Here is a 72,089-nt window from a genome sequence, read left to right as displayed (position 1 = left end):
TCTGTTAACAGTTTGCCTTGGTCACAGGGAGCAGTGTCCGTGTGGGTATGCAGAGAGCTTTTGAAGTTCCAAATCTCTTCCTGCACCAGATTCAGAGCCCTTGTGTTTCAGCAGTTTTATTTACTCCTGCAGGGATCTGCCTAGATAAATGGAGATGGGGCAGGTGAGTAGTGAGAGGTGGCCCAGAGCAATGGCGGCGACCACCACCACAGCCAGTCCTGCTTCAACAGCTCCCTCACCTTTGCCAGAACCTGTTTGGCTGCGAATCATGTCTGAGAACCACAGTTATCTGTTCTTTTGATCTGACACTGCTACTGGTCCACTTCTAGCACTGGGCAGGTGGGGGCAGGGCAAGCTCTGGGAGGCTAGGGAGGGGGCGACTAGTCTCATTGCCTAAGTCTTCCATTCTCTGTGGTAGTGAGGGCTTAAACCACCATTTTCAGCCGTCTTCCCTCAGTCTTTTCTCCGAGGTCTCTGCCGTGAGCGTTGGGTTCAGCCATGTCATATGCTGTCCCCTCAGCCCTGTGGGCCATAAACGGAGCCGTAGCTGTCCGAATTCTTCCCTCTCCTGAAGCTGCAGTAGTTCTGGGATGCAGTGAGCTTGGAGCACTGAGCTAGGTCTGCGTCCAGCGCCCGTGGGGCTCCGTCTCCGCACTTCTCCCTTCCCTACTCCCCCAGCTCACGCCATTTGCCCGCCTTTAGGTGAATTCAGTAGTGGGTCTCTTCATCTTGCCTGTTTGCTGTGCATGGAGTCCTTTGTGGAGTTATAGTTGTTCAATTTGTTGTAAATTCCAGGGGAGATTACAAAGGCTCACCTCATGCCGCCATTCTGATGACGCCACTCCCTTAGAAAATCTGAGTGTGTGTCTTCTCCAGATTTATGAAATAATATTGCAATGGCCATCAGCCTGGGGTTTGGAACTATCTAAACTGAAAATGCTGAGATTTAGCCAAAGTAGGTAATATCTCCTTCCACTATTTTATGGGTTTATTGTTTAACGACATTAGAGGTGCAACCTAAATATAGTCAAGAAGCACTCAAATGAACACGTATGTATATTTGATAAGGAGGGACAAATACTGAGATAGACCATATCTTTGTATTTTCTCTCAACTTTCCTATGTGAAACATAGTGTATGTTTCCTGCCAGGATCCTGGGCCATCAAAGTGTCCATTTTTCTGATGTGCAGATGACTAAGTAATTACTCCCAGTGGAAATGGTGTTCATGAGGGAAATTTCATGCATGCAGTTGCTGCTTACTTAAAATAAGTTCTGGGAAACATACCTGGACCTCATAGATATCAGATATGCCTTAAGATGTGACCCCAAAGCTGAGTTGTTTATTTAGAAATTTTGGAAATAAAAGTGATTGGGATTTTGGAAAACTCCCACTTCATATGATGTCAGTAGGTTAACTATGTGCTGTTAACAGCTGAGAATTAGCATTTTATTACTGGTGGAGCTGTATGACTTGCCCCCTAGGATATTGTGTAGGAAATACAGTGCACAAACCTAACATGCACCAACATTTATTTTTCCCTGAGCTCTATAAAGATGATCCATCACTAAATAAAGACAGTAATTTTACTGGCTTACACAAATGTCTTAAATTCATGTGTATGTGTGTGTATCTGTGTTTGAGTGTGTGTCTAAAACTTAGAGAAGGCTAGACCAAGACATTCAATTAGAAAATAAAAAGAGGGAAAGAGGAAGGCTTAGGTTCTCCTAGTAAAATAGTTATTTGTAATGTCTCCATGCAATAAGTAGGGAAAGAGGATGTGGATGGAATGAAGAAAGTATAGGCACTTGTATCTAAATACCTCCATATGTTTTGAGAGAAGGTTAAAAAAGATAAGGTAGATGACGATGTATTTAGGGTGTAGGAAGGTGAAAGTTGATGGAGTTTATGTCATGGGTCCTTTTTTGGTGTCCTGGGAGATACGGTCATCTTTGAGAGTCATGCAAGTCCAATGAAGAAGCAAATTTGAGAACTCTGATATCACTGATATATGGAAAGTAAGAAAGATGGAGAATAAAAAGATTGATGAGCTGTAATGAAGGCCCAAGTGAAGGTAGAAATGACAAATCACCAGTGGCTAATTGTTAAAACTTTATTTTCTTCAACTGAGCTCAGCAGGTCAGGTACAGAGAAAATGGGTGTGATGGGGTTAAGTGAGTATTAAGAATTATTGGACCCAACACTCAAAGATCATGGGGGTGAGGGACTCAAAGATGTTGGCAAGGATATAGTTGAAATTACTAACTATGGGGTTCAAGCTGGGTGAGAAAATCAAAGCCATGAGAAGTTTGGGAGGATAGGGAGGCATGATGGGACTAGAAATTCTGTAGAACAGACATAACTAGTGTGAGATGTGGAAGCATTGGAGATAGAAATTAGAGAGTGGAATTTTACTGACACAATAGTTCCTGGTAGTGGCAATATCTAGACTGTGTTCCAGAGAGTGGACTGATGTGTAGACTGGAAGATAAGGTCAAGGAACCACAAGGCTGGGAAGATAGCTGAGTCAACATGTGTATCATCTCATGTAGGAATGATGTTAAGACTCTGGCTGAAGAAACAAATCTACATACTATATGAGCAACTTAGCTCTTGAAAAGTTGTTGCCCTCTGATTTTCTGTGAAAGTGTAGCTAAAATGTTGGTTGATCGTGCTTTTAGTGAATCCTGAGTCAAAAAGTGCCAAGAGAGAGAGACCATCAGACGGTGTCCTGGAAGCATCTGGAGGCAGCATGGACTAGGAACTGGAAGTATGGAGTCCTGGTGTGGTTCTGCTGTTCACTTACTTGTGTAACTCTGACTAAATAACAACCTCTCTGAGCCCTTTACTATGAAATGAGAGTTTTGGCTTATGAGGTTTCCCAGGAATTTCCTGGCTCTTAATCACATTCAGTTTCAACCTTTCCCATGTTGCTGTTGAGTTAGCCTAATTGCTGCCTCTTCTCCACTGATTTCATTCTGCCCCACCTCACCCTCATATGACTCCTTCTTTCCACTGAGCGATAACAATCCCAACTAGCTCAGGATAATTCCCCCAATTGCTAAAACTATTTCTAAAATGTGAACTTACTGATTCACACACTGCTTGAGATGCACCGTTTCTTTCTGACTGGTTTCACATATGTCACCATTACATCCAGCAACCAGGTCACTGGTGACAAGCTGAGATAATCATGGCAAATGACCACCTGAGATGTGATGGTGACACTTAAAGAGGTAAGAAAAATAAAGGTTTCAAATCGCCAACATTATCATTACTAAAGAATGGAAAGTTAGCTAGATATGCATGGCCTCTGCCCTTTGGTACCTTAAATTGAAAACATTCCAGCTTAATGCCAAACATGTAAACACACAAAACACCATGCAAACATCATCTTGTTGAGTGAATAAATAAATGATTTAGGAGTCAACAGATACTACCCAAGGGCCCCCTTTAAGATCTCATTGGCAGCATATATTTGGAGTTCATGTAAGGCCAACACCATGGGAATGAATGAGATGACAAGCAGAAAGAGTTCAGCGTACAGTGAGAGGCATTCTCATCACGGTGCCTAAGGAAGATTCCTTTTACAAGGCTGGATAACAAGGGGAAGCAACAAAGACACAGAAAGAGTTGATGAGAGAGAGAAATGGGCCAGTAAAGTTCCACAGTATCAAAGAAAACATAGTCCTGATAAGAGACTGGCCTGCAGAGGAAAATGGCATGAGTGAGTCAAAGAAGATGAGGACTGAAATAGATTATTGGATTTGCCCATTAGAAGATCATTATCCACTTTCTCATGAGCGTATCCATGGAATTAAGGGCAGGATTCAGAGTATGAGTTTACATAGTGAATGATCGGAGTGGAAGAGATGTTTCTAAGACCAAACTGTTCTTTCAGATAGATTGACAACAAAATTTGGTACTCAAGGGTGAGAGAGATAGGGGAGATATTTTGAGGAAGAATGAAGACATGATTTGTAGTTAAAACAAAAGGGAAGAATTCACTGGAAGCAAGGGCACTGAACATACGTAAAAGGTACAATGGATGAAGCAAGAAGCAGGAGAGGTTGATGAGATCATAATAGCAGTTGAAGGAAGTAGGGAAAGGAAGTTGAAGAGATTTTGAGGTTGAAGGAATGCATGATGTCAGCACAGAGACATATATAAAACTGGACAGTAACTGATATTTGATGTGGAGAGTTCCTTGAAGATTTTGAAACACAGGAAGAGGGGAGAAGAAGCAGAGTGGCTTGATCCAAGAGGTAGACTTGGAAAATTCTAGAAGCGGAAAAATCACAAGTCATTAGCCCTACCTCCAAATATACCCAAAGCTGGGACTGAAGATATTGCATCACCTACCTAACAGGGAACCATTTCCTAGAAAGCAAGAAATGATTGGTGTAAAAGTTGATTCCTTGACTTCTTATTACCATAGCCCCTTTTTCTACTGCTAACACATTGGAGGAACTGGGAGAACAAGACTGCTGATCCAAGGAAAGATTTTTGCCTCTGTCTGACCCACAGCTCTGATGGTAGATGTTTGACAACCCAGAGCCCTGTTGACATGACACAACCATTACATTAGCTAAAAACTTTTCATCACCTAGAGAATTTCACCTACTTTGTAAATATGCTGCAATATTTGGCTAACTTGAGCCCTATATTGGGAAAGATACAGGTCCATAATCCCTTATTGAAACAGCACCCGCGTAAGAGTCTGCCTCGTCTACTGAGTTTCACACATTACAGTAGAGGTCATCAAAATTTATTCTCAGATATCTACTAGAAGACTTTGAAGAAAAAATAACATATTCCCATACAGATTTTTTTAAGTTAACATCTAAAATTTTCACCAAAAGTGTAAATAGTTGCAAAGGTTATTTATTTACAATGTGCTATACATAAATAACATTTAAAATAAAGCAATTATTTTATCTTTTAAAGATACTAATGACATCAAAATATCATACTGATTTTTTAAAAAACCACTTTTTAGTGAAGAATCTACATCATTCAAAAATGTACACAAATTTTAAGTGTACATCTCACTGGTTTCAGAGTTAACCCTCCCATGTAACGAGCAAACAGACAAACAGGTCAAGAAGTTCTCATTTGCTCTTTCCAAAGTCATTGCTCCGCCCCAAAGGTAACCATTACTGTGATTTTAGCATCATAGATTAGTTTTCTTATTTTAAAACTTTATATAAATGGAATTATTCAGTAGGTATTCTTTTTAAGTATGGCTTCTTTCACTCAGCATTATCTTTGTGAGACTTAATGTTGAGTGTAGCAAAACTTCATTCTCGTATTTTATTCCATGGCAGGAATATACCACAATTTATTTATGATCCTCTTGATGAACATTTGGATTCTTTCCAATTTTTGGCTACTATGAGCAGTGCTGCTATAAATATTTTCGTGCATGCCTTTTTGTGAAGTATGTAAACATTTATGTTGGGTATATACCTAACACTGGAATCACTGGGTCATAGGATCATGTAGTCAGATTTATTGGGTACTGCTAAACATTTTTCTGTGGTGTTTGTATCAAATTATATTTTTACTAGAAGTGTATGATGATTTTTGTTGCTTTGCATCCTTTGGTAGTCTGTCTTTTTCATTTCACCTATTCTGATGGGTATGAAGTTTGAGCACTTTTTCAAATATTTTGGTCATTTAGATATCCTTTTTTGTGAAGTGTGTATTCAAGTTTCTACCCATTTTTCTATTGAGTTTGTCTTTTTCTGATTGATTTGGAGGTGTTCTTAATATGTTCTCTGTTTAAGTGCTTTGTTTGATATGCATACCGCAAATATCCTCTTTCACTCTTTGGCTTTCATTTTACTCTACTAGTGGTATCTTTTTATATAAAAGTTTTTCATTTGAATGTAGCCAATTTCTAATTATTTCCCTTTATGATTAGTACCTTTTGTATCTTGCATAAGGAAGTTTTGCCCACCAACATCATGAAAATATTCTTGCAAATTTTGTTCTAGAGCTTTATTGGTTTAGCACTCACATTTAGGTGTTACCTCAGTTTTCTGATGACACTCAAGAGAATTTTCGTTTGTGTTTTATCCAGCTTTCCTATTTGCTTCATCAGAAGCATAGTCTGCTGAAAGTGAGTCCACCTTAGCCCAACACAACAAAGGTTTGATAAATGCCATTATCCATTTTTTTAAAAGTTTTGTAATGTTGGAAATTTTACATTGTTCCTTGAACTTGTTTATGTAGATTTTTTTCATTCTACTTTCTCTATAGGTATCCTATGTAATAGAGGATTCCTGTGCAATATACTTTTAGATTTAAGTGTCTATTGAACACCATGCAATATTTCTCTTAAATGAAATGGGCACATAACTTTATAAAAATTTAATTTTCTGTGATCAATGGTTTCTAGTTCTCTATGCGTAAGTCTCTAATTCAATGGTTCTCACTTTTATCTGCATTTTGAATCACCCAGGGAGCTTTAAAGACTGCTTATGTATAGGTCCTACCCCTAGAGATTCTTTCTTAATTAGTTTTGGGTGAAGCATTGGCATTAAGATATTTTAAAATCTCTCCAAGCAGATGATATGCAGCCACTGTTGGCAACTATTGCTTTAAATGTTAATAATAATAAAAAAAGCCTCTGGATTGAGTAACCATTGCAAATTTACTAATACAGAATTGATCACAATAAGTTAAATACATTGTAAAATTTGATGAGGGTTCACAGACATCAACATTTCAAGTCATACCTTTGTTTTTCTCTTCAAAGGTTTTCATAGTTCATGATAATGCATCAATATGGATAAGAGGTATATCTTTCAAGATGTGTAAGATATGTCCCCCCCCCCCCTTTTTTAAATGGTTAACAGGGCATTTGTGAAAGGGGAGGTCCTAAAGAAGTAGCTTCAACCAAAGGCACGTTCTCAGGCAGATGAATATTAGGAAAGAACACAAATGTAACTCCAGGATCTAGAACTTGATTGTCTTGAAGCTGTCCTTTCTACATACCTCTCGGAAATCTTCTTGTGTCCCCTAATTTAGGTAAAGTTCTTCCACTTTGAAAACCACTGTTCTGTAGTGTCCTAGATAAGGTTTCTTTTCCCCTCCTAATTAATTCCTCCCCTTTCTCTACCCTTCCCTCTGCCGTTGGAGGCTGATCTAAAACGGACAATGCCATCAGCCTGTCTTGCTCTGTGGCTTCTCATTAGGCTTCTTCAAGGAATTAGGGAGAACAGTGAAATCAGGAGGTTTATTTTCCAGGTTCTCTTTTAGCAGGTTTTCTAGGGAAGGCTGATTCTTGATTCAAGGTCACAGTTCCTCTTAGGTGGCCCTTGCTCTGTGACTTTCAGTGTTTGGTTGTTACTTTCCTCTTGTCCTGTTGGCCCAAGAGCAGATAACAGCTGCAGGGGACTTCACTATTCTTTGTGATGTCCTTACACCATTTGAAAACAGTCCCTCTATTAAGTCCTCCTTAAATTATTTTACCTTGAGTGTGCTTTGCTGATACATATAGGAACAGAGGATCCCTTCTATGACTAAGTGGCTTCCACAGAGATTGACTGGGATCAGAGATGTTACTGAACAGTTCTTCTAGTGAGAGCACAAGAGCTATTTCTGAACCAAACCTCAACAGATAAACTTGGTATTATGGCTCGTCAATACACAGATCCAGAGAATGACTGCTTCAGCTGACATTATTCAAAATGAATACAATGAGAACATGGATAGTCCGTTCTGGATCATTTCCTGCCCACATCTTTATGCTTGGCAAAGGGGGGATAATTTGACAGACAAACACCAAAGGAGGAATGTCAAACATACAGTACGTACATTCTTCCATCACTTTCTCTCATTTACCCCTTATTTATATACAATTTTGTCTTTTGTTGTTTGCAAATTGTTTCTTAGATGTCAGTATCGTCTTCTTAGCTAGATTTTAAGTTTCATGGATATATAAACCAAAGACTTACATTTTTCAGCTGAGCTGCCACTGAGCTCCCGGATGGCTCCGTTGGTTGGAGCTCGGGCTCTCAGCCACCAGGTTGCCGGGTTCCACTCCCGATGACTGGATCTGTAGCTGAGCTGCGCCCTCCACAACTAAGATTGGAAGGACAACTTGACTTGGGTGGAGCTGATGAGTCCTGGGAAAAACACACCACTGTTCCCCAATAGAAAGTCCTGGAAATACTGTTCCCCAATAAAGTCCGGTTCCCCTTAAATGGTGGTTTAAAAAATACACATAGTGGTTTAAATTTTTGATGACATATAAAGAATGGTTCCTTTAAAAATGAAACAGAATAAAAAGTATCTTGAGAGGACAGGAGGGAGGCTATCTGCAAGCCGCGATTCTCCCCCCATAAGAAGGTAACTTAGACGGTTCTTGGGGATGGCCAGATTCTATTTGGATCCCTAATTTTGGGTTCATAGCCAAGTCTCTCGATGAAGGCCTGAAAGGGAAGAATGATGAATCATTTGAATGGAGCTCGGAATGTGAAAGGGCTTTTCGGGGACTCAAGTGACAGCTGACTCAAGTCCCAGCCTTGGGTCCCCTGGATTTAACAAAGACTTGATTTCTATTATATGTACATGAGAGACAGGGAATAGCACTTGGGGTCTTAACTCCGAAGCTTAGACCTCTGACCTGGGTAATTGCTTATTTTTCTAAACAATTAGATCAGACAGCCAAAGGATGGCCTCCTTGCCTTAGAGTGGTTGCTACTACAGTCACTCTCTTAGAAGAGAGAGAAAATTTGACTTTTGGAAAACCTGTAGCCATCTGGACCTCACACCAGGTTCAATCTCTGATAAATTCCAAGGGGACAGAATGGTTATCGCCTGGGAGACCAATCCAGGCCATGCTCCTAAACAACCCTGTTGTCACCATAAAAACATGCCACTTTCTAAACGCAGCCACTCTATTCCAAGTTGAGCTGGGAGATCTGGAACATAACTGCATAGAAAATACAAATATAACATACTTCATCTGGGCAGACCTAGAAAGTGAACCCCTCCCAAATATGGAAGAAGAATGGTTTGCCAAACTAAACAGATGAAAGACTAGCAACTGTCACCCTAAATGAAATGATAGAAGTAGAAGCCCTGCCCCCTGGGACCGCCACTCAAAAGGCTGAGTTAATAGCCCTCACTAGGCCCTAGAATTGGGAAAAGGAAAGACCCTGAACATCCCGGAATGCTTTTCTCCATTCTACATGCCCATGGGACCATCTGGAAGGAGAAAGGCATGTTAACTGCAGGGGGTCGGGGGACAGGTTAGACATGGTCTTATCATTCTCAAACTCTTACAAGCTGTTCAGCTTCCCCAACAGGTCACTGTTAGCCACTGTAAGGGACACCAAAAGAGAAATGCTAAAGTAATAAAAGGAAATAATAAGGCGGTCAAAAGAGCTGCTCAAAACCAAGTTATTCAGTAATTGCCCCTTTTAGCTGGAAAGCCTAACCCATCAAATTATTCCCCAATACATACAGAGGTGGAATTCAATAAGGTAGAAAGATGGGGCTTCAAATGGGACCCTATCAGTTGTGGGTGGCTAACCAACCAATATGGGCAATACTTCTTTGCTAAAACTACAGCTCTATATGCAATCAGGGAGGCCCATCAAGACCCCATTAGGGGAAGGAAGCTTTATATAATTGGCTAATACACACCATGGCAATTGCAGGTTTATGAGCTCTAATTGACCAGGTTATAAAAGCTTGCCCAAACTGTAATGCCAATAGCCCAACACTTGGCCCCCACAATTTCAGGGATGAGGCACAATCAAATGAGGGGCACATAACCTGGGAGGACTGGCAAGTGAACTTCACTGTCATGCCTAGAGCACCAGGTAACTTCAGATACCTCCTAGCACTAGTTGACACCTCTCTGGTTGTGTAGAAGCCTTCCTCACCAGGAATGAGACACCAATAGAAGTGACAAAGGCCCTATTGAAGGAAATGATTCCTAGGTTTGGGCTCCCAAAATCTTTACAGAGTGACAGTGGCCCAGCATTTCTCTCTCAGATTACAAAAGGTGTTACCAAAGCCTCAAGAGTCAAATGGGTATTGCACTCAGCTTGGAGATTTCAACCATCAAGGAAGGTGGAAAGGGCTAATCAGACCCTTCAGAGAACTTTATCCAATTAATGCCAGGAAACACAAAAGTATTGGGTAAGTCTCCTTCCAGTAGCCTTACTGTGTATATGCCTAGTTCCAAAAGAAAAGTTAAAATTGAGTGCATTCAAGTTAATGTATAGATTGCCAATTTCCTAGAACCTGGTACAGGGACCACTCAACCTCCAAGAGCTAGAGCAAGTTAAATGTGTCCTCCAAATAAAGGCCATGAAGGCCTTTATGGCCTATGGAAATCAAGTACTACCAGCTCCCACAGATTTAACTCTTAATCCCTTCCAACCTGGAGACTGGGTGTATCTCAAGACATGGAAACAGGGAGTCCTCAGGACCAGTTCACCCCAAAATGAAAGAGACCCTCTGTGGGGACAGAGCCAGGAGTGCAGTTTCCAGGCTCTCGGCCTCACGTGGAAAGGTGCTGGCTCAGGTAGAAAATGGCCATCAACTGTGATTGGATGGTCATCATCTGTGGCTAGTTGGCTTTCAGCTGTAACCAGTGAGCCATTGGCCACTAATATAACTGCTGTGGCTATGCTAACAGAAAATGGGCGCTAGCAAGAAGATGGTGGCTGGCAAGCGCCAATTGCAGTTAGCAGGGCGGAGTGCGGGTTGCGGATTACGGAGAGGTGGACAGCAGGTTGCGGATAGTGTGGCTCCTGCTTCCTGTGCCTCCAACCCAGCCACCAGCGAGAAGATAGTGGTATGACTCCTCTATCTATGGCTCTGTGGGTGTTCCTTTTTGGCCTCACCGTATCCTGCGTTCTTGTGTGGGGGGCGGGACTAGAGAACCCGCATGACACCCCTGCGTGACACATGGTGCAGCGAGCAGGGTATGGTGCCAGCCAAAGCTCTCCGAAGGGCGGTGGAGCAGTTTGTGCGTATGAACACTCAGTCTCAGGAAGACCAGGAGGAGCAGCTGCCGGAGAGCTGGACCCCCGTGGAGAGGTGGAAAGACGTGGACGGTACCCCAATCAGCATACGCCAGAGAAAGCGAAGGTCATTGCGGCCCTGTGGGCTTGGAAGTTCTTGCTGAGGCAGCCCGGATGCAGGACTTATCCCAGGAGGAAATGCTTACTGAGTCCTCCATGGGAGATGGGGGTGAGGTCAAGGTCGTCCCTCACCCCCAGGACAGCCCTGGCGAATGACTGTGGACTATGGGGAATTGCCTTCCATCCTTAATTTGATGGACCACTTGACTCTTTGCTTGGGAACGTACCAAGCGATCATTTCTCAGTGATCTTATTTTATCATTAGATTCATAACAGCAGAGGATATAAAGACAACAGAGGTCGCACACTTAAATAGGCACCTTATGTACTCAATTTCTACTTGTTCTTTCCTGATAAAAGTTAAAAAAAAAAAGGCCCAACTATCTGGGCCGGCCGGTGGCCTAGCTGGTTGGAGCCTTGTGCTCCTAATGTTGAGGTTGCCGGTTCGATTCCCACATGGGCCAGTAAGCTATGTGCGTTTGTGCCAATTTATTATTGTTGCTCTCAGTAAACATTATTTCCGTAATTTACCATTTACAGAATGCTTTCGCAATCGTTTCTCGGTGATCTTATTTTATCATTAGATTCATAACAGTAAAGGATATAAAGACAACAGAGGTCGCACATTTAAGTATGTGCCCTATGTACTCATTTTCTACTTGTTCTTTCCTGATAAAAGTTAAATACAAGGGCCCAAATACAAAGGCCTAACTATCCGGGCCGGCCGGTGGCTCAGCTGGTTGGAGCTCTGGGCTCCTAATGTTGAGGTTGCTGGTTCGATTCCCACAGGGGCCAGTAAGCTATGTGAATTTGTACCAATTTATTATTGTTACTCTCAGTAAACATTATTTCCATAATTTACATTTACAGAATGCTTTCACAATCATTTCTCAATGATCCTATTTTATCATTAGATTCATAACAGTAGAGGATATAAAGACAACAGAGGTCGCACCTTTAAGTATGTGCCCTATATACTCATTTTCTACTTGTTCTTTCATGATAAAAGTTAAAAAAAAAGGGCCCAAGTATCCGGGCGGGCCTGTGGCTCAGTGGTTGGAGCTCTGGCTCCTAATGCCAAGGCCGCCGGTTCGATTCCCACAGGGCCAGTGAGCTGCGTGAGCTGCCGGGGAGCTGTGAGCTACCGTGTGCTGCCACGAGTGGCCCAGCGGCCAGTGTGTGTCGCTGCGTATGCAGCTGAGCGGCTGCTGAGTGCTACCGTGCGCCAGCCATGAGTGGCCGGCAACCCGTGCGGCCACAGCCATCATTGTGCTACTGTGTGTTTCCGGGGCTGCCGTGTGCTGCCCTGAGTTGGCCGGCGGCCGGCCCGGCAGCCATCTTGTGCGTTGCTGGGCGGCTGTGCTACCCTGGGCGGCAGCTCTGTGAGAGCAAATGGCTGACTGGGCCCATAGTGGGCCAGGGAGTTTGTCCTACAACAACTAGACTGAAACAACGGCGCTGAACTGGAAGGAGGCAGGGACAAGGAGAGAAGAAGAAATTGGCTTTCTCACTTTTGGGAGCAAGTTCGAAATTGGGACTACCTTATATGAGACTTGGAAATTTTTCTGTTTTTGAGAACAATTACAACATGACGGCATTGTTTAAATAGGGACATATGCTTACTTTGGGGAAGTAAATGCAACTTGTTACATTAAGTTAGGGATTATTTAAATACCTTCAAGCAAATTAAACATCCTTGGGCATAAGACAATAAAAGAAATAATGAAAAAATATAAGAAAGTGTCCCACATTGCAGGTGAAAATAAAAAAAATAACTTCATTGCAAAAAACAAAAGAGAAGCTTCTCTTATTGAAGGAGGGGATAGGGATGGGGGGATGTTTCTTTTTTCTTTCTTCTAAAGCCTAGGGCTTCCCTGACACATTTAATAACAGAAAAGTGACTAGGTGTGACTTCAAGCAGACCTGGATTTGCTAGACCATGTAGTGGTTTACATTTTTGACGATATAAAGAATGGTTCCTTTAAAAATGAAACAGAATAAAAAGTATCTTGAGAGGGAATTTTAATACTTTTAAGTACATTTATTTATTTTTCAGAGGCTTTTTGCATAATGATGTATTTGATCATGTAATCTTTTACATAAAGCCAACTGTACTGGTCAAATGTTATGACTAAGCATTTAAAGTCAGTAAGAATTGTCATAAATGATTGAATTCAATCCCCTTCATACAAACATATTGGTTTATAAGAGGATTTTTATTCAGATTGTTTAGAAACTATGTAAACAATGCATACAATACAAAAATTAGAAAATATAACCTGTTTAGATATTTTAAAAAATGATAAAAGTCAGGTCCACATTACAGCTACATCAGAAAACATTGATTAGGATGAAAAACCATTACCTTTTATTTAAAACAAGAACACATGTGCCAGACATTAATCTTCTGAAATAAATGTTACTAAATGCAAAACTCCTTGCTCTTCCAGTTTTTAATGTATTGGGGGAAAAGTACTCGATATAAAGAAATATGATATTGAAATGCTTAAAACTCAAAGAAAAGTGAAAATAAGGAGAAAAACATAGTAGGAGAAAAGTTCAGACTTCTAAAAACAGTTTGAAGTCAAATTCAATTTATATTAAGAAAACTCAACATTTATTGAATGTTTGCTAAGGGCCAGAAAATGTGTACAGGACAGAGAAAGGATGTATTTCTCATCATCAATATAATTCTGTCTTCCAGCAGCTTACTATTGGGAAAGAGGTTCAGTGTGAGTATACTAACAACAACAACTAAAATAGATTACAGAATGAAGACAGAAACTCCCAGAGGTTTTAAAGATCACACCTGGAAGGATCTGGAAAGCATCCTGAAGGTAGGTATTAAATCAAAAACTGAAGGGTCTGATATTTTGGCTTACTTGCAAGTTAACATGTGAGCCTGTCTGAATGATATATATGTATACAATTGACTCTCGATTGGGGGTGCCGATCCCCTGTGCAGCCAAAAATCCATGTATAACTGTTGACTCCCCTAGAAGTTTACCACATATAGTCTACTGTTAACTAATAGCTTTACTGATAACATATACAGTCAATTAACACATATTTTATTTGTTACATGTATTATACACTGTATTCTTACAATAAAGTAAGCTAGAGAAAATAAAATGTTGGGCGGCTGGTTGGCTCAGTGGTTAGAGTGCGGTGCTCCTAACATCAAGTTCTCCAGTTTGATTCCCACGTGGGCCAGTGAGCTGTGCCCTCCACAACTAGATTGAAAAAAACACACACACACACAAAAAAACAGGCTTAACACTCATTAGGTAGTATAATAATTCTATGCACTTTTTCATCTGAAAGTTAAAAGGATACGATTTAATAATGATACTCTCCATCCTCTTAATTTAAAATTATATATGACATATATCTAATTACTTGGGAATTCATTTAGGACAGTATTTCCTCTGTGTTTAATTTTTATGTTTTTATCAATACTTTTTAAAATTAACTTTTATATTTTGAGATAATTGCAGATTCACATGTGACTGTTAAGAAATAATACGGAGAGATCCCATGCACCATTTCCCCAGTTTCTCCTGATGGTAGCATTTGTAAAATGACAGTACATGATCACAACCAGGAAATTGCAATTGATACAGTCAAGATACAGAACATTTCCATCCCCACAAGGATTCCTTCAGTTGTCCTAGTCACACGCACTTCCCTTCTGCTCACCTCACCCTCTTCTGTAACCCTTGGAAATTACCAATCTGTTCATTTTTATAACTTTTTCATTTCAAGCATATTATATAAAGGTAATCACATAATATTGAACCTTTTCGGATTGATTTTGTTCACTCAGCATCTTTCTATGAAGATTCATAGTGATTGATGTGCGTATCAATAGTTGTTTTGTTTTTTTCTTATTGCTAAGTAGTATTCTTGGTACGGATGTACCACAGTTTTTTAAATGATGCACCCACTGAAGGACATTTAGGTTGTTTCCAGTTTTGTGGCACTATGCATAAAGCTGCTGTGCACATTTGTGTATAGGCTTTTGTTTTTGTGTAACATGTCTTTGTTCCTCTGGGATAAATATCCAAGAGTGCATTTATTTACTGCATGGTGGTTGCCTGAAATAGTCATTTCCATTTTACAGACACAATCAGAAATTAACAACTCAATGTGGAAATTACACAGGAAAAGACTTTGTAAGTTGAATTTTCATAATTAAATCATATATATATATATTAATACAGGAACATATCTCTGTATTTTGAAAACTCAAGAATCTGTCTGTATTAGTAATACTTATTCCTTATTATTAGTTTTATTCAATGACTCCCCAAGTCTTAACTTCATTATGCATATTGGCTTTTTAATCAGCAGTTTAAAATCCATCTCTAGAGCAAGTGTTCATTTCACAAGAATGGTAGTTGGAGTTCATTGTGTCACTCTCTTGACCATTCTGAAAATCGATTACTATCATGCCCTCTGGTGTCATATTCCCATTATCCAGTATTGAAAATGGTTTTACTTTTGGGAAGGTTTTGGATGACTGATTCAATTTCGTTACTGGTGATTGGTCTGTTTAGATTTTCCAGTTCTTCATGGTTCAGCCTTGGAAGGCTATATGTTTCTAAGAACTTGTCCATTTCTTCTAGGTTATTGAATTTGGTGGCATATAGTCCTTCATAGTATTCTTGGATGATCCTTTGTATTTCTGTGGTGTCCGTGATAACTTCCCCTTTTTTGTTTCTGATTTTGTTAATTAGTGTCTTCTCTTTTTATCTTAGTAAGTCTAGCCAAGGGTTTGTCAATTTTGTTAATGTTTTCAAAGAACCAGCTCTTTGTCACATTAATTTTTTCTATTGTCTTTTTGTTCTCTATTTCATTTAGTTCTGCTCTAATTTTTGTTATTTCCTTTCTTCTGCTGACCTTGGGTTTTACTTGTTCTTCTTTTTCTAGTTCTTTAAGGTGTAACATGAGGTTATTTATTTGGGAGTTTTCTTGTTTCTTGAGATAGGCCTGTAATGAGATAAATTTCCCTCTTAAAACTGCTTTCGCTGCATCCCAAAAATTTTGGTAGGATGTATTTTCATTGTCATTTGTTTCTATGTATCTTTTGATCTCTCCTCTAATTTCTTCTTTGACCCAGTCCTTCTTTAAAAGTATGTTGTTTAATCTCCATGTATTTGTGTTTTTCCTGCTTTCTTTTTGCAGTTGATATCCAATTTCAAAGCCTTGTGATCAGAGAATATGCATGGTATGATTTCAATCTTCTTAAATTTGTTGAGACTGATTTTATGTCCCAATATATGGTCTATCCTTGAGAATGTTCCATGTACACTAGAAAAGAATGTATAGTCTGATGTTTTAGGATGAAGTGCTCTATAAATGTCAATTATGTCCATTTCATCTAATGTGTCATTTAGGGCTACTATTTCGTTATTTATTTTCTGTTTGGATGATCTATCCATAGCTGTCAATGATGTATTTAAGTCCCCTAGTATAATTGTGTTTTGGTCAATTTCTCCCTTTAGTTCTGTTAGTAGTTGCTTGGTATATTTCGGTGCTCCCTGATTGGGGGCATAAATATTGATGACTGTTATGTCTTCTTGTTGTATAGTCCCCTTTACCATTATGAAATGTCCATCTTTGTCTCTTGTTATCTTTTTCACCCTGAATTCTGTTTCATCTGATATCATTATGGCTACACCTGATTTTCTCTGGGTACCATTTGCTTGGAGTGTCAATTTCCACCCTTTCACTTTGAGTCTATGCTTGTCCTTGTAGCTGAGATGTGTCTCTTGGAGACAGCATATGATTGGGTTTAGTTTTTTGATCCAATCTGCTACTCTGTGCCTTTTTCTTGGTGAGATCAGTCCATTTATATTTAGGGTGATTATTGATATGTGAGGATTTCCTGTCATTCTATCTTTAGTTTTCTGGTAAGGCTGTGTCTCCATTGTTTCTTTGCCTTTTTGTTGTTGTCTATTATTTCTGTGTGGTGGTATTCTATGATGTTTCCCTCTGTTTCTTCTTTTATTACAGTATATATTTCAGCTCTGGATTTTTTTTTGAGTGGTTACCCTTAAGTTTATGTAAAAGAAAGTTTGATATTTAGTGTATTCCATTTTCTTCAGCACGCTTACTTTCTCCATTCCCATATTCTGGTTCAGGCCTTTACTCTTCCTCTTTTTATGTTTTGGTTGCCACAAATTGTCCCTGTTGATGGTGGTCGAATAGCCTCCTTTAGTATTTCTTGTAGTGCAGGTCGTGTATTAGAAAATTCCCTCAGCTTCTGTATGTCTGGAAAGGTCTTTATTCCTCCTTCATATCTAAAGGATATCTTTGCTGGCTATATTATTCTTGGCTCATAATTTCTTTCTTTCAATAGTTTGAATATTTGGTTCCACTCCCTCCTGGTTTGTAGAGTTTCTGCTGAAAAATCTGATGATAATCTAATGGGCTTTCCTTTGTAGGTTACCGTCTTCTTTTCCCTGGCTGCCTTGAGGATTCTTTCTTTGTTGTTGATTTTAGACAGCTTCAATACAACGTGCCTTGGAGAAGGCCTGTTGGGATTGAGGTAATTAGGTGTTCTATTTGCTTCTTGGATTCGAGGGTCCAGTTCTGTCCACAAGTTTGGGAAGTTCTCATCGACAATTTGTTTGAATATATTCTCTGTTCCCTTCTCTCTTTCTTCTCCTTCTGGTATGCCCATTATTCTTATATTCTCTTTCTGATGGAGTCAGAAAGTTCTTGTTGAGTTCTTTCATTCTGTTAAGTCTCAAGTCTCTTTCTTCTTCCATCTGTGTAATTTCCAGGTTTCTATCTTCGATGTCACTGATTCTTTCCTCCGTCTGGTCAACTCTACTACCTAAGCTGGTTATTTCATTCTTAATTTCTTCTATTGAGTTCTTAATCTCCAGAAATTCTATTTGATTCTTTTTTAAAATTTCAATCTCTTTCATAAAATGCTCATGCTGTTCTTTGATTGAGTTTCTGATTTCATTTAACTGCCTATCTGTGTTTTCTTGTATCTCGTTGAGTTTTTTCAGAACTGCAATCTTGAATTCTCTGTCATTTAAGTCACATATTTCTGTATCTTTAAGTGTCTTTTCTGGAGATTTTTCACTTTCTTTCTGAGCTATCTTGTTGCCTTGATTATTCATGGCGATTACTGGTTTACTATTTCTCTTCCTAGACATCTACAGGAGTGACTTCTGCAACAGGTTGATAGGAAGAGGTCTTTCTTTTGTTTTCCAGTACTTGTTGGTAGAATGTTTTACTTTTTCCCTGACTGCAGGCTTTTTTTTTCTCTCTCACAAGGTAATGCTATGTTTTCTCTGCACTACTCTAGCTTCTCACACAATGGGGGGGATTCCCTGGGAGACGAGCTTCTCCTCTGTTAATAGTTCATCTAGGTCACAGGGCGCAGTGTCCCGGTGGGTATGCGGAGAGCTTTTGATATTCCAAAGCTCTTCCAGCTCCTGATTCAAAGCCCGTATGTTTCAGCAGATCTGTTTACTCCTGTAGGGATCCGCCCAGATAGGTGGGGTCAGGGGCGGGGTGAGTTGTGAGAGGTGGCCCAGAGCAATGGCGGCGACCACCACAGCCGGTCCTGCTTCCACAGCTCTCTCCCCTTTGCCGGAACTAGTTGGGCTGTGAATTTGTGTCTGTGGGCCACAGTTCTCAAAACAGCAAATTTTCTGTTGTTTTGATCTGACACTGCTACTGTTTCGCTTCTAGCACCGGGCAGGTGGGGGCGGGGCGAGCTCTGGGAGGGGAGGGAGGGGGCGGCTAGTCTCAGTGCCTAAGGCTCCGTTCTCTGCTCGGCAGTGCGGGCTTAAACCACCGTTTTCAGCCTTTTTCCCTCAGTCTTTTCTCCGAGGTCTCTGCCGTGAGCGTTGGGTTCAGCCATGTTATATGCTGTCCCCTCAGCCCTGTGGGCCATAAGCGGAGCCCTAGCAGTCCGAGTTCTTCCCTCTCCCGCAGCTGCGGTGGTTCCGGGAAGCAGCGAGCTCGGCGCACTGAGCGAGGTCTGCGTCCTGCGCCAGCGGCTCCGTCTCCGCACTTCTCCCTTCCTCCTCCCCCCACTCCCGCGAATCTCCCACCTGTAGGTGATTTCAGTCGGTAGTGGGCCTCTTTGTCTTGCCTGTCTGCTGTGCAGGGAGTCCTTTGTGGAGTTTTTGTTGTTCTATTCTTTGTAAATTCCAGGGGAGCTTTACAGAGGCTCACCTCACGCCGCCATTTTTCCGGAAAAAAAGTGACCTTCTAAAAGCACCAATAAGACTGACACCTGAAATTTTAATAGAAACAGTGGATGCCACCTGACAAGAGGATGACATGGATACAGTGTAGAAAGAAAATATGTGTCAACTTGAAATTCTATACCTAGCAAAAGTATTTTTTAGAAATGAGGTAAGAGAGATTTTTTGACCAAGAAAAACAGAGGGAATTAATTTCAGCGCAGTCTACCAAAACATATGCAAAAGGGAGTTTATTAGGTAGAAGAGAAATAATCTGAGATGGTAACAAGCAAATGTAGGAAGGAATGGATAGCATTAAGATAGGAGAAGTGTGGGTAAATTAAATGAATATGTTTTAAAATAATAATAGTAGTCTTATGATGGTTCAAATAAATGTAGAATTAAAGGAAATGGTAACAATAACACAAAAGGTTAGACAGAATATAACTAGATCAAAGTGTTGTGAAGTCCTTGCATTATTTGAGAAGTAATAAAGGTATATTAATTTAAGGCATATTATGTTAAATCGAGGATGCTTTATAGTTAGCCACTAAGAGAAGAATAAAAGAATATGTAAATAAAAAGCTAAAAGAAATATAAATAAAATTTAAAAGTGATAGACTGATGCAAAAGTAAGCAAGGAAAAACTAAGAAACAGGACTAAGATAAAACAAATAGAAAACTAATTGTAAAATGGTATATTTAAATATGTCAGTAATTACATTAAATGCAGATAGACTAACTTAATCCAAATTTAAAAAACTGGAAAAAATATATATGTCTTATAAGAATATACCTTAAGTATGAGAACACAGAAATATTGATGGGAAAATACATGTCACGCAAACTATATTCAAAAAGAAGCTGGCATTGCTTTACTAAGATCAGACAACAAAATTTTTAAGGCAGCAAATTTTACTAGGGATAAAGGAGACATTTACGACAGTAAAATTTTCAGTTCAACAGGATATAAGACATAATACTTCAACAAGAACATATCATAAGATATAAATTTGTATGCATCTGTTACCATATACATATTACTCAATACTCCTGTGAAAAAAAGCAAACTGCTCCCACATGTAGCAACATGAATGAATCTCATAGATACCATGCTGACAAAAGAATCCAGGCACAAAAGAGTATCTGCTGTATAATATCATCTAGATAAACTTCAGAAGCAAGCAAAAGAGCTTTAATAGTAAGGCAAGTTTGATGGTAATTTCCTTTGTGGGCCCAGCGGGTACAGATTAGGAAGGGGCTCAAGGAAGATTTCTAGGATGCTGGCAATGGTCTATATCTTGATCCACGTAATGTATGGGTGAGGTAAGTTCTTAAATATCTATGGACATGTAGACTTAGGATTCCTGTACTTTACTGTGTACATATCATGTGGGTTTTGTAAAATTTATTTAAAAAGAAAAAAAATATCTCCTTAAGAAATTCTAATGTGCCCCAGGTTTGAGAACTACAAAACTGTGATACTTGACAGTTGACTGGTATTTGTGCTTCAAACCAACTGCTGTGTGTGAGCCCCGCCCCTCCTCCCCACAACTGGTCTAACTGCAGCCTTGGCAACTCAGGGCATTTTGGACACTCCAAGTACCACTGGGCATAGCAATAGTGATGGAGAAACTTCACCTACACGTAGGTCCAGAATCCCACCCTTTCTCTGACCCATAGAGTTTTATAGCCTTCACTCCTCCTATAATATTCTTCCTCTAGGAAATACTGGAATATACCAAACATATACCTCATGACATCAGTTTACCTTAACTAAGCCTCAGCCATTTCCTCTCACAAAAGGCAAAGACCAAAGTTCTAAAACCTGTATGTACTTGTGAACTTCTACAGCCTTTATCTTGCCCAAAGCCTTACAGCTAAATAGCCTTACAGTCTTCTCTCCCATCCACATCAACTCCTTTTCTTATTCCTGACCACACCCCTATTTCTAATCATTCACATCACGTTGGGAATGAGCAGACACTGCCTGATCTTAACACAAAGTAGTGGTAAGAGTCTCTGCTTCCGCCCACAGATATTATAGGATTCGTCTGCAGAGCAAAGCATTCTGGTTATTATACATGAACTTCTGGGAAACATGCCTCCTTGAGAATGATTTAACCACCAATGTGCTGGTTTTGTGAATGTGGGAAGCACTGCACACTTTACATGGCTTGGACCGGTGCAGTGACTGAACAGATCTGGCCAATCTTCAAAGACACACTTTCCCTCTCAATTGTAAGCACTGAATTCCAGCCAAACTTGACCAGTGTCCTACAGGGATGTGATTAATGCACTTACTGATGTATATATTTGCCAAAGGTGCCACAGGTTTCCTCTCCCCGTGCTTGAGAACAGGGAAGTTCTCCTGGAGAAAAATATGTTTTGTGTCTCCACTCAGGTTTGTTTATTTATTTTGTATTAAGATAAATTGCACTGTGTTTTTGGAAATTGAAATGGTACATGTTAAAAGAACAGTGTGCAAGAACACAATTTGGGAAGCAGCTGGAGCATCTGTAGATAAAAAGGGGGAAATAGAAATGACAGAATTTTAAAAAGAATTAATTTCCTCTTCATCATTTAAACAAACAACAATGTATCTTCTAGGATCTGTTAGGAGAGATGAATGTTGGATAATGCTCATGTTCAAAGCAATTTGGGGTGATGGATAGGTATCCAGGCTCCACCAAAAAGGAGCATTGCAGTCCTGAGGAAATGATTTTGTCTTTCTGGGTCGCAGCTTTTCAAATTTGCAAAAACAGGGTGGTAAGAAAAAAAACAAGTAGAGGGCTTCTATGGGCCAATCAATGTTCTAAGCACTCTACATATGTGTATGTTACCTCATTCAATCATCATAAGGAAGTGAGTGCTATTATTGTGATCTCTATTTGCAGATGAGGAAACTGAGGCACAGAAGAGCCAACTGACATACCCACAGCCACCCAGCTAGTAATAGACAAGATGGGATTCAAACCTAGGATGTCTGTTTCTCTGCTCCTTAAGCATTAAATTCTACTGCTCCTCTTCTAGGTTGGAGCGTGTCACTTCACTTAAAGTGCCCCTCTGGGCCCCAGTTGTCATCAGGATAAAGTGCCAACTCCACAACATGCAAGAGAGGACCTTTCACAGTGGAGGTGTTACCTCTACAGTCTTCCCTCTCCTGACCTGGGGCCACCTCAGCATCTCACCCACTGGCCCCACAGGTGCCCTGAACGTCACCAGTACCCTCTCAAGCCTCGGGCTCTGCTCTTGCTCTTCCTTCTGCCAGCAGCGCTCTCCCTCCACTGACCCACCCCTGCTGACCTGCTTTATGGACTCCTCTGCTTCCTTCAAGTCGCTGGAAAACTATATTACCTCTTAGGACTTCCCTTGCCTTCCCTGGACACAGATAACTCACCCGCTTTCTATGTTTCCATCCAACTTAACGCACATTTCCCCTGTAGTGTTTGTCACTCAGTATTATACTATTTGATGTATGAATCTGTCTGGATCAGAGATTGTTTTCTTCTCTACCAGTCTAAGGGATTAGTGACATTACCCACAGCATTGTGTTGAGAAGGATTCTGAGGTCATATTTGAGTTCAACAGGGGAATGTTAAGTGCAGACTTCATAAGGGCAAAGACCTTATTTGATATGTACACCCTGGTATCTCCAGTGCCTGGCTCAGTCTGAGTATGCAATAGACACTCAATCAATATTTGTGTGCATGAATAATAAATTAACAATGTCTGCTGTAGTGAGGGAGGTGAAAATGGTGCCATTAATGCCAGATATTTTATATCCCTCTAGTAGTCACTGAACTCTTCAAGGGCACAAACCACGTCTTATTTATCTTATCTTTAGTGCCTTGCTTAGTGCACTGAATAAAATATTTTTTCTATGTAAATACATGGTTGAGAGAAATACCTTAAATTTCAAAGAGTCTATACTGATGCGAGGCATGGAAGAGGAAAACCAAAACATGGGATTCTTTCTCTCCTGATGAGTTACATGAAACACCACAGAAAGTAACGTTTTCTGTGGCCAAAGATGGGTTCATCAATGTGTGACTCTCTTGCCTCTGCCTGCAGGTCTGCCTGAGGGTTCGAACGAAGAGGAAGATGGCAGCTACACTCTGCCTTTATTGTCTTCTCCAGTCCTCAGAAATAGCACCTCCCTCACTTGTTTCCTGTTACACCTCCTCTCCTGGTGAATCCAGGGTTTGTCTCCCCAACAAGGGTCCTCTCTAGATCCTCTGGGTTTGAAGAATCATTATTTAATTGTGTTTTTAAACTCCTTTCTCCAAATTGTTATATGACAAGGAGGGGAAGTTTTGTCTTAAAAAAGATTCTAATTTTTTTTATAATGAACCAAAGCAGGTGGGAAGAACCCTCTCAAGATGCCAAACTGGCAGCCTGTGTGTCCTGTAAAGGATGTACTGTTTACCCACCAGCTGACCTTGGATCCCACCCCTCAGCGGGAATTGACGCACCAGAAAGTCTCAACAGAAAGGGCAAAGACCCAGAGGGCAAGATGAGGTAGGGGTTCTGGCAAACAAAGCAACACCCGAGCAGTACCAAGGGGCTAACTGCACGCTGCTGTGTCCAAACTGCTGGCGATGTCACTGGTGGAACGAACCAGCCTGTGCTCTCTGAACAGGTTCTGTTTTCAGACCTCTCCTGTGAGAAGATATGCTCTTCACAGAAAATTTTTGCTCCTCACAGAAAACATATAGAGTGTGATATCTTTTTTTTGTTGTTTTAATTGACCTGAATTAGAATAAATTAACTTAGAAATGATGTGGTGGCATTCTTTAAGATGCTCGGGGAATGCTGGAAGTGTCATAAAACCAACAATAGCTTGGGGAGGGTGCATGATTCCTCTTTTCTGGTCTCACTGTGGGCTTAGAATAAACTCACTGTGAGAGCAGAGCCTGTCTGATAGAAGTTTCTGTAATGATGGCACGGTTGTACATTTGAGGTATCAATTTGCCATATGTGGATACTGGGCATGTGAGACGTAGCTCATGTGACCATATTTTACTCTTCTCTTCAAAATGAGTTTCACAATGTAGCTGGGTAAAATTTTTTTCTTTCCGCTTACCTTATACATACATCTACAACTTGAAGTCATTGTTCAAGCTCAGTCTGACATATGCATCCTTCAACCCTGCGGAAGTGGGTATCAGGAGCTGTACCTGACCAAGAGAAGCCACAGAGCCCCACCTACTTTTAACCATTTGCCTGGACCATCCAGAACCCCTGGCACCTCCTATGTACCTGTTCAAGGTTAAATATTCTCCAAAGAGCTTTCCAAACCCTCACTAGCAGCATTGACCATACTTGTTCAACCCCCTTTATTTTGCTATGGTCACTGTCCATCCCCCCAATCCATGACCCCTTTTTCTCTCCCTAGGGTCCCTGAAAGTAGTCCAGGAAATAATCTCACTCAAGTTTCTCATTTAATAGAAGAGGCTACTGAGACACAGAGAGGGTTATTTGCTTGTTTCTACCCTCAACGGGAATTGATGCTCTTTATCGAAACCCTACCGTTTTACTCTTGCATTGCTCTATTACCCTTTTCTTAACAAGAACGTAGAAGTTAAGAAAATAGGAACGATTCCTTTAACTGTCTTTCCACACAGAGCTGTGTATTACAGTATGTGCTCAATAATACTGTTGAAAAAATGAAAATAAACAGAGCTTGTCCTGACTCTTAAGAGAATGTCATGTACCCTAAAGGAAAAGAGAGTAGGGTGAACATATCAATCCTCTGCTCAGATAAACTGTAGAAGTGAAATAGTTGCTTAATTTTCTTTGTGTTTAAATGGCCACTTTTGATAGACTATGCCCAAGCACAGATTTAAAAATTGAAATGACTTCCAATAAATAAGTCAGTCAATTCAATTTGGCAAGTATGTATTAAATTCAAAGACCTTACACTATAGTTAAAGGACAATACTTCCTCACATGAAGGAGAGTGAGATTAATATGACAGAATATAATTTAATTCAAGTGTTTATCGAATGCCCACCATGAGTCAAACAAATTGTGTAGATCAGAGCTATTCAAGGTTGGTGGCAGCCAGAGTTACTAAGGGTCACTTTACAGATGTGGTGAGAATTAAAATAGGCTTTATATGATAGAAAAAACACAAACAACAACAACAACAAAAAGCAAGGCTTATAGGAGAAAGAGGAAGAGGAGGATTTGCCAGGTCCAGGAAATTAGCTAAGCAATGGTGTTGATGTGAAAATGCATGGGCTCTGTGTCGACTTTGGCCAAAGTTGAGGTTATTCACTGAGAAAAGGTGGGGATTTCATGATTTGAGAAGTAGGATCAACCAGCTTTGCTGGGGGCATGAGACTGGACTCGACTAGAGTCAGACAATGGGGAAGCACACTAAATTTCTGAACAGCACAGGGACATGTGGAGGTGTCAGTGACATACAGAGAAAGAACACACTAGTCTAGGAGTGCATTGATGCCTGCTCTCATTAGGGTGGTGTAGTGGCACCAAAGAACAAGAGATTAACCCATTTTAAGAATAATTGTCAGAATAATTTAAGGATATGTTGTTTTACTGGTAGGAAGTCTTTTAGGGGAGAAACGAAAGATGCTTTCAAGTTTGGAGATTGGGAGAATGGAGAAGTTCCACTAATGATATAAGAATTAAGAGAGGAAATAAGGAGTTCGTGTGGTAAAAACAGGATATGTTGAGTGTGACAGGATAATGGACTTTCAGATAGAGACGCTAAATACATTTCAAAATAGGAAATTGGAATTAGAATTAGGGGTGAGGATGAAGGCAGTGGCTTTCCTGTCAAGAGAAATGACATCCCTCTCCTCCCAACCACACATTCATCCTTTCTTATTAGAATAAATAATAGGAAAGTCCAGGACAGGCCAATGTTAAAACATGCTTGAGCTGAGACCACTATCTCCAGGCATCTCCAAGATACCTTGCCCAAGGCTTCATGGGTGGTTCAAAGTCAAACTATTAATTAGTTGCTTTATGAATTGTCTGTGAACAGACGGTCTCAGTTTGATCTGAGAATTAGATGCTGGAAAAGAGTAAGAGGTTTTGTGTCATGTACACATCAAAGTGTATAGAGCATGAATTATGAACACAAAATTGACTCAAATAATTTTGATAGTTATGTCAGTCACAAAGTAACAGTCATGCCAGAGCATCCCGTGACAGGCGCACCAGTGAATGCCCTAAGCAGATAACTCAAGTTGCAGGGTGGAGTGTGACCATCTGGACAGCTTTATCAGACTGCAGGTGGGTGCACAGCACCCAGTCTTGAGCATAAAATCAGAGCTCTCTGACAGCTCTTCGCTCAGGCCTCAACCGATGAGCTGACAGCCACACCTGCACTCATCCCAGATGGAGCGATTAAAGCCTTGCCTCCTGACCATCTCACCAGCCTGGCCTGATGCCCGACGCTAAGCACCCTAGCACTGTAGGGACTCTCGCTGAACACCGGACTATTTTTCTCATCCTTCTTTCAGACCCACTCTCATCCTTCTTTTGTAAGACTCTGTCCACCTTGCCTAACGCTATTGCTCATAAACCTGTGTGACCCTTTTGTGTGAAACTGCTCTACCTCAATTATTGGAGACTATCCTCTGGCCAGAGCATTGGTTAATGCCCGTGGGAAACCAAGTCAGTAGGACAAGATCCATGGCTTCATTCCCATAAAGTCTGACATTGTGGAAAGACACAAACGTGTGTGAGACAGCTACTTTGATAGCCACGTCCCGCTCATGACACAAAGAGAAGACCCAGGGTTGGGGAGTGGGAGTAGGGGAGGGGGAACATTTACTTTCTTCATACCCCTGGCTTCCTCATGTGAATTCTAATAAACTAGTCCATGTTTCCCAGTTCTTACACATCGGAGACAAGAGAGCACATAGGTTACCAACAACAGTCTCCCTGAACCTTCACCACCATAACTCCCAGAGTGCCACACGACAGTCCACGCTCCCACTGCCCACCACACATATGTATCTTCCCTGGAGTGTGACGGTCACATGCTCCTTCCTCCATGGCTGCCATTGAGGTCCTCCTCTAGCAGAAAAGGGGTATCTCTTTGACCCTGCTTCAACCACAGTGTTGTCACACCAAAGTCAAGGCATGCGCCTCTGATGTTTTCCATATTGGTGTCATTCTAGTTCTTTCTTGGTCCATAGAATTCCTTACAGGCAGACTGTTTGGATCACACAGTTCTGCATTGGTTCCAAGTGATGAAAGCTGACTGGGAAATGGTTGGTGCCACTTCCAACTTGTCATAGTCCCTTCTTCCTCTCCTCTTTCTGTTCACATTCCTCTAGGTAGCACAAAAGAACATGCTGCCAGCCTCCATGTTATTGTTTATTTGAGACCTCCAAGCAAAGGCCATGCTGTCTTAGGGCATCACTATTGTGTGTCTACTCCTTCATTTGAGTCACCTTTTCAGAGTCTAACAACAAACCTAGGACAAAATCTCATGTAAATGAAAGAAAAACATCTGTGGTATCATTCTGTGCTACACTCAAGGTCTTTCCTCTCCTACTATTGCCCCCGGACAGAGCTCCAAAACCAGGGTCTCTCTGAGTTTAGGGCAATTTCCCTGCTTAGCTAAGGGCACACTATATGGGGGAATATGTCTCTTGTCACAGTTCTCATCTGCAAGGCTTACTGTCAGAATGGACATATACAGCTATCTTCTCTGCCCAAAGACTCAAGGATTCCATTTATGAATAAAATCCCAGGAGGCATCTTCACCTGTTCTGTCATGCTAGCATTCTGTTGAAGACACCCACCTTAGTTACACACACATACACACACACACACGGACCCTGGCTATAATAATAGTAACAAGAGTAACAATAATCAGAGACTCTGCTAAAGACAAATGCTTTCTTTCAGTAACAAGGACCATGTGTTTCAGGAGATGTAACCAGCCATTATACAGGATTATTTGACTGAAGCCAGTTGCCTAATCTCATGTAAAATATAGTCTATATTCTTTGAAATCCCTGATATAAACTGGAAGTTAGTTTAGGATAATCAGTTTCAAAATAAAGATTAAATCATAATTCATTACCCTAGTCAAGTCCAAAAATTTCTTGGTCAGGACTTTTAATCATTTCTAGTCATTTCTAAAGACAAAACATGGGTACTTTGATAACCCTGCTGATCATTTCAAGCTGGTCTTTATGAGCATGAAAATGATACTGGTTCCAAAATAGTATCTGATAGCTCAAGGGGTCCACTTTTTTTTACTGCCAGTAAAATAATAGTTTGGAACAGAGCAGAGGAAAAATAAATCCAAACTGTAAGTTATGAGAATAAGTTGGACCCCATCATCTCTCTGAGAGTATGACTGATTTAGTTAGTAATCTTTCAGGAAGTGCATCAAAAGGCAGCAGGAGCGAATGCTGATCTTTTTTTCTGATGCAGTATAAATGATAAAAATGAAAAAAAAGGAAAAACACTGAGAGATGAAAAGCATAATTCACCTATTGTCATTGGATGCCAATCAGAAATAGAAAGTTCTCTCCTAAATTGTTAAAGCGATTTTTCATGCATGTCTAGGTGAAAAACAGCTGGCTTATGTTCAGATTTAAATCCTAACGAGACTTTTAAGTACTTATTTAAAAGGTCACAGCTTTAAATATTGTTCAGAGAACCTGAAGTGAGAGGTGGCATGAAAAGAAGAGCAGGGTAGGAAAAAAGGAGTCAAGTGGAAGGAAGATTCCATCTATTCCCCAAGAGAGGCCAGTGTGACCACCAAGACACGGGCTGGTGAAATTCAAACAACTATTTGTAGAACACTCGTATTGTGAAAATTAAAGGCAGATGCTTTTGCTATTGTTGGTAGGAGATGGAGTGGAGAGTATTAGCTTTATGGCTGCTTTGAATCTGTGACATTTATAGTCTTGTAAAGATATTTTTATCCCTGAAGTCTCTGGAAGATTCCGTATGCACTCCACAGGAAATATATTTGATTCTGATCTTGTTACCCTTATGCAGAATATTGCGCACGTGCACAAGTCCACGCCTCCCACCCCACCCCCCACACCCCACACAGCTTGGGAGATCACTCACCATCTGCTATTATTTTTCTCGCCGTCTCTTCTTTGGCTCCGCCTCCTCCCATTGCACACCCTCCATTTCAGCTCTGTTAATGTGTGTGTAGGTCCCCAAACAACCGATACCATTTCCCATGTGGGTGTGTTTCAAATAGGGTTCTCTCTGCCTGAAAATGCTCTCCAGCCTACAGTCAGGACCCCAGTATAACACTGAATCCTCCAACAACCGGCAGGTTTCTCCCAATAGAGTTTGTCAAGGTTTGCTTTGCGTAGTTCAGCCAAGTAAAGCTGTTCTGTTGTGACAGACCAACCCCAGCATTTCACATACGACTAGGCTCACAAAGTGATGCTCTCCCGAGTCAATTCCTGGACCCCCAACCTGGGGTTACTGTCTGTGGGGAGTTACTATCAGGATGAGGTGAACAATGATGACAATGATGACAGACACAATATCAACATCTTCTGGATGTACCGTCCTCCAAAGAGTGAAAAATCCATCCTATTAAAGGGCACAATGTGACCTATCAAAATTAACCCTCCCCCCCAAAGCTTAATATATGTCCTTGATATCACACAATGTTACCTTAAATTCCAAAGCCACCTAACAGAAATGGCCACTGTTCAGTTGGATTCATTTTTGGATGGCTTATAAAATTATTCTCTACCATCTCCCAGACTTGCAGTCAGTGTTCGAGAACAGCTGACAATGTGGCTCCTTGGACACTTTCAAGAGGGACCTAATTAAAAAGGATAAGGTGTCTCTTCCACCAAGATCACAGAATGCCTGGCCTGGGTCTGAACAGTAGGCACGGCGGGAGGCAGAAGGCAGGTGGGGTTCCCTGATGGGAGCTGAGGAACACCTCACCCAGGGCTGCTCTCTCCTGAGCAGTGGACTGACAGCATGAAAACAGTGGGGAGCGTGAGTTATAGAGATGGAAGCTCTCTGTCCGCTCTGCCCTGCTAATAAGTCATGGAGATAACAGAACTGAAGCAGCTTTCTCAGTGCAATTTTTCATGAATTGGATAATTAGCTTTATTGACTATCACTGGATATAAATCCCCCTTTCTGAGCACTCCTGGAAACGTCTAAATTCTAAGACAAGCACCATTATCATAAAATTATATTAAGTTTAACTAACAGAACTCACTCTTTAACATAGGTCAAACATTAAGTGCCTCAGGGTTATGTAGAGATATAAAGATTTCCCAGCTGAAGTCCACATTGAAATCTTCATTCACTGTCCGTTTTATGGATATTATATGGTTACTGTAAGTTAAAATAAAAGAGGCTTATAATCTACCCTGTTTCCCCGAAAATAAGACCAAGATAGCAACCACCTCTCCAGTCACAAAATAATATAATATTATATTAGTATATAAGGCCTGGTCTTACATTATAGTAAAATAAGACTGGGTCTTATATTAATTTTTACTCCAAAACACGCATTATAGCTAATGGTCCAGTTGGGTCTTATTTTGGGGAAACATGGTATTCAGTGCTAGACCTTTCTTGCACTTTATCTGATTTAAACCACACTAATTCTATGACACAGGCTCTATCATTTGCTGTATATTGAAAGTAAAAATTTCTCTTGTGGTTATACAGGTACACAGGTAGTAAAAGGCAGCGTGGAGATTCCTGATTGTAGAGGCCACACCATTAACCATATAGCAACCGCCTCTCCAGTCACAAAAGTAGTGGTGGGAGGGGGGACTGACCAACATGGCACCTTCCGGTTTCCCAGCTCTCCTGCCCCTGAATGCCTCTTCTAGAGCCTCTCTGAAGCTCACGACTTCCAGATTTCACTCTGACTCTGCCCATGCTGAGACTTGGCATTAGGTGGAAAATGTTCTCTGATTCACTCCCTGCATAACTGCTATCTCTCAGCCACCTTCCAGAAAGCCGTGGGCAAGCTGTCACTGTGGGTTGCCTGGCCTCCTCTCTCAGCCTCCCAATCCACTTTGCCTTGGAATCCACAGTCCTCGTAGAATCACTGGGGAAGGGAACTCAGTCCTTTTTGTTAACCATTGCCTGTGTCTTTTATTTGCATATTCCCAACTTCCTTTCTTTTAGTCCCACAAAAAGTGTCCTTGGCCTGCTTTTCTCAGAAAGTCCTTCAGGCCTCTCAAGTACTTCCCTGTATAATTCTGTGGTGTATAATCTAAATTGCTGGCCTGCAGTGTTTAAACAACAATGTGCTTTCTTAAGCAATTCTCCCATATAAATTCTGGACACTATTACTTAAGGTAGAAAGACTCCTAAGAAACTGTCATTTATGAAGCACTATTTTCTGTCAGGAATTCTCTTAGACAGATATATACTTATCAAGATCACAGGGGAGATGAAATCAAACACTGTTTACAGTTTCTATTATTTTCATTTCACTCATTAAGAAAGAGACAGTCAGAGAGGTGAAGCTGATACAGGAGAGTTAGCATGTCCCTAGGTAGACAGGGAGGTCCCTGGTGGAATAAACAAAAGACAATCATATCCTAAAACTTCAGGTTTTAAAATCACTCCTTCACTCCAGGACATAATGTAGCAAGGCCTTGAGGTTAATCATAAAATTCCTTTTGGCCTGACAAAGGGAGCTGATCTGATAGATAAGAGTGGGTTACTTTGCTAATTCCTTTAGGATGGGCAAGCAGAACAAACCTGGTAGATGAATTTCATTAGAAGGTGTCAGTTCCCTTCTTCAAACAAGTTCCCTTCTTCAAACAGCTCCCCTTCCCCAAGCAGGCAAGGGAAGGTATAAAAGTAAGAGCTTTTGCCTCAGTCATGGGGCACCCCCATTCGGGACCCCTTCCCGCTCGGGAGCTGCAACCTCTTCTCCTGCCTCTAATAAACTATCCTCTTTTTAAAACTTTTTCCTCTCCCTGGTCCGTGTTTCCATTCTTCGGCTCCACGAGACACGATCCCGGCCCACACCCAGAAACTGCCGGCAGATCCAACATCACCTATGTCAAAGCCACTAACTCAGTTCACACAGATGACAAATGACGGCACAGAAAACAAAACCTAGGTCAGCGTCACTCTAAACCCATGGTCTCGTCATGGCTGCTGTGCTTCTGACACCTTAGGAGCACATGCACCACCTGGGGGAGGGGGGGGTCGTGTTAAAATGCAGGTCCTGATTCAAAAGTCTGGGATGGGGCCCAAGAGTCGGCATTTGTGATGAGCTCCCAGGTAAAAAGAGGCTGTTGGTTTGCAGTCCACAGGTTGAGTAGCAGCAAGATACTACCGCGCTTTAAGCTACACTTTTCTTCACAGTGACATCCCCAGGCCAATCCCTTCTAAATGCCACAAACCCCATGTCACTTAAAAGGAAGACAGAAGTTTTCCCCTAAACTGGATGAATGGAATGATGATCAGGGAGGGTTACTGAGAAAGACCTGTAGACAAAGCAGCCTGAATGACATCTCCCTGAGGGCAAAAAGAAAAAAGAAAAAAAAAAGAAAACTTTTTCTCTGTGGTGTCAAAGTGGGGTTAAAACCGAAAGGGTGAGTCATAAAGCGTTAGAGTTAGAAGAGGGGCAACAGACTAGGAATTGACAGACAAATCACCTAGGGGATCTCAAGAAGGAGATTGTTCTTTGTTCCTCATAAGGAAGGAGTCACAGCAGCTTTACTGCTTGGATAAAAACTCGATGGATATTAAATATTGAATTGATATACATTTTTGATGCTCTCTTGGCTGTGCCCATAGAGAAGAGGAATGAATGGAAATAAGCTCTTATTTGTAAAGCATTTTCACCATGTGTGTTAACACTCATGACGTAATCTGCTCTCATACATTGCCTCAGAGGGTGTGTAAAGGCAAGAATGATTCACTCCCAGCTCAAGTAAGCACACGAGGCCCCAGGGATTGGCAGTAGCCCCAGGCCAAACCTTCAGCCTCCAACATCATGACCATACTCAGTCCAAAATCTCTCAGACGTGGCTGTGCATCCAAACCACTGAGAAGAACTCAGTCCAGGCCCATGGAGTGAGATTCTTTGGGAGGGAACCTGCTAGTCTGTATTTTTAAGAACAATGTCACAGGTGAATATTGTGCAATCTGCAAAACCATATTTGGGAACCAGTCAACTAGATTATCTGACATGCAAAGAGCTTCCTATGACTCAAATGGTCACCTGGAAAGAGAAGAAGCAAAGGTATGGGTGGTCTCCTGGACCTCTCCTGAAGACCCCAATGCCATCAGGCACATTTTAGGGTCTCGTGTGCTTAGAATGTTGAGTTGAGAAGTAAGGTTCCATAACTGCTGGAGGTGAGAACCTGTAAGAGATTTTCTTTTGAAAAATTGGTCAAAAGAAAACATAGCTCAGAACTTAGATGGTTTTATTAGCAAACCCTTCCAGGTTAGGGGACAAGTTTAAATGGCTGTAACTATAAGATATGGGAAAGTGGAGGAGGATACTCCAGCGTTGGATTTAGTATCAGCTCTGGGTGTAAGTCCTTAATAGCTGTGGGGCTTTGCCTAAATCAACTAATCTCTGAGAAGTTCAGCCACCTACTCTCCAGAATATAAAAATGTGAGAAAGGAGGAGTGAAAGCACACAACACATAACAGGGGCTCTTTGTGTATTAGTCGGATTGAATCTGAGGTTCCTCAGGTGGGTAGGCTGGAGAACGGAGACAGGAAGCAGGAGACTGCCTCTGGCTGCTGGCCAGGCCCAACGTACCTCAGACTCCACCATCCAGCCCTTCAGCCAGTGGGCCTTCCACATTGACAGATGGGGCAGCAAACTAAGCAGGGTGATTGAGGCGTCTCCAGAAAGTTCCTCAGGGATGCAGTGTCTGACATTTTTATCATTTTATTATTTAGAGACTGCTCCTTGGAACTTCTCTGTTTGTGCTTTTCTTTGAAAAGTGGAAAAGTCCTAATGCATCAACTTCATTCTAAATTTTAATTGTTCATCTGACCAGAGAAACCACAAGAGCATGTGTGTGGGGAACTTGGGTGGTGTGGGGGTGTTCTGGAGAAAGGATACAGCAAGGGAGAAAGGGGTACAGGAAAGGGAGGTGAGGGGTGCTGAGACCAAGTGCTGCCGGCTTCACAAGACCCCAATACAGGTTTAGCAACTTCACTTGAGGTGCCCACGAAAGACGAGAGGTTTGCTACCAGAAGAAATCTGTCCCAGCCCCCACTAATCTCAACATGTACACAAAATTCAGATTTTATTTCGTTTTACCACACTCCTCTTTGACCTCCTATACAAATCATCAGTGTAAACAGGTGTGAGAAAGTAGACTACTCCAGCCAAATCCTCAACCTTTTCCACTCCATGCTTTTTTAAATGATCCTTGTTGCAAAAATGGAAATGAAAATCTACGTCAGAACTGAAACTGAGAATGATGCCATCGAAATGCCAGGGACATAAATTAAGATTTAGTGGAGGAAAGATTGGCTCGAGGAAGGGGTTGGTGAAAACCAAGATGTACCTTTCACAAAGGGAGTGTGTGTGGAAGTGATTAGTGCTTTCCACATGTCACATCCAAATAATCCCGACCTCAAAGCGACGGGGGCTGGAGGTGAAGGCAGCTTATTGCAGAGTTGGTGAAAAGCAAAAGATAATAGTCTCTGGGGGTGAGTTGCAAAGCTTGTGTGGGAAATAGCCCACTGCAGCTCTCACTCCCAGCTCATTCCCGGTGCAGAGAGCATACTTAATAAAACACAACAGCCCCCACCATGGTCATGCCAGATTGAAAAAAGGGTATTGCCCACACTAATTTTGACTTGGAAGATAAATTCTTTAATATAGCAGGAATCTCACTGTGCTGTGCCTCTGAATCTAGTTCTCTTTTTATCCTCTCTGGACAAAGCTGTTGAAATAAACAACATCTACAGTCAAATCTATTTAAAGGTCTACCTAAAGTTTCTCTTCTCCTTTGGTCTGACCCTGTATTATTTGCTAAGGACCCTCCACAATTTTTGAGTGCAATTCCCTCATCTCCCAGACTGGAACAAAGTGACGCCTCACCTGATAAAGTTGAACAAAGGAAGAAAAATCATCCAACATACTAGTAAGACTTACTAGGTCAAAGAAAACATAAAGCTGAAGGCTATGTGCCCTTCACTCGGTGTACTGTTGGATGTCCTGTTGCATGAGCATCATTGACTGACACTCCAAGTGCTGCGTCTCCACACCTACCATAGTAGTCACACTGAGATGCCTCTTCCCAGGGCTGCTCCAGCTAGCAGGGCTCCTTTAACAGAAGGACTCACTATCTGCCTCACCCAAACTTTCTGAGAACGTGGCTGTAGAACTCAGTTCTTCTTTCCTCCTTCCTGCACAGATGTCAGACCTCATGGTTGGAGGCATTTCCCACTTTCTCCTCCTCTCTGTCCTTTATCCTTCATGGGCATTTCCCCTAAAATCCTTTGCCATATCTACTGCCATTCTGGAGTGTGCTGAACAGGAAATCTAAACTCATCCACACGTGGAATAAAAAATGTTAGGAAATCACCAACTTGTGAAGGAACCTGCCTCAGTATAAAAGGATTAACCCACGACCAGGCACAATTGCATCCAGATGTTATATGTAATTTCTCTAAAATACTTCTAATGGAGACAAGAGAAATATGCAGAATAGTAGAACCTATCAATCTAATCAATTTCAAGGCTGGCTTGCTCTTGCAGAATTTGAGGGGAAAGGATGGATTAAAATATATAGAGAATAGATCTAAGAGCTGCACTATAAGAAACCTAGAGGAAGAAGATTGAAGAGATAAGGGAGAATTGATGATTAAAGAAATAAAAAGACATTTTCCCTGATTCCCTGAGATTAAATGTGTCAACTTTATGACCAACATTCTACAATTCAAGGAGCACAAAAAACAAGAGTAACTACAAAATAGTCACGGGGATGTAATGTACAGCATAGAGAATATAGTCAATCATGTTACAACAACTATGTATAGTGCCAGGTGGGTACCAGACTAGTCAGGGGGATCACAGCATAAAGCAGATAAATGTCTAACTATGCTATACACCTGAAACGAATATAAAATAATATTGAATGTCAACTGTAACTGAAAAGAAAAAATAATAATTACCAAAAAAAAAAAAAAAAGGAAAAAAGCAAGAGGAACAAGAAGCCATGTTCTCAATTGCTTGAGGGCTGTAGAAAGAGGCGCTTCTAGAAAACCTTAACATGAACTCCAACTTCTGCCAGTCATGTTGTCAGCTTAGGAGCAAAGAACTGGACTCTAAGAGCTAGATTAAGTTTTAATTTTTGGTTGATTATTCTAAGAGGCTGGATACCAGCCGTAATGTTGATAGGAAATATAGCTCTGAAATCATCTATTACCGTGTTTCCCCAAAAATACGACCGGGTCTTATATTAAGTTTCACTCCAAAAGACACATTAGGGCTTATGTTCAGGGGATGTCCTCCTGAAAAATCATGCTAGGGCTTATTTTCCAGTTAGGTCTTATTTTCAGGGAAACATGGTAAGTCACATAGTGTGGTCAGCAGGTGCATGCTGCCAAACCACAAGGACACAGGTAATCTCAATGTGATGTGCTATTAATCTAAAACAGTCTGGAAAGTTGGATGCTGTCATTTTATACAGATTCCTTAAAAAAAAAAAGGTTATTTTTTTAAAACTTAATATCAAAATTCAAAGATATCTTTTAGCTACCCCTCTGAAAAGAATTTATCAATGGGACTAGAATATGTGACTGATTACTTAGAGATAAGGCAGAGTATTTGGTGGTAAAAATGTTACCACTGTATTTGACCCAGCTCTACCCAATCACATGACATGTCTCCATAGCTGTTGGTGTCCTCAGGGTAACATCTCAATCTGAGTGAAAGCAGCATCCCACTATGGCATTAAAAAACACACAAAAAAAACAGTGAGATATGATAGCGTCAGTATCTTTTGTTTCCATAAGAGAGAGATCTAGCTGTTAATCATCAGCTTCCTTGCTTGTGTCTTCTTCCACTCAAGTGAAACTGTATGCCTATGATGGGCAGGAGAAACAGGAGTTAGCTAACAGACTGCAATTTCAGGCTATCATGCTCTAGCTATTACCAATACTGAGAATGCAAAAATCATATTAAAACGTGTATGTCTCATTTCACACACCATCGTACCCATGATCATTATGTTAAAGGTCCTGGATTCTGATTTTAATAAATTCATTTAACCACTCTCTCTTTATAGAATACATTAAAATCCCATAGTGTTTGGTTTGCGATATATGCAATTGTTTTCTAATGAATCAAATATCCTAATTAATAAAGAGCTATCACCATGTAGACACACTATTCAGGTATTATTAATTTTCAAAGAATTAGGACAAAATCAATGCAACACTAAAAGAATCCTGAAAAAAGTGAATACCTTAGATTCACATACATTGTTCTAGCATAAATTTTTTGAGACCTGATTTATTTAATTTTAATAAAGCTCTTAAAATAACTTTTGTTTTATTAATTTTTGCTTTATCAAAATTGTATTAAATTTGAATATTTAAGAAGGAAGAGAGTTGAAGAAAGTAGTTTATGATTTATTGAAGCATGAGTACTAGCTACTCCTTTTCATGTGTGTAGAAAAAAATGGGAAGTAAAAAAGAATAGTAAAATTTCAGAGTATAAGAAAATTCTCAGTGATTACTAGCCCAGCCCATAAGACTTCAGAAAGCAAAAATGGTCCTCTGGACAAGGAACAGTCAGGCTCTCCCCTGATGGTACACATTAGCAGAGGTGCCATCATTGCTAGAGGAGTGATGAGAAGGATGGTTTGATTAGGTTAAGCCCCACGAAGCGAAAGGTAGACATATTCCAGCTAGCACCCTGTCCAACTGGTCAGTGCCTGGACTGTACCAGTTATGACATACAGGTTGAATATCACACCTGTGTTTGAAGAGGGATGGGCAAAACGAGGCAAAAATAGCATTTTCACTGCATCAAAGTTGTGTTAGTGAGATGCTTTAAGCTGCAAATAACAGCCAACTTGAACAGGCTGAAATTATAATCTAGAGGAAGGCAAGCTCCCATCGGAGTTTTTGCCTGTTTTCCCCTCTCCTCTGTTCTCTTTCCTGTGCCAGCTCCCTTTAGGTTATCAACAAGATAGCTGCAGCATCACCTACCAGGAAAAGAACCATTTATTCCTGAGGCCCTGTCTAAAACTTTCCTCAAGTACTCGAATAACCTTCCACTAGAATCTCTTTAACCTGCACTGGGGTCCCCTATACATTCCGAAAGCAATCCTATGGCCAATAATTGGCTTCAGCCTGGGTTTCTGAACCAATTCCCAGCAAAGACAATGGGGTTAGACTAAAGGTTCTCACACTTGTGTGTGTCCTAGAATCTCCTGAAGGGCTGGGCTCCCAACGTTTGTGATTCTATAAATGTGGGTTGGGAACAGAGAATCTGCATTTCCAAAACTAGAGTTTTAGAAAAGAAACTTAGTCTATTGTGGGTGATGCTAATGCTTCTGGCCCCCAGACCATCATTTGAGAACCCCTGGATTAGACCAGGCAGGAATGCCAATTATGGTTTAGGAAGGGATTCTGCAGTTCGCCCAAGTCCCCAGCTGATGCTGCTGCTGCTCGCCCACAGGCCACTCGTTGCGTAGGACGGCCGAGAATGCCTCCTCACACTCTCTCCTCACTGGTCATGTTTAGTCCCCTTTCCGGAGCACACTGTCCACCTCCAACCCTATGCCCAGAATGCTTTTGGAGGACATTTCCTCCTCCAAAGAATAAAGAGAGCAGCATTTTCAGTATATCTGGGAGTAAACAACAAAAGGAGAATCCACATCAGTCAGCCCTGAGACCCGTGTTTCGTAGGTATATCCTTCTCTGAGGTGAGCTCCAGGCTCTGGTGAGGGGAGGCAAAGATGCATTAAGTAGGACTGGGGTCCAGGCATGTTGGACTGAGGCAACATCCTCCTGGCTGAATGTTTGGTTAACCAGCAAGACTTTCTATCAAAAGGTCAGTATAATTGTAAGTGAACTGAGGGCGGACTTTTTCATTTCAGTAGCATCCTTCATAAAAAAAAAAAAAAAAAAAAAGGCTTCAATCACGCTACAGTGAACATTGCAATTTATTACAAAAATATCATGATATGAGTGATCTCTTTCTCCTAATGCACTGGTCCTGCTCTGGGAGGGGGACATGACAGCCAGGACCGATATAGGAATTCATCACTGTCCTCAGTCTTCCTTTTTGTCTATTCTTTGCTTAAAATATTTTATTCAGAAGCTACAGGAGACACTGGAAATGAATTGCCTCCAAGCTCTCAATGTTGGCAATGAATTATACTCATGAGAATAAAAAAACAGCTAAGACAGGCGGGAGGGCCAGTCCAGGTAATCACGGTGCACTTACAGCGTTAGCCCCAATCGCATGGGGCCAGGCCAGCTGACGGATGACTTTTCTGAAGGAGAACAGTATAGAGCACTTGGCAGCAATGGCTAAGGCTTCCTTCCGATCTCAAACATCACATTGGATTTTCTCAAGAATGAGGCGAAGCACTTCTGTGAGGCCACGTGGCTAAAGCAATCACTTACGAAATGGTGGGAGTCAAAGAAAGAGAAAAATAACCTCGAGAAGACATGGTTACTGTACCCTTTGGACTGCCTCCAGCAGTTCAAGAAACCCCCTGAGCAAAGGGAAATGGAAATGGAGAAAATGGATGTTGGCTGATAACACATGTTGAGGGAAAAAATGGCGTTAAACATCTTCGCCCAGTGCCTGCCACTGAAGAGTAAGTAGAGAGGTCAGATGTCTGGGTCTATGGATTACAATCCCGACAAAGTGGGAAAGGCTGCAAAGTTGGCTGTGTAAATGGAATAAAAGGACAGAGGAAGGAGAAGGGAAAGAATGCGAGAGGAGTATGTGTGAACGTTGATAACCAAGATGGAAGCCTGGGTCGACCAGTCTCTAAGGGCTGTACTGCTTAATAGTTCAGTGGCGGTTAGTGGGGGGAGGCAGTGCATTTTACATATTTAGTGACTGTCATCAATTCTGTGTTCAAAGAACTTAATAGCAGTGGAAAACTGCGGTCTTATGAATGGCCCTATTGAATATGAAAGAATAGACTACGGCATAATCCGAGAGAAGCAGGTTAAGGCAAAGCAAAGATTACATTGCTCTGCTTAATAGTGAAATGGGAATCTTGGATATTTAGTAAGAGATGAAGGCCTGAGAACTGAGAGAAGAGACAGGAGAAAGCACTCATGAGGGAAGACAGGTGTGTTAGCATCATGGTGGGGAGGCAGATCCTATTAGGAGAGACACATTGAAAGTTTTCTGTGGGTTAGAGGATGGGAGATCAAGTATTAGGAGTAGTAACTCCTAAGAGCCCCACTAGAAGTTTCTTCCTGTTCTGTGCTATAATCTCTCTGACGTCCCCAAACATTTTCAGTGACAGTCAATTAGACATAACCTACTTTATATTAACGATGGTTTGGGGGAATAATGAAAAATGTGCTGTATCCATGTTTGGGTGAAATTAGTGTATCTCTTACCTCAGCTGCAGGTGTATGAACTTGTGGACTACCGAAGGGGAATAGGAAATCTCAGATGGAGGTGGAGGGTTGATAAATATTTCCAAATTATTAGATACATACAGCTCATTAGAGGCTTAAAGAATCTTTTTATCAGTTTTGTTTTGTTTTTTTTAAGTGAACAAGATTTGCATTATCCATGAAGGTATGAATAGCCTGTATAAATTTAAGAGTTACATGGTTAAGCAGCCTATGTCAGTTAAGAGAAACGGTTTATGGGTATTTCACTGAAGTGACACACTGTGTTTACATCTTTAAAATAATGAGAAGGGGAAGATAATTTTCAACCAGGTCCCAGTCAGGAAAACACTCTTCTGCTAAATCTTATAAAGCCCTTCTTTCTCTAAGTGTCCATCAACAGATGAATGGATAAAGAAAACGTGGTACATACCTATACTATGAAATATTACTCAACAATGAAAAAGAATAAAATCTTGCCTTTTGCGACAACATGGATGGATTTAGAGGGTACTATGCTAAGTGAAATAAGTCAGACAGAGAAAGACAAATACCATATGATTTCCCTTGTATGTGGAATCTAAAAAAAAAGCAAAACAAACAAACAAAACAAAACAGAAATAGACTCAGATACCAAGAAAAAACTGATGGTTGCCAGAGGGGACGGGGTGGGGAGATGAGTTAAAATGGTGAAGGAGATTAAAAGGTACAAACTTCCAGTTATGTAATAAATAAGTCACCGGGATGTAATAGATAGCATAGGGGATATGGTCAATACTATTGTGATAACTTTGTATGGTGACAGATAATTATTAGTCTTGTGATGATTGTTACATAAAATATGTAAATGTTGAATCACTATGTTGTACACTTGAAACTATAATAATATAATACTGTATTTCAGCTATATTTCAATTGAAAAACAAAACAAAACAACCCAGGGTCACAGCACGGGTGGAAAGTGAAGCAGTGCTGCTGAAGCACAAGATGGCAGCCAGTGTCCTTGAAGAGGCAGAAAGCTTCAGGACGAGGGAAGGATGGCTACCAATAGGTAGGACAGCTCTGCAAAGAGTATCCGTGGAAGCAAGCATCCTTAACCGCTCCAGTTCAAGAATGAATGAATGAAGAACAACATAGGCAACTCTGGAGATGAGAGCATGCAGTGACTAGAAGAAAGGGACTTGATTAAAAAAGAGACCAACTGGGATGAGTTGGAAGAGACCAATGAGGAGAGATGGAAACCAAAGAGATCTGAAGAGACAGGAGATTTCCGGAAGAACTGAGCCAAGCAGAGGTTTTTGTCATTCTTGGTGGAGACTCAGAAATTCATATTAGAAGCTGCTGTGTGTTATTTGTATTTTGTTATGTGTAATTTTACTGAAATTGTCTGTCTTGAATTCAGTCGTATTAAAGTAAACTGTATTAAATTGTCTGTAGTGAATTATGTATACAGTTCTTATTCTCATACCAAAATATAGTTTCTGTCCTTTTCGACAGATTGCTTGGGCTAGTATCATAAATGCTTGGGTTGCAGAAGCTCCCTAGGTATTCATATAAACAGATACCTTCCAGACACCGTGGTTTTTACCTGCCCCCCCCCAACCTATCCACATACACAAACACGTGAATATAGAAGATTCTGAGGCTCAAATTGAGCATAAAACTTACATAGTATATTTATTGTTGAGCCCAAACCAAAAGTACAAGATTATCAACACACATACTTTTGGAGAGAGAGCGAGTGAGTGAGGGAGAGAGAGTTCCCATATGTAAAATTTGAGGGATAAATTGCTAGTCTAAAAAAATCAAATATGCTTTGTAGAAATTTTAGTGCAATAGTTTTTGCTTCTTAAAATTATCGCCTGCCTTTCTTCAGTGATGACAGACTGCGTTGGGGAAATCATATTTTAAGAGACTCTGAACTTCCACATCCTAAAATAAGGTAAAGCAAGTATTGCTAAGTATACTTTCTCAGGAAAAAACAGACAAAAGAAAAATATTCTAGAAAAAAATAAACACAAAGAAATAAATAGGTAACAAATCATAGACAAAATACAAATGGCTAAGACACACAGGAAAAAAATGTTTAAGCTCACCACTAAATAAGAAATGCAAATGGATACAAAATACCATTTTTTGACATCTCACATTGATGAAGGTTAGAGGATCAAAATGCCTATTATGGCAAAAGCATGGAGAAACTGTGTCAGGAGTAGGACATGGACAGCCTTTTGTAGGAGAGCTGGCCTGTGTATCAAGAACCATAAAATGCACACACTCTTTGGCCACACAATTCTACTTCTGGGAATGCTTCCCGAGAAAACAATCAGATGAGTAGGTAAAAAGTGTTCATTGCATCATTGTATAAGATGATTGATTTTTGTTAATTGCCAACACTGAAAATTATTTCAACATATTGTGATATGTCAATATAATGGGCTAAAATTGAACCACTTAAAATAAAGATGTGCTTAAATAGGTTTTATTGACATAAAAAGATGTTCACAATATGCCAACGAACAGGTTACAAAAGAGTATATTATATTATGATACCACTTAGAAAAATGGTAAAGAGGTATTATATTATGATACCACTTAGAAAAATGGTAAAAACTATAAAGTTTTGTACACACACACACACACACACACACACACACACGAGAAAGAAACAAAGAAAGAATTTACACCAGAATGTTATCAAAGGCTTATTATATCTGGGAGGTGAGATTGTGGGTGTTATTTTCCTTATGATTTATCTGTACTGTCTAAGTTTTCCACAAAGAAGATAAATTAGTTATGTAATATAATAAAAAAGAAAAATAGTACATTCTTCCACTTTCCATGAAAGGGAGATTGCATCATTTTGTAGCTAAATTACTGTTGTTATTATTATTATTTGTAATTGTTTTTCTTAACAACAACAAAACTAATATAATGCCTTTTTATAGCCACATGTGATCTGTATCAAAATGGGGTCTATTAAAGGTTAAACTCCTTTCATGTTCACCTTCACAATGAACCTGAAACAAGACTGAGCACTGTTGTGTTCTAAATGGAGAGAATGAAGCCCAGTCAGTGAAATTTTCCTTTGAGTTTAAGGAAGAATTAGAAGCAGCTCTGAGGAAAAACAAAAACGCAAGGTCCCAGACTGTTGTTTTGAATAAAAGTTGATTTCCCCCTCGAGCATCAATTCTATCGTCAGTGTAATCTCAACGCCATGTGCCTTTGGCCACCAAAAAGAATTCTTTCCTCTGGTTTTGAAAGTGTCTTCCTTGGGCAGGGACCATCTATGTATGTGCATGGCACCAAGGCTGGTGTGTACGTTGTGTTTCACTACCATGTTGCATGGATACCTGGGGCCACCCTCTGAGCCTAGTCTGTCCTCTAGAAGAGGTAATTCTTCTACCAGAATGAAAACTTCCCCAGCAGGAAGTGAGAAAAAGAACACAGAATCAGACCTAACCGGTTTGAATTTTAACATCTCTGAGCCTTACTTTCTTCCACAGTGAAATGGAACTGAAGAAAGAGGGTAAATGGGTAGAGTGTGACAAGCATGGTACCAAGCTCATGCGAGGGACTCAGCTAAGTTAGCTCTCTGCCCCCAGACTCCTACACCATCTGTGACCTGCCCATCCCACTCCCTGCAGGGGGATCTGGTCCACGTACCATCTGATCGTGCCCACAATTCCAGGACCAGATGGGAGCTGAGCCAGGGAGGAGTTTCCATGAAGTCATCAGGTTTAACCTCCAGGGCCCGTCCTTGCAGGGGCCTGTGAGAGAGCTGAGAGTTATAGAATGTTCTATGTGGAGATGAGAAGACGTGTTACAACCAGAAAACTTTTCTGGATAAGTACCCGTGGTAAATTGTCTGTAAGATCTCAGGGAGAAGAAATGTGAATCTCCAAGGCCCCAGGACTCTGTTGTTTCTTTTTTTACATTCTAAATCGATATTTACTTTCATAGCTAATTGGGTGTTTGTATTTTTATAGTTTTTAATAGGCATCCCAAAATTGTATAAATGGTGGGCCCCACAAAACTTGGATCATCTCTGAGACCGTCTTTCACCTCTCTTATCATCTGTGCCCTGGCCTCTGCTTGGACACTGAGCAACAGTGAGATTTCTACCTCCAAAGTTTAAATGTAAGGTTTCCAACTTGAGCTAGAAAGTTGTAATTAGACTAAATACACCGACGGAGACACTGTGTCCCTACACTCCTGCTCATGGCTCACATTTCTGCTCACAGGAATCACACAGAACATGTACCGTCTCTGAGGTTACCTTCAGCCACATGCCCCCACCTCCAGCCTTCTCTCCTCTGATCACCTCCCCAGTTCCTCTTTGGACTGGTGCCTAGTGCCGAGCCCAGCACTGGAGGTGTGGGCCGACTCCCCAGAGCATGGCAGGCTTTTTGTTACCACCTCCAGAAACCCCTGAAAAGGAGTGCTCAGCCTAAAAGTAGCCAGGACGAAAGCAATTTTCCCATAAGATACAATGGTAATCAGTTTTCGTGTGACATTTCCAGAGCCAAGACTGCTGCCCGTCAGTAGGAAAATAGCTGTAGTCTGCACACACCCAATTCTGCCTGTGGTGGGGAAGGTGAGGACTGAGGCTGGGGCATCGTCAGGGTGGGGGAGGGGACCCCACTTGTGGGCGGGGCCTAAGTCTTCAGAAGGAGGAGTCAGAAGAATGGAGCCATCTTTTGACTATTTTCCTTGGATGCCTCACACCACCTTCTCTAGGTTCCTTCCATTATAGTCCTAACAGCAGTCATGACAGGGCATTATCTCAAGTTGCTGAAAGCACTCTAACTGGATTATGTGCTCAGAGCGAGAAGTTTCTTCCTGTGCTCTCGTCTACCCACAGTTTGCCCCAACCCTCAATCAATGAAGGAGTGAAACCACACTGCCTCCTAAAAGCAGTTCTGGAACTGAAAAGGCTTCTCTTGATATATTCGCCCCAGGATTTCCTCATAAACCAGGAGCTTCTGCTGATGTGGTCTAACCTATTGTACTAAAAGCCAGTTTGTAGCAGGGATGACATAATAGAATAGGCACGACACCGGACATGGCTGCGTGGCAGTCAGGGTGCCAATGCCTCCAGGCACCACTAATAGGCTCTCTGACTCTTTCATTCACATTCACACACACACACACACACACACACACACACACACACACACTCCTATACTGCAGTACTAGCCCTATAGCAGATGTCCTCTCGTGGCACAGGCCACCGTGCTGCAAACTGAGGCACAGCGATGAGAGCTCACGGAGGCCAACACAAAAGGGCTGTGCTATCTGAAACAAGCAGGTACAAGCAGCCACAAGTTAGAGCGTAGCCCAAGCCAACTGCCTCCTTGCATTCAGCTCTCAGTTACTCAGAGCCTGCGAATAGCAGTGAAATGGAATTATACCATTTGTGATCTACCATGACCTGTGAAAATTTGCATTAACTGGAAGAAGGATAGCAGCTAATAACAGTAAAAGGCTAAATTTCAGTTTTCAGAAACAAGCCAAAACTGATTAAATGGGCAGATGGGTTTTGACAGCTCGTAGTCTGAGTGTCACGAAATAAACAACACTGGTTAATATGCTCTGTCACGGCAGACCAAGCAGATGATATTTCATGCTTTACAGAATTGACTGAAGAAGATTATACAAGAGCACACTAGAACAACCATTAAAATAACCACTGGCTTCTCAGAGCCTAACGAAGTCCAGGTGAACTGACCTTACTTTTCACTTTGTTTCGTGCATCCCTCCATCCATCCCGCTAGCCACCCGCCCCCACCCCATCCATCTCACCAACAGATATTTGTGTGTACTTGTCACTTGTCAGAAACTGAGATGCTGAGTCACGTCAGCAGGAATTTGCTCTCTACCGCTTTTCTCCTCTCTTCTCCCTTGTTTTGGCTGTCATACGGGCCCAGGCTATAACTTGTGATTCACCACGGCCAGGCCGATGGGAACCAAAGCCTGGTAATCAAGGTGAGCTTCTCAGAACAATTCCCAGGAGCAGAAAGTTGGGTTGTATCCTTTGCTGAGATGCCAAACCAGGGAGGCACGAAGCTGGAGGATGGTGTATACAGCACTGGGGTCGTGAGGGCAGCAGTGTCAGAAGCTGGATTTACATCAGGAAGAAGCAACGTGATGGGCCCAGGAAGAGGGTCACACTCAGATCCTAGATGCGAGGTAGAGTCTAGAAGGAACAAACTAATCATGGAAATTTGTTTTTTTTTTTAGTACAATGAATAATTCCCTGAGCCATGTTATACCTATCTTGATGGCTCTCTGTCAATCCAAGGTGTTTTCATTTAATTTTGGTAAAAAAAAGAAAAGAGAGAGAGAAGAGAAGGTGAGATGAAAAACATACATTAATACAATGGGTTGAGATGAAGGCAAAGTTGTCAACTATGGAGGACTTTCATATCAAAAAAATTTATAACGATATGCAAAGAGCAAAGTGTATGCCAAGGAAGGTCAGTGCCAATTTTTAAACATTGCTATCATTTGCTTTATATTATAACAAAGCCAAGTATCTTTACTATTTCCTGATTGGATGCAGACTCTTCAGAGGCTCTTTAATAGTTTAAATGGGAGCCAGACACATTGTATAGTAAACCTTCCATTACCTTGACATTAATTACCAAGGCTGAGGCCAAAACTAAGATGGTAAAGAGCAGTAGGGTGATTTTGTTTTAAGTACATAGGCAGCAGGAGGGTGTGTGTGTTGGGGGCAGGGGGTGAGAGGTGGGGTGGGCATTCCGTTTGGAATTCTCAAGCTGCTGTAGCTAAGTGATGCGACAGGTCTGGATTTCAATCTTACTCAACTTGAATCTCTGCTACCTCACCTGTCAAATATGTGCAATAATATCTAATTCTCCAAGCAGCTCCATCTTGTCTCCATAAAGGTGCTCAGAAGCCGTAATATAGTTGCAGGGAAGATGGAGGAAGTGGTGTTGAAGCCTCACTTACATCACACTCCTCTCACTTTGATTTTATGTTTGGAAGAATAATGGACTTCCTGCGGGAGACTATAGCCCGTACAAGTCACTCCTTATCGACCACAGCAAACTTTTTTATGTAAAAGACCAGACAGTATATATCTTAGGCTTTATGAGCGCACAGTCTCTCTAGCAACCACTCAGCGCTGCCATGTGGTGCAAAAGCAGCCATAGACGGTATGTAAACAAATGAGTGTGGCCATGTTCCAATAAATAGTGTATTTACTACAACACATAGCAGACCACATCTCGCTCATAGTTTGCCCACTCAAATGAGATGCCATAGTTATTTTGTTATTTTGATAATATAGTCACAGAAGAGAAGGAACCACCCATGTCAGACCCACGCAGAGCACACAGTGCGAGTGAATGCCCTAGGGTAGGAATGAGCACGGCCTGCTCATGGAAAAGAAAGAACAACCATGTGGCTGAACTCAGGGACAAGCAAGAAGACGAGACAAGGCAGGTCAGAGTCAGGCAGCAATCAGATCATTTAGATCAGTGCCGTCCAATGAAAATACAATGCGAGTCATTAAAATTCTCTGAAAATATATATTAATAATAGATTTTCCTTAACCCAGCGTATCTAAAATATCATCATTTCAACAAGTAATTGGTATAAAAATTATCAGTAAGCTGTTATCTGGGTTTTGTGTGTGTGTGTGTGTGTGTTTATATATATACATATATATATATATATACATATACATATACATATACATATACATATACATATATATATATATATATATATACATATATATATAGTCTTCAAAACCTGGTATGTACTTTATACTTAAAGCCCATCTCAATGTGGAACAGCCCCATTTCCAGTAGCCACATGTGGCTTCCAAATTCGACAGTGTCAATTTAGAAGTTTGTAAGGTGGGATGAAGAGCTTAGATTTTTACTCCAAGCAATGAGAGGGTTTGAGCAGGAGAGCGATATGATCTGATTTACATTTTAAAAAGATAGGTCTCTCTTTGGGAGTTGAGGTATGCAGAGGTTTTATGATTTTAACCGAGAGGACTATGAGCTCTTTGAGGGCCGAACCAATGTGTGTTGCTTTTGGAACTTATCTCTAGGGTTTAATAAAAGATGTTGGACATTAAATAAATAAATAAATAAATAAATAAATAAATAAATAAGATAAAAAGATCATTCTTTGTGGAGAATGGATTATAGGGAGACTGTAAGAGAAGACAAAATGGAGGTAAGAGGAGCAGCTGGGACGTGTTTGGCCTGGTGCAAGCTGCAAGGGACTGCGAACACGTCCCACCCCAGCCCCTTTTTCCCTCACTTCCAAAAGAGGCAGCAGGAAGCAGATCGCCCAGCCTTTCACCCATCTCCAGTCTGCCCCAGTCTCTTAGCCAATAAACCTCAAAGAAAGTCAAGGCTATGTAGGCAGAAGGAAGAGGGGGCTGCTCCGAGATACCTCTGGGCAGTTGTGGGCGCATACAAGTGGGGAGGAAGCCAGAAGCCCAAGCAGGAGCCAAAATAAAAGCAAGGGACAGACGTAAAAAGTCCACAGAGCAAAAAATGTTATAGAACACTTCACAGTTTGCTATGTTTCTTCCTATATTTGCTCCATTTAATCTTAGGAAGACCCTTGAGGTAGGCATTTTTTGGAACATTTTCAGGAAAGGAAGCTGAGCCTGACTCATTTATCTGAAATCACACACCCTGGAAGAAATGGAACCAGGGCTTCCAAATCAATCTCTCATTCTCATTACATCCAGGCCAAAACAGGCATGAGTCCCCGGGGCCTCAGTGGGGAACCAGCCATAGTCGCCGAGCTGTGAAATGTGCACAGAAGTCATACACACCACGAAGGCTCAGCCTTCCTCACTGAGCATGGACGTCATTTAGGTTACAGCCAGGGGACACAAGGCATCTTTTCATTATCTGTGTCCCTTCATATTTGAGTGTCAGACAACGCATCTCAATAAATGAAATGATGTCTGGACCAAGGATATCAGTAGCATCTGGGATCAGCCCTGGAGTGGGGAATCTCGCTGGGGCAGGATGAAAAATGTTTTCCATGGTAGTTTATTTAAATATTTCCAAGTGAAGTTGGCCAGCCTTGAAATGCCTCATAAAGACAATCAAATGCCCTAAACTGAAAAAGCAGCTAAGGTACATGAGCTATTTATTTATATGCCATGCCTAGACCCAAATAGGAAAAGATTTTTATACACACTTGTCCATCGCAGAGGTGCCAAATGAAATAAATGAACATCAGCCGATGTAGTGCTTACTATGTGGGAGACACTAGTCAAAATAGTTTATTTTTAATCCTGATAATAACACCAAAGTAAGGCTTCTACAATGTTTCCCATTTTACTTGTGAGGAAGAGAAAGAGAATTAAGAGGAGGAGGAGGGGAAGCAGGAGGAAAAGGAAAACAAAGGTAACTAGCATTTATTGAGCACCTATTATGGACCCACCACAGAGGGACGTGTCTTATACACTCTGAGTCGTCTAGGGAATCTCCCCCAATACCATGGGGCACTGCTACCTACATTTCATATGTGAGTAAACTGACTCAGAGAGGTAAGTAACTTGCCAGAGTTCACAGTTATATGTGGCGAAAGCAGAATTCAAACCCAGGTCCTGCCAGTGCATTCTGGCACTGCTAGTCTTTCCCTTCATTGCCTCTTCATTAATCTGCTCACTATTCTGTTCGTTGGGTTCTTAATCGGCTAAAGGCCAAGGGCACACAGCTTGCATGCACATCATTACCTCCCTTCTGTCTCTTAAACTGCCCTGAACTGCCTTTGCACAGCTGAGGAGAGAAGGGGAACATTTACTGACCACAGATTACACATCGGGCTCTGTGCTTGGCGCTAACTATTCTAATACTATCTAATACAGCAATCCCATGCAGTGGGCATTTGATATTCATCTTACAGAAGAGGAAACTGAGATGCAGAGAGTTAATCTGACAGAGCTCTAAAGCATCAAATCTTAGTAAAATGATATATATGCTACTCCAAATTGGCTACCAAGTAAAAATTAACAACAATGACAAAAATTAAAGCTCTCAAGGTCAAAGCTACTTATAATGTATCCCCCTTTTCACACAAACACAAAGAAAGAAAGAAAAGAAAGAGGGAAGATCAGATTATTTATCAATTATTGATTCAAGATTAGGACAAGACAGGTTGGGCCAGTTACTCAAATCATGTTTCAAATATTTGGGCATTAACCAAACTCACCAGATGCTCTGCTAAGCTTCTAAACTCTTGTTTTGTAGACCAAGTGAAGTTGATGGGAAACAGGCTTCACAGGTGTCCTGTTCATTAGCTTAAAAATCACACCATATCTTTTTAAGAGCAATTGGCTATGCAAGAAGTCTTCTGAGGGCTCTCCAAGGATCCTCACCCCAGTATGAAACAGGAGAGAAATCTTTCTAAAGTTAATTTTCTTAATTAGGAAATCATATTGGTCAAATGCCATCATCCAGAGGTCCCAATGTGACTCTGAGCTTGGAAATTACATATAGCTTTTGAATGAGGTTGTAAAATGGAACATTTCCTAAACTAAAAAGGAAATGGAAGGGAAGGAAGAAGGGAGGGAAGGAGAGAAGAAATCAATGGACCAAACAGTACTGATTCTCCTTAGCATGGGCTTTCCTGAATCTCTAAGAAACAGATGGTGGCATTTGTCCTTCCCTCGGCCAGGGCTGGGGTAAGGGTGGAGAAACTGGAGAAGGAAGAACCCAGTGCATTTTGCTAATTCTGCTCTATGGAAAACCACTCCTGTCACTCCCTTCTTCCCTCCGTTCCTGTCCTTGATTTTTCTTTTCCCAACCCTAGCACAAATATATTTATTTCTCTCTTTGTGCCAAAATCCAATAGATGCTTTTCTCTAGCCCATCACATTCATTTATTCATCAAATATTTCCAACTCCTGATTCGTACCAGCCACTGCGCTGGGAGCTGGGGAGACTGGTGAACAGGACAGCCTTGTAACAGGGGTTGGGGGAACCAGGACATCTTCCATTTACTCTGCCTTCATTTCCAAGAGCACAAGGTCAGGGCCAAGGGGGAGCTGCTGTTGTCTTTTTCAGGAATCGAACAGGATACAAACGCTCTTTTCATTCTGAGGACATGTTGCCTTCATATCTCCCCTGCAAAGCCATTGACTCTGACATTTATCCATGCACCCATTTATTCACTCAGCCAACGTTAATTAAAATATCTTACATGCCAAAGAGTATTATAATGTAGTACGTAATACGGTACGCTCTGGGCCAGGCCGACCAGGGTTCTCTCCTTATTAGCTGCAACCTCTTTAAGGTTCCATTTCCTCCCCAGTAACATGGGGCTTATAACAGGACCTCTCACCTGGACTCATTCGGAGGATTTAATACTATCATCGCACACAGGGCACCTTAACACAGGGCACCTTAAATGGTAGATATTATTACTGCTGTTACTGTTAGGTGCTAAGCACAGAATCAGACGAATCAGAAAATCAGACAAAATTTACTTAGGGACCTGGGCGGGACAAGTGGCCCACCTGCACCGTGACGGGGGAGTACACAGTATCTGGCAAGTCTGCTGTCTCTCCTCCATTTAGCCATCATGAGTGAGTATAAGATACAAAACAGTCGCGCACATTTGAAAGGGAAATAGCTCCAGCAGCCTTGAAACACTCCAGCTCGAAGCCACCTCATTTTTTGCCTGAGTGAACATTATACATAATTGATCACACGGCAGAACCCATACCTGAGAAAGCTGTTAGTTCAATAATTTACCTTGTCTGCCTGCATAAAACAGATGTGACTCCCACAAGCTGACTTGAGTACCTGTCTGTCTTGAGATGCAGCATCTTCATGTGTATCTGATGGTTCTAAGAGGAGCACCCTGAGCATATCCCTGACCTGAGAAGTGGGTGAGGAGACCATCCCTCCACAAAGCACTTTGGGAAAATAGGCCCACAGTGAACTCCCAGGAAGGGCAGGTTTTAGGAGCTTGGAGTGAACTTCTCCCCCCATGGTGGGATATGTGCCCTTTTAGCTCATAAGGATAAAACTTAGCAAATGACATTGCCCAGAAAAAGAATTGTTCCCTAAGGAAACTGAAAGAGAATTCCAGTGATCTGTGTGGGGTCAATTTACTCATTTAGATGGTAAATAATGTAAATGTAGATGAATGCAATTATACACAGCTTTAAACTCTAGCTTTGGGACAGATGGAATGGTAAGGGAGGAGGGGTGAGAGCTGATAGTAGCAAACAGGAAGTAATCATAGATGGATGACTTTTGAGTACGGGAGCAGAGTCTAAAAAGCATGAGCCAGAATTTATTTGTCTCCCACCTGTCGTCAGTATTCATGGGCTTCTACAGTGGGTATTTTTGTAGAGGGTCATTCATTCATTCATCTAATCACTTATTTGTTGACTATTTTAAAGAGAATTTCTCCATCTGACATCCCTGTGGCTGTATATAAATTGTGCAGTAGCCAAAAAGGACAAAAATTACTGGAGTAATGGGTATTCAACTGATGAAAGCTCTAAGCCTAAAACAATGAATTGCAGGCACAGACTGAAAATTCCCTGTCAGTGGAAGTGACAGTGTGTTCCAATCTGAGGCTTTAAGAGGCACGGCCCATTTCCTATGTAGTCTCATATATTTCTCATTCACCATGACCTAAACATGACCCAGGTCCAGGCAGCCTTCAGTCTGTCTCAGAATAAGACCCCACGGAGCCAACCTGAATGCAACCTACAGCCTAAAACCCACGCCAACTGAGCCCTGAAAAGACCACAGAGTCATAGCTGACTCATAAACCTATGAGTAAGAAATAAATATTTGTTACTATTTCATGAGGGGTGAGGGAAGTTGTTTGTTATACATCATCATTGCAGGAAAATTCTGACTGTCATGCGGGGTCTCTGGTCCCGCTCCCCACACAAGAACGCAGGGCATGGTGAGGCCAAAAAGGAACACCCACGGAGCCATAGATAGGGGGAGTCATACCTCTCGCTGGCGGCTGTATTGGAGACACAGGAAGCAGGAGCCACACGATCCGCAATCTGCCATCCGCTTCTCTGCCAACCAACCAACCCCCAACGTAGCCACGGCAGTTATATCAGTTGCCAATGGCTACCTCGTTACAGCTGATGGCCAACTACTCACAGCCGATGGCCATCTACTACCTGAATCAGCACCTTTCCCTGTGAGGTCTAGACCCTGGAAACTGCTCTCCTGGCTCTGTCGCCATACTGACTACTACAAGTCCCAAGTTAAAGATACTTCACGTAATACCTAAGAGAAGTTTAACTCGGTTGATAATTACAGTTAAGTCCATAGGACCCAGAAGGGAATGGGCCAGTAAAGAAACTTCCTTCACTCAGTGTTGCCTGAACATGGCCTATAACAGGCTGACGTGTCCCTCATTATGTAAGGAGTTTGCTATAATCTAGGAAACCCTGGATAACTATTTACTGGGGCTATTCATTTCTTTATTGATACTAATGCTATCATTTACGGTTCGCTGATAAGTCCTTATATACATGGATACACATATATCCCCATTATATAGAAACTAAAGCACAGAGAGGTTAAGAAAAGCATCCAAAACCACACAAGTATCAGCAGTGGAGCCAGGATTTAAATCCAGACAGTAGACCCGCCGAGTATATTAAATTGCTGCCTTAAGGGATCCATGGGGCTCAAAACACTTGGTTCACACCTTCCTCCTACCCATCCAGCCCTTTCCACAGATAGTCCTTCCTGCAGCCGTCTGCTTCTTGTCAGGCTCATTAACTTAGGACCGGACACAGTTTGAGGAGCCCCCATGCAAACAGATCCCACGTAGGGTCCTTATGTAAATAAATCCTCCGATGACTCAGAGGTGGTCTGGTTTGAGGCCAGAAGGTGGGTTTTAGTTTGGGAACGTCTTGTGCACCACCCAGCTGTAGGCAATTGCTGGCTGCGTCCCTGCCTTGGTGAGTTCTCACAAAACCCACAGTTGTTTTTTACCATGAACTTCCTTTCCTCTTCCAGGAAGGGCCACATTTCTTTCTTTTTCTCGTTAGATACTCAATATCCCTTGCCCCCACTTTCCTCTTACCATTTTTAGAACTTTGTGTATTTTTCTTTGGTTTATAGCCTTTGCTGTTACTGCCCTCAAAATTCCTCAAGGGCTTCTAAAGGCTTTTTATGTTTCTTCCCTCGTCGCAGGATGTAAGGGAAGGCGAATTTCATTCAGGTGGATCCAGCATTGTAGTTGAAAAAGAAACAGTCCCTTCGGAGATTGTTTAACCAAAACAAGAAAGAAAAGTAAAATTTCTGGGTTGTAAAAGTTGTACATGTTCACTATAGAAAAATTGGAAAATATAGGTAACTAAAATAAATGTAAAAACTACCCATAATTCTTACCCCCTGAGATTACTGCTTTTAGTTAATATGTTAATATTTTGATGTTTCCTGCCAATCTCTTAAATACGTTTTAAATAATTGTGATTTTACAGTACATGAAATTTAGAAGCTTGCTTTCTCACTTTATCTTATAATGTAAACAATTTTTCTAAATCTGCAAACAAATTATTAGAAGAGTGTTTGCCAAAGCATGCCAAAGACCATTGGTCTCTAAAAGTATCCCACAAGAAATATGAGGACCGTGGTCAAACACATTTGTGAGACAATGTATGCGACATGCCCCCCACCCTCTAACCCGCCTTACAGATGTATATTGGCTCATTTAAATATCTAAAAAGCTGAGCAATTAAGAAATGTGTTTCATTTTATTTACCCAGCATTTCCCAAAGACACCAACATGCATCCCATTTTTGGAGGAAAAACAAGAAATTTTCATTAAACCCTGTAGAAAAATTTAGTTGAAGTTAAAAGAAGAGATGTAAGGCTACATGGTTTTCCAGATTCAATTCAAATTCTTAAGAAGAAACAAACAAACTAACTTATTAACCCATTTCAGTTTGTATCTGACAGTCACACACTGTCCAGCCTCTGCTGGGTCCCTTCTATTCAGTTTCTCATTTCATTCTCATCACCTATTGTTGTACCCATTTTACAGATAGGAAAACTGAAGCTGAGAGAGTGAGAGAGACTGATTCAAGGGCACAGGACTTCCATCTGAGACTACACTCTCCACAGCATTACAATTGGCTCCAGTCCTTCTCTTCTCCCAGTAGCCAGCAACGGGCATAATAGCTTTCGATGCAGAATTAAAATCAGTGGTCCAGAGCTAAAAGGGTTCATCCTAAAACCATTAGCCATCTTCAGTCATTTCATTATGCCCCAGCATGGGAGTAATCTTATTCATTCTTATCATCTAGCAGCACCTTCATCTAAATGCATCGCACGTGCCTGCATATTTGGATTATAAGCGAAATCTCATTCTCATTCATTAAAATCACTTAATGTATTGAATTGCAACCCTTTTATTTGGTACATTAGAAGATGTTAGGAATGCGAAACCAGGAATCCATTTTTAGATAGAAGACTGACAAGCAGATCACAGACCACCTTTCCTTTAACAAAGAGGGGCTGGAACACAGTTGGCATACTCCATGGGTTTCACTAGGGCAGGAGGAAATAAAGGAAAAAGCAGAATTCTTTGAACTATCCCAAGTCAAATGCTTTATATCTGTTATCCTATTTAATCTTAAAGCCACGTAGGAAACAGTTACCGTTATAGCCATTACACAGCTGTGAAAACAGAGTCACCAAAGAAACTACTTGTCCAGGTCCATGCACTTAGAAATTCAAGACCTGCACATAGATCTTCCTGAACTTAAAGCCCTATGGTAGCTGTCACATCCATCTACCACTTCCAAGAGAAATGGCCCAAGATACAGCCCCTAGCCCAGGGAAGTCTGCTGTGTATTGGCTGCCAGCAGCAAGGTCAGGAGAAGCTAACCGTTGCCTGTAATAGTCCTGGTTTATTCCTGTTATTCTGGCATAATTATTAATAGCACTCCTTTCATTCTCAATATTGTCCCAACTTGGAAGGATAAATTATAAGGTGCTTCCAGGTTGAATGAACACGTCCACCCCTCAGGAGTAAAAACCCATGACAAAAACCTGAAGGAGAGTGCAGCTACCATTCCAGAAAGAAAACATTAACGGTGACAGACAGGGTTATTTTAAAGCTTCATGGCTCATCCAAGACTCTTATCTATCCTCTTGAGCAAACAGCAACAACCCAGTTGAGAGGAAAATGGTAAGTGAGTTTGTTTTCAGGGATAGGAAAGCAAAGGAAAAGCTGAGGAGCAGCATTTCACCGCCTGCCAGCTGCAGGGAGAGGACTCAGCTAATACAGGATAGAAGGAGACATGCTGAAGGCTGGAGGGCGTGGGAGACTGACTTGGGCCTGAGAAGGAGCCCTAAGCTGAGCTGGAGAAAATCAGGACGGAGCCCCAACCCCAACCCTGGAGCAACTGGACAGATGGGCACAGAAGCAAGGTGGGGATCCTGTCACAAGTCCTGGAACGAAGCTGTCGGCTGGGTGGGAGGAGCCAGGCAAGTGTCCAGGGAGGTCCAATGTCAGAGGAGGAGCAGCAGACCTGACGCCTGGGGTCCCTTGGACGGGTCTGCAGGGACCCAAGAGAAGCCAGCGAACTGGAAACAGAAGTGCCGGGGGCATGGGAAAAAAATGTCGTCAAATACTAAAGTCCCAAACGTCAGGCCAGAGAATCCGGTAGTACCATTAGCTATGTGGCTACATACGTAGTTGAGTCTTGGATTTCAAGAAAAGCTAGAGCTGAGAATTTTATTTATTTCGCTTGCTTTTGTAGTTAATTGTTTGATGCATTAATGATGAAAACAACTTTTAGCTATCTCACATATTACATTCCTATTTCGTTTACCTTAGCTCTTTCCCCACCCCCGCTTTGGCACCTACTAATGAATCCAAAATACAAAGTCATTCGTGACAATAATTGAGATGCAATTTCATCATCTCCCTCTTCTTTTGTGTCAGAGAAAAGGTGTCCACATGGCACACATTACATAGTAAGTCAGGAAACTACATAATTACATATTATATAATATGCTAATGATTACATAATAAATGATCATTTCTTATTATGGCTGGTCTTGTGGTCAGGGGTTGGCCCGATGATGACGGAGTTTGCTGTAGGAGAGATGTCGCTGGGTAAGTCTCAAGTTCCCCTCTCTGCTCCCAGGACATTTACAACTTATCAAGATCAATAAGTTCTAGAATACAACCTCCTCTCACCTACTAGACAAATGGACAGTAAGAAGAGGCGCAGTCATCAGCTCTGAAAAGGGACAAATTCCATCCTTAACAGAGTTCTGCTCCAGCACCTCACCTACCCCAGTCAAGGATACTTACGTCCTGTTAGTGTGTCTGAGACAGACTGCAAGCTCTCTATCTGACAGTACATCCTACATCCTGCGCAGGCCAGCTTTAAATATCGGTTAATCTTGAGCATTTATAGGTGTGTTGGTTAGAGGGAGGGGAGATGCAATGCGGAGCCTAAGCTACAAAAGCCAATGGATGTGTTTTATTGTTGATGCTACAAGGAAACAGCTAGGAAAGCAAGAAGGCAAAAAGGTGTCATCCTAAGAATCAATTCCAATGACTGGTAGCTGCAGTCTGATGCATGGTGTTGAGAAGGATCCTGAGACTCACCAGGAAAAAACTGCTCCATGAGCTATGTCCACCGGAAGTGCTAGAAGTGAGTGTGCTGCCATGGCATGAGTGTCACGAGACACCATTTTAACCAACTCATGAGCCCTCTGCTATTTATAGGTGTCTGGAATGCAATGCTGGTGGGACAAGCCAGTGATGATTTGTTCATGAGCGAGAAAGAAGTTTGGGAAAAAGACACATCCTGATGCTTTGAAAGTCACAGCCAATCTCCTTCCAAAAAGACTCCCTACGTAGCAGGAGAACAAGAGGATGAAGTAATGTCCCAATGGAGAATGGTGCTGAGCTGATGGAAGGAGCCATGTGCAAACCACAGTGAGGAGCTGACCCCCAGGACAGACACGAGGGACGATGGGCCAAAGCCATGGCATTCAAATTGGCTTCCAGCCTGATTCTCACTGGGCTGCCTGAGACTTCAGAAGAGAGAGCTATAATGGAAAGAAACAAAGAATTTGGACATGAAAGGACACAAGCAATGTTGCTTTGTGGTTCCAAAAGAGAGTATGACACTCGTGGGGACACAGAGGTTCTCCCCACCTTCTCAGTATGGGGCCTGTTGGATTAGAAAGGAGAACCCACCGAATCTCCCAGAACAGAGAGGGGTGATGCATTCTCAACACCAGTAATGCCGGTACCCAAATCTGTCAAGGCATTTGCATATGGTCACCATGGCAACTGATAGCCAGAAGGCCACCAGCAGGAAGATCCCAGTGAATGAGGTACCCCAGCATGTCTCTCCTCTGAGACAGAGAAATGGATTTGGAGAGGCTGGCCGACCAGGATCTTCCAGCAGGAGCGAGTCACGGAATTGGCAGCAGTGACTACTACTGGTGATTTTTGTTGTGCCCCAGGGCCTAGGGCCCGAAAATCCCTGCTTCCCTGCATCTTTGCCACCACAGCCCTGGTGGAGCATCACTATGCTTTGTCCTGCCTGCTGCTCTGAGGCCAAGCCTGTACTCAGCCCAGACGTTTTCATTCTCCTCCATCAGTTTCTAGAAGGGTCTCTCATAGTTTTCTATTTCTCCCTTTCCCAGAAGCCCTTGTCTCAAGTGCCTGACCAAAGGAGTCAGTGTGTCCCTCGTAAGCTAGTGAGAGGGAAAAAAATGCTTCACAGAGCCGACTAGGAGCGAAGCAAATGATTCTGTGGAAACATTTAATTCATTCTTGGCAAGCCAGGCCATGAGCCTGGAAAAACAGAGCTGCTGTGTGATCATCCAGCAAAAAGGGTTATGCTTTGCTATTCTCCTCCGGAAGGCTATTCATTGGGCCATGGAAAAAAAAGCAAAACAGAACTAAAGAAAGGTAAAGCTGACATTCTCTTCGGCAATCTGGAAGTAATGACAACAAGGCCGGTGACTGCTATTGTTAGCAGCACTGGCGCAGTAGAGAAAGCTGGCACAAGACCAGTGGCCTGGGTAAGCAATTGGACTGACCGTGCAGCATACTGCCCTACCCCAGGGGCCGGAGGTCGGGCTGGCTCCGATTTGGTCTGGGGAAACTCTGAGCACTGCCCTGTTTGGATCCAGCTCTGGGCCTCCTTCTCCCTACACATGAAAATGGAGGACTGCTAATGGTTAGACCTCTTTGCCTCCAACCTACCACTAAGGGAAAGTGGAATGGATTTATTCATCACTCATGACGTGTCATTTCACTCAGAATAGAATTGTCTGATGTTTGAAATATTTGTAAATGCTGTTACAGGTGGACCTGGCAACCTGAATCCAGGAAGGATTCACAGACTCCAGAAGCCTTCACAGAATCAGCAGATTCACAGACTAAGGCCACATCTCCTTGCTTCTTTTGTGGACCCTGCAAAAGATCAGAATTCCCTTTCCTGGCAAGATCTGATAGACATAATCAACTCAGTGCTTTAGATGGCCACTACCGCTGAAGGGAGTTGGGACATGACCTGAAACATATACGCCCTCCCAGCCTTGGCCCCGCATAAGCTTGTCACTGACACTGCTGTTACAGCTGGATGGCTACATCTGGCAAGAATGAATGACCGGCCCAAGGTCAGGCAATCTGGGAGTGGCATTGCCCCAGATGCTTGCCGAATCCAAACTAGTCTTGACTGAGACCAGCAGCCCTCCCCAGCTCGCTTTCCATTATCTAGCCTTCAGATTACTCAGACCCTTGGCTTCTGCTTCTGGTCCTCCTGGACGCCTGCCTTTAGCCTGGCCCCTGCTTCTGAGAATAGACACACAGGGTGAAGTTGTTGCCTTGGTTCTGACAGTCGCCGACACAGAGGAGAGCCTAAGACGATTAGAGAGCTACCACACGCATACCCCAGGGGCCACACTACTGAAGATCAACACATACTAGGTGCCACCCGGGCATCAATTGTTTTAGGGGAGCGATGTCTCCCTCTCTGACTTACTCCTTTATTCTTTTACTGTACTCACAGCTTTGAGCCCCTGTGGTACATGTCAAGATCTGTAAAGGACATGAGAATACAAAAAGGAGAAGAAGTGGCCCTTTTTTAGAGGACTCTGTCTAGAAGAGACACACTGCCTAGCCCTACAAGGACTAAGTTGTCCCCTTTCTTCTGTGTCACAGTCCCCGAGACTAGGCATTCCCCACCTCCTTCTCCACACTCTGGATCAACTACCATCCCATTGGTCCTTGGAGGTCCCCTCTGGAGCTGGATCCTGGCAAGGAACTGGGTGGCTTGGGCCAAGCCTATCTGCAGCTACAAAGGCCAATGGATGGGTTTTATTGTTGATGCTACAAGGAAAGAGCTGGGAAAGAAAAGTAATGTCAAAATAAGGGTGGGAGATTAATTATCTGTCATTTTCTCTGTCATGGTCACTGGTTGGCATTTCCCACCTCCTCTTGTGACAGCACTGGATTTTTTTCCACCGAGTAGCTTTATTTCTGAACCTTCTTCCTCCCCAACCCCCACCTCCTGAAGGCTACACATCCTGTCCTCAGCTGTAGGTGGGAAAATCTGTGCTCTCAACCCACCTTGCCGGCACCCAGCCCAGCTTAGGTCCTTGCTGATAAGGAAATAAAGAGCACGGAAGGGTGAGGACAGAACAGAGGCTTCAACCAGCCACAGAGAAATGGCAATGAGAAAATGAGAGAGAGGCACAGAGAGGAAAAGACACGAGGGGAAGGCAACCATGAAGGAAAAAAAAAAAGCCAGAGGCTCCCTAAGAAAGCATCATTAATTGGCGATTTTGCTGGGAGCCAATCCTGGCTACCTTATTGCTTCCGTTGGTGTAAAAGATATGAAAAGCGCTATCTTCCCTCTTTGATTTCCTGTGAGATTGAGCTAATGAAAATAGAGGCATGATAGGGGGAGGGGAGGGGGAGGGAGAAAGCTGGGAGGACAGAGGCCCTTCATAACGAAGCCTGGAGGATAGGACCGGCCATAAATTAGTTTCTATCAAAACAGCTTTATGTGTGAAAGATAAGGATGTTTCCTCATTAGTGGTTTTTGTCTGCAATAATTAAGCCTCCACATTGGATTCCAGATAACCATCCCTATCTTGACATCATCCATTCAGCTTAGTGGAGATTGGAGAAGCGGGGAGGGCATGGAAGACAATTGAAGCAAAAACACTTTATTTTCTGTGGGTGGCCATAATAGTAATGGTAGGATTTAGCGAGGACTACAATGGGTGGGAACACATTATATGCCGAGCCAGCTGCCTTCAAATCCTCCTGTTCTCTGGGGGACTTTAATCTCCCAATAAAAAAGCTGAAGCCCTAAGCACCAAGGGGAGTTCAGTGACCCCCTTCATTCCACAACATAAACACAATCAAATCATAAAGATTTCAGAGAATTTCCCAGAGGGTTTTTGTTCACTCAGGGCCTGCTTGCTGTGAATTTGAGCTCTGACTAAACTCTCAACACCTCTTCACCCTCTGGACTCCTGTATCAGCAGTTCTCACTATGCTAGATTAGTCCCAAGGGCAGCCTTTCCCCTTCAGGTCACCTATGCTTGTGTATTCCACAGTTTCATGAAGGCTTGAAGACCGTACAAAGGCTGCCACAAAGTTTTTCTCCCTGTTCACGTCCCACCTGAGGCACTGGCTTCTCATCATATCTTTACGATTCCTCTTTTTAGGACTCATTTGATTCCCTTGAACTTCCAGGGCAAAACTCACAAGTTTCCGTATTTTTTATGTGGAATAAATTATATCTCTTTCCCCCCCTAATTTCTATCCCATTTAAACCGAACCAAGGATTTATCGTTTCACACTCAAAGTCCTTTAAGGGGTTTTCCTGAATAAAAAAGACCATCTTAGCGTACGAAAGACAACCATTTTTTTCCCTTTGTTATTACCCAGATTTCCTCTCCATTAGGTATGAATCTAGTTATGCAATCTTCTGTGATTCTTTTAGTTGTTACCCCAGAAACTGCAACATGTATTTTTAAGAAAGCCTAACAGAAATTTTTTTTTTGGGGGGGGGGATTTAACAGTTTATTATGAGTTGTAAGTGTCTTAAAAACATCGGCCCATTAAACCATGTAGAAATAAGTATGCCGAAAGTCTGCAAAACAAAACAAACTTTAAACATGTTTAGGTAGACAGATTATCTGAAATTCCAGATTTTCCAGTCACTTCATTATTATGCGATGGCAGCCAAGTAATCCTTACCTTCAGTTGGAGTTAGCGTCCTAAACCCAGCTTCATTGCAGATTCCAACTTCCATGTTACCTTCTGTTATTTGCCCTTTTAAGCTTTCCTTCAGGGTTAATATGGCTGTATGAATGGCATCTTCAAGTTCTAGATCTTCGTTGTGTGTTTTCTCAAGGAAAGTTTTCCCATTTACATAGTTCTTTCCCATTGCTGTGGCTTTCCAAATTTTTACGTTTTAAAGTTCCCTGAAATCCTTTAACTCCGTTTGCCTCTCCTCCCATGTTTTCTGTATTGCTGCTATGCATTTTTCTCTGTGTGTTTGTAAAATAAGATATTGTTATTATTGTTTCATAGAGTCAGCGTTTACTTACCCACCATTTTATTTACCCTTTCTATTGCTTTTCAATTCCTGACCGCATTTTCATGCTTCTCTCTAGGATCATTTTCCTCTGTCTGAAAACTCCCTTTCGTGTATGTTTTCTGGCAATAAACTCTCTCAGATTTTGTTTTTCTGAAAACATATTTTCAGAAACATATTTTGGTTTTACGTCTAAGGATGTTTTTTGCTGCGTGTAGATTTCTAGATTGGCACTTATTTTCTCTGAGTGCGTCAAAGCACTACAGTACTAAATGTACTAAAGTACTAAAACCCATTGTCTTCTGGATTTCTTTGTTTCCATGGAGAAGTCAGGGGTTTTTTTCAAAGTAATGTGTTTTCTTTTCTTTGCCTTTGATTTTTAGAAATTTGATAACGAAGTGCCTAGGTATGTTCGCTGTCCAAAAAAAAGAAAAAATCCTGTTAAGAGTTTACAATGCTTCGTAGATCTCTAAGTAATGTCTTTTACCGGTTTTAGAAACTCTCAACCCTTGTCTCTTCAAATATTGTTTCTACCTCATTGTCTCTTTACTCTCCTCAGGTGTACCAAGTCCATGCCCAAACCATGCCACTGAACTTGAAAACAGATTTTTCCCTGGTTGGGCTTCACTGAAGCCCCAAGACCGAGGCTTTGATTGCAGCTCCCGTGAGATGGTAAAAGCTGTTGTTTTAAGTCATTCAGTTTTGTAGTAAATTGGTACACAGCAGTAGATAACTAATTCACTCCCAGAAGATCACCTTTGCCTCTGAATGAATGGTTCAGGTGAAGGCTCTCTCCGTCTGTGCTGGACGACTCCGAGGACCCTGGACACGCAGCTGAGTGGCTGTGGCTACTGTGAGAGCCATCTTTTCGTCCAGCCATGGATGAATCCCGTGCCACGGGCCCTCCTACCTGAGTCCTAGCCTCTTTCGTAGACCCAACTCCACGTCTCACAGCTCATGCGCTTCTGCCTTTCTCCACTCAAACTCTAGCTGGATTGTTGTCTCACTGTTACATTTTCTTTGAAAATTATTTCCACAACTTCCGCGACTTGTGAGACATCACCTTACGCTCCCCACTTGCAAATTCCTCCTGCTTCAGCACATAGGGCAACAAAGATGAACACGTTCAGAAATACCTCAGTTTTTTTTTTTGTTTGTTTTTTTTTTTTTCATTTAACCTATTCTTCAGATTCAATCATCTGCTTTGGAAAGGTGATTCTAAAAGGAGGGGTGGGTAGGGTCTTCACTTGGCAAAAGAAAAGGGGGGGGCAGTGTTTTTCTTCTCCTTTGAACCAAAACCATTTAAGGCAAACGTAATGCTTTGTAACAAAGAGAAAATTTTACTGTTCTCTGAGGTACTATTTAAAATGTCACTTTGCTTATAGTTCCGTGGTTTAAGTTGTCTATGCTTGCTCTTTCTTTCCTCCCGTGGGAAGAAAGCTCGAATGTAAAAAAAAAAAAAAAAAAAAAAAAAAGTCATCCTAACAAATATATTACATTACAAATAAGATATTGAAGATATACCTCACTGAAGCATGTCCGTGTTCTTAGTGATAGCGATGAAGTAACAGTGCTTTGTTTATCTAATTTTGGCAGGTTGTAAACAACTCATAATCCTATGAAGAACATTTTTCTGGCTCCTGAACACATAAGGAAAGAAATATCGAGTATAAATCAGTAAACTTAAATTATGATCCAAACTCAGTTCCTGTCTAGCATGTGACCGTCGGCAAGGTAACTCATTTTCTTGTTGGTAAAATAAGAATATTATTGCACAGAGTCATTGAGAGAACTAAATGAGATACTACACATAAAGCACTGGACACAGAGCCTAGGCTACACATTAAAAAAAGGTATTTTTTAACATAAAGAAGCTGTTTGAATGAAAATTATGTTAGACCTTAGGGACAGTGAAAATGCATTGTATAGTCTTAGACTCAGTTTCCTCACTTACACAAATAAGGGTCAGTCTTCAAACAAATGTACAAAACTCAGTGTATTATAACTAACAGGCAATGGGATTTTTTATGGTTCTTCATAAGTTCACTTGACATTTGTCAAAATAGTGGTTCAGCAAATCCGTAAACTAGAATGGATTCTGTGTGGATTAAACATTAGAAAATTGAACTGTGAAAGTACTAGAAGAGCTGAACATCATATGTAAGACAAACAAGAAAGCTCAAAAATATGGAGTGAACAGTAGACTGGCAGGGTCTTTGCGGCCCAAGGCATGACACAGTGGTGAGTCCCCTGAGCTTTCTTTTTTGCCTAACACATCCTAAATTAGGAGCTGGAGAAAGCAGCAACCCAGAAACGCCAACCAGAACAGACAAAAGAGCATTAAGAAATGCTTGCTTTCTCTAGCCTGGATCAAAAAAGAGGCAGCTCCACAAGACAGAAAATGTTTAAGCACCAACTACGCTATTCTAGCAAAAGAACATGAAAAAAAACATGGCTGCACTTGCACCCCCATCAACACAGGCCAGCTGGGAAGCACAGCCCTCCACACTCACCAGGCTGTAAGGACTTTCCTGGCTCCCCTGCTGGGATGGTGACAGAAAACACTGAGTAGGGAACTAGGACTTTCCCATGTACCAGGTGATAATAAAGAGGTCCTCTTATTACAGAAGCCATGTGGGGACCAACAACAGGGGCCTTCCTCCCTCAGCCAGGATGGTGTCAGCAGAGGTCAGGTGGAAAGCCTTAATTTCCACTCCTGCCAGCGCTAGTTTGCATGTCCTGTTGGTCCAGGACTTCTTACTTGTACTTCAGCACACTGTAAGGGGATGGGTCACCCACCTGTCTTCAGGCACCAGGGCAATGACTGCTGATGGCTTCATCCTCTTCACCTGCCTCCTCCCTCAGGCAATAAGCAGGATGCTTGAACTCAGCAGAATTCCCACTTCCTGTGGGTCATACTGTTCGGGCTTCAAGGTGGCTGGAGAAATGATGTGAATCAAATGGACTTTTGAATCCCTGGCTTTGTCATTTACTAGCTGCTTATAATTGAGCAAGTCAATTCACCTCTCTAACCCTCTGTAAAGCACCTCACGTGGTCCCAAGAATGCTAATATCCTATCAGAGATTTCCAGATTACAGTCCTAGCTTCACAGCTGAAAATGTTCCCTGGCAAACAAAAAAGGATTCATTCCTGTATCTGGAATTTTCAGTTGACTCTGATAGGGACTTCTGGCTTCTCTGTGATCCTCCTTCCAGAGAAAACACAATGGAGAGAAAGCCCAGGACATCTGTGGATTCCTGGCTAGCTGCTCCCTAATTGAATCGTCTTTCATCTGACTCCATGTGAGGCTCTTGTCCTTCTATGCTCTACGTCTGCATTGAAATACATTTCTGTTTTCAACATCCTCAGACCTGTGGGAGATTGTTCTAAAAGAAGTAAGGGATAAGCTCCCCCATATCATATATATATATGTAAATTTACATATATATATATGTAAATCAGACAACAAGCCTGCCAGGATTCATCTCTTGGAAATAACAATAGGCTGCCCCAGACTTTAAAACATCTAATTTGTAAGTGATCTATTTTTATAAACACTGGGGGTGTGGGGGGGGAATGTACAATCTCATTAAAATTCTCATGACAATTTAATGAGAAAGGATTGTCTGCATTTTATAGTTGATGAAACAGGGGTTCAGAAAGATTAAGCACCTTTTTCAAGGCCACACTACCTGTTAACAGGGAACGTAAAGCTAGCTTTCTCCAGCAGTAAACCCCATGTTCTCGCTGCTGGCTTAGGAGCCCCACTGATATCCCTGGCCGGGAATAGGGAAGGGTACTTTGAGTATGAGAAACAACAACACCAAAAAAGCAAAAAACAAAAAAACACGAAGACTCTTTCAAATTTTAGATATAGAAAAGCATGGACATAGCTAAACAGCAACAAAAACATCATAAGAGACCAGACCCTGAGGACAGTCTTACAAGGAAGGCACTTGGGCTTCAGATGGTCGGTCCCGCCCACCTCGACCCCACCCCAATTTCAGTTTCCCCCCTGTTACATGTATGATTTGGAATCATTTGAAACTCTCCTCTTTTAAGCATGAAAAACATTCTAATGGGCGACTCTAAGTTCTCCCTCCATTTCCCAAGTCAGGGCGACTCTAAGCTCTCCTTCCATTTCCCAAGTCAGGGAAGGCCATTGCTTCTTTCCAGTGCCTGAGGGGAAGCTGGGGGCACACAGTAGACGTCTAGTCTGGGACTTAGCTTCGATGATCACTGGGAGAACACTTCGGGTTTCAGGATTTTCCTAGTCCTTACTTCATTTGATTGTCACTGTAACCTTGTGTAAATGACAGAGCACAGACTATTCTCCCACAGCGTTTTAACTTATTTTTCTGTTGTTTAACCAATTTGTATTGAATACCTTCTTTAGGCTAGGAACTTTTAAGTGAACATACATTTATGTAAATTAAGGCAAATTACACCATATAAAAGATTACAAAGCTGAGGGTCACTGAGGGTAGACCAGTTGCTCACATAAATGCTAAGTTACAGAGCAGTGACCAGGATCCTTATTAATCAGGTTCCAGCCTATGGCTCTTCCCAGTAGGTCAGAGGTTGGCAAAATTCTTCTGTAAATGTTCAGATAGTAAACATTTTAGTCTTTGTGGGACATGCAGTCTATGTCACACATACTCTATTCTGTCTTTGTAACATGAAAGCAGTTCTAGATAATTTGTAAGGAATAAACATAGCTGTGTTCTAATAAAACATTATTTACAAAAAATGGCAGTGGACCAGATTTGGCCCATGGCTTGATTTTGGCCCATGGACCATATTTGCTCCCCCGCCATAGGCCACCACCTTGGTTCATGCAGTATCAGCATCTTTCACCAGGTCCTTACATTTGTTGCGGGAGGGGAAGACAAAAGCAGAATAAATCTATAATGTTTAGGTAAGGAGAAAAATGAGGGAAAGGAAATGGATAATGGGAGGAAAAGTTACTATTTTAGATAAGATGATTAGGAAGAAAACTTTGTGATGAGGTGATATTTTGTGCAGAGACTTGACTGAATGAGGCGAGGAAGTGAAACACACATACCTGAAGGAATCGCGTTCAGTAGCAAGTGCAAAAGCCGTGACGTGGGACCATGCCTGGCAATTTGGAGACAGCAAAGAGGCCAGTGGAGACCAGAGGTGTCCGGAACAGAGTGAGAGAGAGGGAGAGAATTGTAAGATGAGGTCAGAAAGGGAGCAAAAGACCAAAACATACAGACATTTGTAGATCTTAGAAAGAATTTGGGACTTATTCCAGCTGAGGTGAGCAGTCATGGGGTTTTGAAAGGGGGCAGGATATCTTATGCCATGGTTTCTTAAAGGTTTACTCTAGCTGCTGCCTGCTGTGTGTGGCTTGTGTGGTGTGTGGTGGGGGAGAATGAAGGGAAGCAAGAGTGAGAGCTCCGTCAGGAAACTATTACAATAGTCTAGGTCAGAGATGTTGTTACCAGGGTGATGGCTGTAGGGATGGTGAGAGATCGTCAGATTTGGGATATGTTTTTAAAGTAGAGTCTACAGAAATTATTGATGAATGTAAAATGAGATGGAGACAAAGTGTGGAGTCAAGGATGAGTCCCAGATACTGTGCCCTCTCATAATCTCTACACCTACCTTTCTGTCCCAGCAGTTGTTATGGCAACGAGGTGACTCAGGTGTAGCCTGGCAGCACCTTGGCCTCCCTGCCTGCACTTTGCATCTCTTGCCTTCTGCCCCAGGGCATTTGGGTACCTGTGGAAGTCTGGAAGATCCAGAAAGGTCACAGCACATGGGTAACTTTTGACCCTGATGGATGGTAGGCACATCTCTTTAGAGAGTCCCGCCGGAGCCGTCAGCAATAACCAGCTCAATCCAACTGCCTTGGATGGGATTTCCCTCTTTGCATTTTACACTTCCCAGTCCCTCACTGTTATTCCCTGGGTTTCCTTCTCAAAATAAACTTTCTCCAGGCAAGCCCTTGCCGGAGGCTCTGCAACTAGAATCTTACTCCATTTACTGAGATGAGGAGAACTGAAGGAAGGGAGAATTTAGTGGAGAGGGCGGATATAAAGAGTTTAGCTCCTGGAGGACAGATGAACGTTGGAGTTTCCTTTGACCTCCGAGAGGAAATGGCAAGGAGACAGTTGGATGACTTGAGTCTGGAATTCAGACCACAGAGTTCAGAAGAGACTAGGCTGTGTTGGGGTGTGACAGGCACCCCGACCTTCACAGACTCCACCAATACAATGAGTCTCCTTATCCCATCGTCTCCTTGGTGGATGACTCCTTTCCTGGACCCAAAGACTAGGATGCAATGACCAGTGGAAGGAATAAACAGAGCCATGTCCTATATTGTAATGACAGCTCTTCCATGCTCTCCTCATTTCATTCTAGCTCCAGCAGATACTGTGTCCTCACAGTCACATTCGAATGAAAGCTTCTCAGAGAAAGTCAGCATGGCCACCTCTGCAGAGGGACATTGTCTGGTGGGAGCCTTTTCCCTCCATGAAGATGCCCCATGATGTTTCAGGATAGGAGAAAAGGGCAATGAGAGGCAGTTAGGAGATGCAGAGATGATGAGCAGCTGGCTCCCCAGGGACTCCTCTGATAACCCCCACCCCTAACCTGAAGCTCCCTTACCAAGACCCTACAAACACAGGACATGGCCTTTGTTTTCATTGCCTTTTAAGTTTCCCAAATGAACACTGCAATTACTGAACAGTTATGTATCTCCATGTGCTTCAGAGATACTGTGTTTTGGCACTTTTGCTATCCTCATTTGGAAAATGCACCCATAAAATCATCAGACTCACCTGCATTATATGTGGACATCAGCAGTGTCATCCTTTGTGCAAAGTATAAAAATTCACCTCGGGGTACCAATGTCAATAAGGTTTAATTAGACCAATTTATAGTGAGCTGAGGTTTCCACTGTGCAATTTATGTTTGAGAATTTCTGTTTCTCAAAGAAAAGGTCAAATGAAACATAAAATTCTATCCAAAAGACTCCTAAAGAGTGAATTTCTCTTGTCCTTTGTGTGTGCCTATGTGTGTGCCTATGTGTGTGCATGGGTGTTGTATCTTTCTTTAGAATGTCCTTATTGATGATAAAAAGGTGATGTTGGGTAGCCAGCTCATCCATCCCATCAGTGAGTACAGGAGGGCAGGTAACACTGGTCTCCTCTTGTGAAGACCTTGTTAGTAGCTCATGGCCCTCTTCCCTACAGAATCAGAGAAAGACTTCACATACACCAACACAGAACACGAACCATAACTATAATTCACTTGGAGTTGGCTTGAGAGATAAGCCATCTTGCTTAGGGGTGGCATATACATTTTATATCTTATCATTGGATCAGAAAACTGTTTGAACTATATTACCTTTAAGATACGATTATGTAATGAAGTTGATTTTACTGAGTTGCACTTTGATGCCATAGTTCTGGAAATTCACCCAGGACACTCTGAAGGAAAAGCCTTGCAACATTCACTCACATTGTTCTACGGATGTAGATGATGCCACGCTTCATGAGAAGGAGAATATGGGTCAGGACACAAGAGAGGAGAAAATTGAACAACACCTTTTTCTTCAATGACTTTTTGACCTTGGAAATTAGAGACATTCTACCCACAGATGGAAAAAATGTTCTACAATCAAAAAAACATTTCAAAAATGATTTCAAAGGGCGTGTGACAGAACCAGTCGTGTATGTAGTCAGTGTTTACATTGCTGGGGACAACAGAACGCCCACCTTCCCTCTAAACAGTTTCCCTTCTGATCAGATACAGGGCCTTAAATGCCCACATTAGAACTAGATTACTGGTTAAAAATATTAAATGCCAGAAGACTCAAGATTAGAAAATGAAAATATGGTACCTAAAGCTGATAATGCATAGACCTCAGAGCAGCTCAAATATATTTTTGATAAATTGATTCTTGAGGGAGTAGGATACCAGGTCAGCTACATTTTTATGAAGTGCCAGGAAAAGAGCTGGAACATAAGATGCTATCAGGAGGGCAGGCCTGTTGGGAACGGAAATCAGGAAGATGGTAGAGAGAAACAGGGGGCATCTCCATTTAGAGAGAAGAGGAGAGAAATAAAAGAAAGGGATAAAACTGACCAGTGAAGGAAGGGAGCACACATAGAAGGGAGGGTGGCACAAATTAATAGCTGACCTGACAATTTGTTTTAATTCCTGGTGCAAAAGCTCGAGAAGCTACACTGGGATCTGTTCCTTCTAGCGGAAGAACTGTCGTTGGCCGTGCATGCACTAACTCAATGGCTGGGATCTTGGGCCAGAACTGCTGAGAATCTATGATCTGTGAGGGAAGACTTTCCCTGCTCTCCCAGAGAAGAAGCATGAGCAGAAAGAGTGAGGCCACGCCTACAGGCTCACCAGACATCTGGCAGGAACGCCTCCACAGGCATGTACACACCCATGCCCATGACGTGTGGTGGCCTGTCTGAAACATCTACTCACACCCAGGATCTAAGCACCAAGTCAGACCAGGCCATATAATCCCCAGCATCCAGCCAGCTCATGCCACGAGAAGGCCAGTCCATCTGGACGTTGGCCTTTGTCCCCAACAGCCTAGACATCTGCATGACAGATCACAGTGT

General features: G+C 41.9%; 1 long non-coding RNA gene across 1 annotated transcript; it reads right to left on the bottom strand.

The window, feature by feature from the left end:
- Positions 1–13,670: 13,670 nt before the first annotated feature.
- On the bottom strand, positions 13,671–68,639 carry LOC141573097 (uncharacterized). The gene is made up of 4 exons (XR_012498659.1): positions 68,537–68,639; positions 64,995–65,110; positions 63,131–63,423; positions 13,671–14,344 (listed from the first exon to the last, which is right to left on the bottom strand). It is a non-coding gene; the product is annotated as an uncharacterized LOC141573097 (long non-coding RNA).
- Between the last annotated feature and the right edge of the window lie 3,450 nt (positions 68,640–72,089).

The sequence above is a fragment of the Rhinolophus sinicus genome, linkage group LG09 (assembly GCF_036562045.2).
Source record: "Rhinolophus sinicus isolate RSC01 linkage group LG09, ASM3656204v1, whole genome shotgun sequence".
Lineage (NCBI taxonomy): Eukaryota > Metazoa > Chordata > Mammalia > Chiroptera > Rhinolophidae > Rhinolophus > Rhinolophus sinicus.
This window is presented reverse-complemented; position numbering and strand designations above follow the sequence as displayed.